Source organism: Rhinopithecus roxellana, chromosome 3 (genome assembly GCF_007565055.1).
Source record: "Rhinopithecus roxellana isolate Shanxi Qingling chromosome 3, ASM756505v1, whole genome shotgun sequence".
In the NCBI taxonomy this organism is placed as follows: Eukaryota; Metazoa; Chordata; class Mammalia; order Primates; family Cercopithecidae; genus Rhinopithecus; species Rhinopithecus roxellana.
In genome coordinates this window covers 13,928,292-13,999,515 of record NC_044551.1, presented here as the reverse complement: position 1 = coordinate 13,999,515, position 71,224 = coordinate 13,928,292, and the positions used below count along the sequence as shown (strand labels likewise).

The following is a 71,224-nucleotide window of genomic DNA, read 5'->3' as shown; positions in this document are numbered from 1 at the left end:
ACCTGTAGTCCCAGCTACTCAGCAGGCTGAGGCAGGAGAATCACTTGAACCCAAGAGGCAGAGGTTGCAGAGAGCCGAGATTGTGCCACTGCACTCCAGCCTGGGCGACAGAGTGAGACTCTGTCTCAAAAAGAAAAAAAAATAGTTTAGGGAAAAGTAATCAGAAAAATATAGAAATAGGATGTTTCCATAAAAGAGAGACAGAAGTGAGCTGGGAATTAGAATAAAAAATGAAATCAATCAAATAGAAATCGGAAAAGGAGGAGGGAGTAAACAGAATCAAGCCACGAACAGTGAAAGGCACAATGCCTCTGACACAGGTCCGAAAAATAACGGAGCAGCAACATTCAAAGGATTACTGGGGTAGCAATGTTCATAACAAGCGAAATATCATAAAAGGCAAAGTGCATCGTTGGGTCTAAAGAAGATCTTTCAATAATAACTAGTGACAAAAAGCCAGGAAGACATAATCTGTGAACCCCTAACAACATAGTCTGAAAATGTGTGAAACATAAATGGACAGAATTGCGAGGAGAAATCCAGAATTACCGTAGGAGATTTCACCTCTCTCCAAAGCAGACAGGGTAAGCAGACCACGCACTGCTTGGGATATACATTAAACACACTAACTCTCTTCCACTAAGCGGCATACGTAGAGCGCTGAGCCCGGCAACTTTAGGATCCATATCCTTCCCAAGTACATGTGGAACACTTTCCAAAGTTAACCAAAATCTGATAAAATTCTTGCCCATTTAAAAACTTTATCCCAAGGATATATGATTAGAGAATATTGGAGAGCCCACATTCTTCTTCTTCTCCTCCTCCTCCTCCATTTTTTTTGTTTTCTGTTTTTTGTTTGTTTGTTTTTTGAGACAGGGTCTCACTCTATCACCCAGGCTGGAGTGCAGTGGTACAATCATGGCTCACTGCAGCCTTGACCTCCTGGATTCAAGCGATCCTCCCGCCTCAGCTTCCAGACTAGCTGGGACTACAGGTATGCACCGCCACACCTGGCTAATTCTTTTATTTTAAAAATTTTTTGTAGAGACTGGATTTCACTATGTTTCCCAGGCTGGTCTCGAACTCCTGGGCTCAAGTGATCCTCCTGCCTCAGCCTCCCAAAGCACTGGGATTACAGGTGTGTGCCACCATGCCCAGCTACATTCCTTTTTTTTTTTTTTTTTGAGACGGAGTCTCACTCTGTCGCCCAGGCTGGAGTGCAGTGGCCGGATCTCAGCTCACTGCAAGCTCCGCCTCTCAGGTTTAGGCCATTCTCCTGCCTCAGCCTCCCGAGTAGCTGGGACTACAGGCGCCCACCACCTTGCCCGGCTAGTTTTTCGTATTTTTTAGTAGAGACGGGGTTTCACCGTGTTAGCCAGGATGGTCTTGATCTCCTGACCTCGTGATCCGCCCGTCTCGGCCTCCCAAAGTGCTGGGATTACAGGCTTGAGCCACCACGCCCGGCCTATTCTTCTTAAGTGTACATGTAGCTTACCAGGATCGACCATTGTCCGTAAAGTGTCAACAAATACCAAAGAATTTGTATCTAAAGGCCACAGTGCAGTAAAACTAGAAATCGACAACAACAAGAAACCCTTACATTTGGAAAATGTTTTAACCCATTTATGGCTAATGTTCCATTATTGGAACACTAAGCTTGTGGGAGTTATTTATATCCTACTGCTGAAGGTCATCGCCAAGGTCTGATTTTTCACACACACACAAATTTGCAACCTCCAGCATAAATGGGTTAATGTACTGCTAAATAAAGGATGACAAAACCACCAAGGAAATTGTCAAAATATTTAGAGCCAAAGAACAGATGTGTCCAGTTACAACGTGGAGGAACATGAAGACCTTTACCACCAAAACAATGAGAAACCCTAGAGAAGCCTACATGATTGCATCTTCCTTCAAAGCCGCCTAAGAGGCATGGATATGGAAAACGCCTAAAAGGACCACACTGTAGAGAGACAGTGCCTTCCTGAACGAGGAAATAACAGAAGCCACTTTCGTGCTGTGGCCAGTCACTGAGGCTGGAGGAGGATGGAGAGGGGAGCAAGCCTACCGGAGAAGGACCTTCTTTGCCGAGACAAGGAGAAATCAGTAAGATTTAGGAAACCTCTGAGCTGACAGATTAGAATCTGGAGGAGCCTTGAATGCAGGACGATCTTCTCTGCCAAGTAATTGTCTTAGAGGGAATTTTGCTGAGTAAGTGGAAATTGAAGGGTGGGACTAGAAAGCAAAAAGAAATCTCAGAGTCTTATAGTCACATGGGCCGGGTGCACTGGCATTATCATGCCAGTAATCCCAGCACTTCGCAAGGCTGAGGGGGAGGGTTGCTTGAGCCCAGGAGTTCAGTAGCATCCTGGGCAACATAGTGAGAGCACATCTCTACCAGAATTGTTTTTAAACTTAAGTATCATGGTGGGTACTGCATGTCTGTGGTCCCAGCTACTTGGGAGGCCCAGGTAAGAGGATTACTTGAGCCTGGGAGATCGAGGCTGCAATGAGCTCTGATTGTACCACTGCACTGGGCCTGGGCAACATAGCAAGACCCTGCCTCAAAAAATAAATTATAGCCATACAGTACCAAAGAGTTGTAATCTCCAACTCATACAGTCTCATGGTCTCAAAATCTTGTCGTCTAACCGTCTTAAAATTTCAGTCCCATGGTTTCAACATGTCTCAGTTCTTATTCCAGGCTCCCCCTGGAGAGAGAGATGGACTCACCATCACAGGATTTGAAACTAGAGATAGGCTGAAATTAATCAACCTTAAAACCAAACTCCACCCAAATAAAATCTGATAAGAAGGTCCTGGTGACCAGTGACATCTGAGGCTGGGCTGAAAAGTGGAGAGAGATCTCGTTGCACTCCTGTAGCTTTAATTCCAAGGCTTTCTTAGAGGAATTAAAGCCACAACCCTGCCCCAATTTGGCTCTGTTTCCAAATGCATTACACTGATAAGCCCCTCACCTAACTGCCTAACAGAAGAAAGAGCATTTCCTCTTGAAAAGAAACATGCCTGCATTAGACAAAATCTCTGAGATAAAATTTAAGAATTGTGTGATTTGCAGAGGTGCCAGATTTGATCAATTCATAAACAACAGCAAAATTCTCAATAGAAACAGACCACCCAGGGGTTGGAATTATCAGACAGAGACTTCTTAAAAATTATAATAAATATATTAAATAACTATAAGTAAATATGGCAGATGAAGTAGATGAAGAGGTGGAGAGTTTCAGATTTGGAAAGTATTTTGAAAGAAGAAAATGGGCTGGGCGTGATGGCTCACACCTGTAATCCCAGCACGTTGGGAGGCTGAGGCAGGCGGATCACAAGGTTAGGAGATCGAGACCACCATGACTAACACGGTGAAACCCCATCTCAACTAAATATACAAAAAAATTAGCCAGTCATGGTGGTGGGCGCCTGTAGTCCCAGCTACTTGGGAGGCTGAGGCCAGAGAATGGTATGGACCCGGGATGCAGAGCTTGCAGTGAGCCAAGATTACGCCACTATACTCCAGCCTGGGTGACAGTGAGACTCCATCTCAAAAAAAAAAAAAAAAAAAAGAAGAAGAAGAAAATGGAAATCTCCAAACTAAAAAATACAAGATCTGTAATTAAAATGCTTAATGAATGGGATTAATGCAGATTGGACACAACAAAGAAAGGATACATAAATTTGAAGACCTGTCAAAGAAAGTCATTCAAATGGAAGCACAGAGAGAAAAGAGAATGAGGAAAAAATGAGCAAAACCTTAGTCACTAGTGTGATTATCAGGCAGTCAAAATGTGTATAATTGCACTTACAGAAGGGGAGGAATGTGAGAAAAGGGCAGGACAAATGAAGAAGTATCATTGGAATTTTTTTCAAATTTGTTTAAAACCAGAAACACCTGGATCCAGGAAGCTCATCATCAGCCGACAGAGGAAAGAGGCAAAGTGCGTGCAGCAGGGAACAGTGAGAATGACCAGTGACTTCCTCAGAAGCACTGGGCTTCAGAAGACAATGGAAAATGTCTTTTTGTGTTGTCTTTTATATATGTCTTTTAAATGTTGAAAGAAAGAATTCTATATCCCGCAAAAATAAATTTCTACATCCAGCAAAAATATCTTTCAAACATGAAGGCAAAATAATGACACTTTTGGGTTAATAAAGGAATAGACCAGCAGAGGTGCAATACAAGAAATGCTAAAGGGTGGTCTTTAGGTTGAAGGGAAATGATACTAGGTAGGTGAAGGGTATGAGAAAGGCTGAATGCGTGAGTAAATATGAATGTCTTTAAAAGATTATTAACTACTTAAATCAGTGTATCCTGGGGTTTTTAATTAATGTAAAAGTAAAATATATGACAACAAAAGCACAAAGTGTTGGGGGAAGTAAATGAAATTATACCACTGAAAGATTATTACATTGTTTTGAATCTTAAAATATTAATTGAAGTTAAGCTGTAGTGAGTTAAGGATGCATATTGTAATCTTGAGGGCAAAAATAACACAAAGAGATACAACTGAATATTCAAGAGATAAAAAGGAATCCAAAAAATAGAAAGAGAGGATAAAAGGAAGAACAAAGAATAGACAAATAGAAATTATATAACAAGATGATAGATTTGATTCAACCATATCAATAATTATTTTAAATGTAAACCAAACACACTCCATGTAAAAGGCAGGAACGGACAGACTCAAAAAAAGACAAGAGCAGCTAAACGTTTGTTGTATAAAATGTCCTTTATTTTTTATTATTTATTTATTTATTTTTCGATGGAGTCTTGCACTGTCGCCTGGGCTGGAGTGTGGTGGTGCAATCTCAGCTCACTGCAACCTCCACCTCCTGGGTTCAAGCGATTCTCCTGCCTCAGCCTCCCGAGTAGCTGGGATTACAGGTGCGCACCACCACGCCCAGCTAATTTTTTGTATTTTTAGTAGAGATGGGGTTTCACCATGTTGGCCAGGCTGATCTCGAACTCCTGACCTCAGATGATCTGCCCGCCTCAGCCTCCCAAAGTGCTGGGATTACAGACATGAGCCACCGCGCCCGGCCAGAATGCCCTTTAAATATGAAGATACACAAAGATGGAATCTAAAAGAATGGGAAAAATACCACTAAGCATAAGAAAGTATGTGATGGCCGGGCGCGGTGGCTCAAGCTTGTAATCCCAGCACTTTGGGAGGCCGAGACGGGCGGATCATGAGGTCAGGAGATCGAGACCATCCTGGCTAACACGGTGAAACCCGTCTCTACTAAAAAACACAAAAAACTAGCCGGGCGAGATGGCGGGCGCCTGTAGTCCCAGCTACTCGGGAGGCTGAGGCAGGAGAATGGCGTGAACCCGGGAGGCGGAGCTTGCAGTGAGCTGAGATCCGGCCACTGCACTCCAGCCTGGGCGGCAGAGCAAGACTCCGTCTCAAAAAAAAAAAAAAAAAAAAAAGAAAGTATGTGATGGTATTAATATCAGATAAGTAAGATTTCAAGACCGTGAGTACTACCAAAGACAAATAGGGACAATTTGCAGCAGTGAAAGGCTCAATTTATCAACAGAGTGCCTACTAATAGAGCTTCAAAATACATAAAGCCAAACAATTGCCAGCAGTAATGTAGGTGTTTTTATACTGTCTTCTCAGCAATTGGTAGAACAATTGGAAAAAAAATTAAGAATATCAAAAATCTGAACGTTAATAATAAACCTGACGTATTCGACATTTAGAGAACATTGCACACAACAAATGCAGAATATGCATTCTTTTCAAGCTCACACAAAATAAACTACATACTGTAGATAATTTTTTTCAAAGTATCAGTAATTTTCTAAGGACAGAGCTCATACAGAGTTTTTTTTTCTGACCACAGTGTTATTAAACCAAAGCTCAATAACATCAAAGAGATAACTAGAAACTCACAAAATACTTGGAAATTATGTATTTCTAAATAATCCATGGGTAGAAAAGATTACAATATCCATAAGGGATATTGGCCTATATTTTTCTTTTGTCTGACATCTTGGTAATGCTTCTTAGAATGAGTTAGGAAGTATTCCCTCCTCTTTAATTTTTTGGAAAAATTAGAAAAGAGGTGGTGCTGTTCTTTAAATGTTTGGTAAAATTCACCAATGAAGCCATCAGTTCTAGGCTTTTCTTTAAGAGACTTTTAAATTACTGATTCAATCTACTTAGCAGTCATAGGTATATGCACATTTTAAATTTCTTCCTGATTTAGTCTTGATAGGCTTTGTGTCTCTTGGAATTAATCTAGATTATCCAATTTATTGATGTACAATTAATAATTTTTCATAATCCTTTTTATTTCTGTAGAATCAATAGTAAGTAATATCCCCTCTTTAATCTGATTTTAGTAACATGAATCTTCTTTTTTTAGTCCACCTAGCTAAAGGTTTGTCAACTTTTTTTATCTTTCTAAAGAACCAATTGTTGGTTTCATCCATTTTGTATCTCGTTTTTCTATTCTTTGTTTCACTTATCTCTGTTCTATATTGTTCCCTTTCATCTGCTAGCTTTGGGTTTAGTTTTTTTCTTCTTTTTCTAGTTCCTTAAGTTGTGAAGTTAGGTTGTTGATTTGAGATCTTTACTTTTTAAAAATATAAGCATTTATAGCTGTAAATTTCCCTCAACACTGCTTGTGCTGCCTCCCATAAATTGTAATATATTATGTTTTTGTTTTCATTTCATTCTAAACATCTTCTCATTTTTCTTGTGATTTCTTTTTTGATCCATTGTTGATTAATTTCCACAATTTTGTGAATTTTTCAATCTTATTTCTATTATTGACTTCTAACTTCATCTCTTTATGATTGGTGAAGATAATTTGTATGGTGTCTGTCTTTTTAAGTTTATCGAGACTGAATTTGTGGCCTAATGTATGTTCTACCCTGGAAGTTGTCTCTCGTGCACTTGAGAAGCATGTGTATGTCCAGCAAAAATACCTTTCAAACATGAAGGCAGAATAATGACACTGCTGGGTAGATGTTCTGCATGTCTGTTAGATTGAGTTGGTTTATGGTGTTGGTAAAGTCCTCCATTTTAAAAAATATCTCGTGTCTGGTTCTTCTGTCCATTGACAGTGAAACAGTGAGGTATTGAAGTCTCCAACAATTATTGTAGAGCTGCCTGTATCTCTCTTCAATTCTGTTAGTTTTTGCTGCATACATTTTGATGATCTGTCATTAGGTGTGTCAGTGTCTATAATTGTTATATCTTCTTGCTGTATTTAACCTTTTATTAATATATAAGGTTCTTCGTGGTATCTTGTAACATTTTATGATTTAATGTCTATTTTATGTGATATTAGTATAGTCATTCCTCCCGTCTCTTGGTTACTATTTGCATGGATATATTTTTCCATCTTTTCAGTCTGGATCTGTTTAATGTCTTTGAATCTCAAGTGAGTCTTTTGTGGACACCGTATAGTTGGATCATTTGGGATTTTTTCAAAAATCCATTTTGCAGGCTGGATGTGGTGGCTCACACCTGTAATCCCAGCACTTTGGGAGGCCAAGGTGGGTGGATCACCTGAGGTCAGGAGTTTGAGTCCAGCCTGGCCAACATGGTGAAACCCCGTCTCTACTAAAAATACAAAAATTTAGCTGGATATGGTGGTATGTGACTGTAATCCCAGCTACTCGGGAGGCTGAGGCACGAGAATCACTTGAACCCAGGAGGCAGAGGTTGCAGCGAGCTGAGATCACGCCACTCTACTCCAGCTTGGGTGACAGAGACTTAAAAAAAAAAAAATCAATTTTGCCAGTCTCTGTCTCTTGATTAGATAACAGATTTATATTTAAAGTAGTTGCTGATAAACAGGGGCTCCTGTCATTTGGCCATTTTTTTCTATGTGCTGTATAGCTTTTTTGTCCATTTCGTGCATTACTGTCTTCTTCAGTGTTTAGCTGATTTTTTGTAGTAAAAGGCTTAAATTCTTTCCTCATTTCCTTTTGTGTACATTCTATAGCTATTTTCCTTTTGATTACCATGGGGATTACATTTATTATCCTAAAGTTATAATACTAATTTGGATTTATACTAGCTTAACATTAATAACATAAAAAAATTCTGTTCCTTTACAGCTCTGTGTCACCCCTTTTGGTTGGTGATGTCAGAAAATTACATCTTTATACATTATTAGTATAAAGTATTACTAGTTATTACTAGTAGTATAAAGTATTAAACATAAAGTAATAATTCTTATAAATATATTAGTGTCTTAAGTCATGTAGAAAACAAAAGGGGCAGTTATAAGCCATTGTTACAGTAATACTAGCTTTCATAATTTGCATATAATTACCTGTATTGAGATCTTTATTTCTTCATAGTCCTTCAAGTTACTGTCTAGTGTTCTTTGAGTTCACCCTGCTGGACTCTCTTGTATGCTGTAGGGTGGGTCTAGTGGTAACAAACTCCCCAGCTTTTGTTTATCTGGGAATGTGTTAATTTCACCCTAACTTTTGAAGCATAGTTTTGCTAGATATGAGTCCTTGTCAACAGGATTTTTTTCTTTTATCATTTTGAACATTTTGACCCACTGCCTTCTGGACTGAAAGATTCTGATGCAAAATATGCCAACAATCTTATTAAGGATTCTTGTATGGGATGAGTCACTTCTCTCTTGCTGCTTTCAGGATTCTGTCTTTGTCCTTCAAAAGTTGGATTATAATGTGTTTTGGTGTGGGTCTCTTTGAGTTCCTTTACTTGGAGCTTATCAGGCTTCTTGGATGTTTGTATTCATGTCTTTCCTCAAATTTGGGAAGTTTTCACACATTATTTCTTTAAATATTCTATGCCTTTTTCCTCTCCTTCTGGAACTCCCACTTTACATATGCTGGCTGCTTGATGGTGTCGCACAGGTCTTTTAGGCTTTGTTCACTTTTCTTTTTTCTGCCTGCTCAAATCTGCCTTTGAATCCCTTTAGTGAATTTTTCATTTCAGTTATTATACTTTTCAGCTCCAGAATTTGTTTGGCTTCTTTTTAGGGTTTTTAATATCTTTGTTGATATTTTCATTTTTTCATACATCACTTTATTTTCTTCACATCTTTAGTTCTTTGAGCATCTTTAAGACTGTTCTTTTAAAGTCTTTTCCTGTTAGGTCTACTATCAGGGCTTTTCCAGGGACAGTTTCTGATTATTTTTTTCCATTGAATGGAACATACTTTCCTGTTTCTTTAAAGGCCTCGTGACATTTTGTTGAAAACTGGACGTTTGAACCTAATTATGTGACAACTTTGCTTGTCAGATTTTCCTCCTCCCTTGGGGTTTGCTTTTTATGTTGTTGAAGCAGCATTGCTGTCTGGGTAAATACCCGGGGTTCATCATCTCACAGCAAGATTAACGACATGGACACACATGAGGAGTGAGTCTAGGAGTGGAGGTTTAATGGGCAAAAGAAAGAGAAAGGAGAACAGCTCTTAGTGTCAAGACAGAGAGGAGTGCCCAAAAGGGAAATCTGGCCAGCTGCAGAGAGCCCCAGATTTTATAGGCAGGCTTGAGGAGGTGGTGTCCCATTTACATGGGACCCACAGATTGGTTGGACCAGGTGTGACATTTACATAGTGTGTGGGTTAGGGGGGCTGCCCACCCCACCCTAATCTTACTATGCAAATGGTCTTTCCACTTGGCCAGCGCCATCTTGCCTGCTCCTTACTGTACACGTGGCTGGCGAAAGAAGGGAAGATGGAGCTGCCATTTGGAACATGTCTAGTCCCAGGTAGCCTTTTCCTATTGGCACAGCTGCCAGCATTCACCTGTATGAGCTTCCAGCTTGCTTGTCTGTGTCTGCAGCTCGATTTTAAAGGCTGCTGTTTGTTAGAAAAGAAAATGATTTGGGGGCTGCTTTTCATTGAAAGGAAACATTACTAGACTTTCTTTCCCTCACTATCTGCCTAATTTCTTCTTAATTCCTAGATCATTGTTTCTGCTTATTGTTGGGCATTAGTATTATTATTATTATAGGCTGCATCTGTGCCAAGGCCCAGCCCGAGGTGTAACCTTAAGGTCATTTCAGTTCCTTCCTTCTGAGCCTGGTCCTTTCTTTGAGCTTACATGGTCATTTTCTAATTTTCCTTGTATATGCATTGTTTTAAATGTCCTAGTCTTTAATGTCTGGCTCACAAAAGAGGAAAAGAGAAAAAAATGGAAGGAGGGACAAAAGGGCACCACCTCTTTAAACCCCTGGAAGTCACTTCAGTGGCAGTGGTGGGTGGCGGCCGAACAGTGGGAAAGGTGCAGCAGCACTGGTCTTGCACCTCTTTGTCTGTACCTCTGTGGTCACCAGCCACGGTGATGAGAGCACTGTTAAGGAAAAGAGTCAAACTCTGTAAAATGTTTGAAGAGATTTATTCTGAGCCAAACATGAGAGACCATGGCCCCTGATACAACCCTCAGGAGGTCCTGAGAACATGGGCCCAAGGCGGTTGGTGCAGCTTGATTTTATACATTGTAGGGATATTGAGACATCAATCAAATACATTTAAGAAATACATTGGTTTGGTCCAGAAAGCCAGGACAGCTAGGGGGTTTGGTGAATTTAAACTTTTTCTGGCTGACAATGGGTTGAGTTCTTCTAAAGACCTGGGATTAATAGAACGGAGCTGTTCAGCTAAAGATAAAAGATTGTGGAGATAAAAGTTATTTTGAATCTTATAGTGGCTGCCCTTAGGGACAATAGATGACAAATGTTTCCATTCAGACCTTTCAAAGGTACTAGATTTTAGTTAATCTCTTCAGGATTGGGAGGCCTGGAAGAAAAGGATCTAGCTGTGGTAACAGAGAATCTTCACAGATACAATTATCCCCCCCACAAAGGACAGCTTTGCAGGCCCATTTCAAAATATGGCAAAAAAACATATTTTGTGGTAAAATATTTTGACTTTTTTCTTTGTCACGTGATGTTATGCCAGAGTCAGATGGGAAAGTAAGTCATGATCTGTAGGGTTAGATAAAAAGCTCATGATGAGAATTTATGGTTTGTAGGGCATGAGCTTCCCAGACCCCTCAGATAAGCATTTAGACAAGGTAAAAAAAAAAAAAAAAAAAAAAAAATCAGAGCTTAGTCCTCAGCACTGATCCACTGTATTTGGATGACAGGGGTTTGTCTTTTTTGTTTCTTGGGGTTTTGTGGCCACTTTGGTTCTTGCAGGCTGCTCCAGGAACAAATGTACAGCTGCCTGTGGGGCTAGAGGTGGGGCTGCCTGCAGGTCCAAGAGCTGAAAAGGACCACCATCAACCACTTTTAGTAGACGCCAGAGTTCCGAAAGTTATGGCAGACAGATTCTGCCAGTGCAGGTGTTGTCCAGATGGGGAGACAGACTTCAGGTGTCTCCTCCTCCACTGTCTTCCCAGAATCCTCCTCGCAACTGGGATATTTTGGGGAGAAAAAAAATCTAGACAGGTTCTACATTCATATTTCTTCCTTAAGGTTTTTAAATTCTTGCTGCATTTTCAAGATACTGTAAGACAAAACAGTATAGGTGTGGTTAACTCAAGAAAGATGGTAGAACTCTTCAATTCAGCAGATAATGCTTGGGGCCTCCTGTTCTTGTCAGGGTCCTATCAGAAGACAAAAACCACACAGAAATTTAATCAGGAGAGCTTCATGCAGAGAGCTGTTATCTAGTAACAGGATGAACCATAAAGGGTGTAAACCAGAAATGAAATTCTAAGTCCCCAAACCAACTGAACAGATCCCCCACTCCCTTGGCCAAGGAGATCCCAAAGAAACTGAAAGAATGAGTTCAGGCCATGACAGGAAGGGGGTCAGACAGGCCTTGTCATTCTGTCATGTGCGTCCGTGTGAAGAGACCGCCAAACAGGCTTTGCGTGAGCAATAAAGCTTTTTAATCACCTGGGTGCAGGTGGGCTGAGTCCAAAAAGAGAGTCAGCGAAGGGAGATAAGGGTGGGGCCGTTTTATAGGATTTGGGTAGGTAAAGGAAAATTACAGTCAAAGGGGGGTTGTTCTCTGGCGGGCAGGAGTGGGGGTCACAAGGTGCTCAGTGGGGGAGCTGTTTAAGCCGGGATGAGCCCAGAAAAGGACTTTCACTAGGTAATGTCATCACTTAAGGCAAGGACCGGCCATTTTCACTTCTTTTTTAGTGGAATGTCATCGGTTAAGGCAAGGCGGGGCATTTTCACTTCCTTTGGGATTCTTCAGTTACTTCAGGCCATGTGGGCATATGCGCGCAAGTCACAGGGGATGCGATGGCTTGGCTTGGGCTCAGAGGCCTGACACATACCCCCGCCCTTTGGAGTTTAGGTACAACTGACCAGCATTAGTATTAAAATAGAGATCAAAAGACTCACAAAACAGATTCCGCAGCAATAAGATACCAGCTCTGAACCTGTGACGTCACATGACAACAGGCCGTGAGGAAATGAAATTATTTTACTCCAAAACAGATTTATTTGCCATATTCTGAAATGGCCTTGCAAAATTGTCTCTTGTGGGGGACATTTGCATTCTGTAGAGAGTCTCCTTCCCTTTCTAGGTCTTCTCCTGACCCAGGAGAGGGGTTTAACCAAGAGTCTGGCACCTTTTAAAGTACAAAAGGAGATGTTTGCCATCTTTCTCACTGGAGCCTGCTGCTTAGAAGCTTTGTCGACAGAACAAGAGCCTTGGCTTGATCCCCCTTTGTCTTAACTCGAGCGTTTCCTTCTGCTAACTTCAGTTCTTTGGGCAGAGCTTACCTCTTCCAGCCAGCTGCCAATCAGAAAAATTCTGAGTCCACCACCCCCACCCTCCCCCTTTGAGATGTCCTGCCTTTCTGGGTGGATCCAATATGTACCTTACATGTACTGATGTATGTCTTTGCCTGTAACTTCAATCTCCCTAAAATGTATAAAACCAAGCTGTAACTAGACCAACTCAGGCACACGTTCTCAGGGTCTCTTGAGGGTGTACCCCAGGCTGTGGTCACTTACACTTGGCTCAGAGTAAGCCTCTTTAAATACTTCATAGAGCTTCGCTGTCTTCATCAACAAGGGTCAATGCGAGCTATGAAGTATTCCCTAGGACTGAGGGAGAGCTCCCAAAGAGGAAGTAAGCCTTCCTAGCCCCCATCAAGATAGTGGTGGGCGAATGTGCATTATGTATTTAAAGCTAAAATAAACTATTTAGGGTATGTACGACCATTCTTTTTCACTCATTGCCTGCCTTAACAAACTAATTGCCAGTCCTGACCACTCACAGCTGGAGGCATCAAAGGATGTACAACTTAGAACGTTGCAAAGTCGGCAGTAAAATCAGTGGGCAAGAGGACAGGCTTCACCTGGAATGTTTGGCCGGGCGCGGTGGCTCAAGCCTGTAATCCCAGCACTTTGGGAGGCCGAGACGGGCGGATCACGAGGTCAGGAGATAGAGACCATCCTGGCTAACACGGTGAAACCCCGTCTCTACTAAAAAATACAAAAAAACTAGCCGGGCGAGGTGGTGGGCACCTGTAGTCCCAGCTACTCGGGAGGCTGAGGCGGGAGAATGGCGGGAACCCGGGGGGCGGAGCTTGCAGTGAGCTCGCACCACTGCACTCCAGCCTGGGTGACAGAGCGAGACTCCGTCTCAAAAAAAAAAAAAAAAAAAAAAAAAAAAAAAAAAAAAAAAAAAAAAAGATTAAGAGTCATACATGCTCATAAGTCACTCAGGAAAATGTCTGTATAGGTTTTCCCACCCAAGACCACATTAAATCCAGATGTCAGAGTGAATATGAAGAGAGAGAGAGAGAGTGAGAGAGAGAGAGAGAAAGGAACATGCTTTCTCATCAGAAAAAGACAGACTTAACTTGGCTCAAGCAAAGAGTGACACCACAAAGAGAAGGAAATTGGTTGATGGCAGAAACAGCTGGAAAATTTACGATTCAAAAACATCAGAGAAAAAAAAACCAAATGAAAACTATTCTTTATATTGTCTTTGCTGAGCTTATAAACATAAGTGAAACACTGAGAGCCAATAGAAAACTTGGCAGACTTGAAGAGATAATTTACAGAAGAGATGTTACAATTTAACATCTAAAAAATACATAAGGAAATGGTAATGAAATAATTTTAAGCCAAAAAAGAAGTGTAAATTTGTTTTATACCACAGTAGAGGGAAGCTCGTCCCTTAGTGCCCCCTCATGCCCTGGGAGGTCACCTGTCCCATTGGCCAGAATGAAGCTGAACTTTTAGGAATACTGACATTCCTGGTGTGATATGCCTTTGTTGTGATCGAAGCCTGTTCATTGTCTCAGGAATTTCAGGCTCCTGGACAGCTTTGTGAAAGCTCGTTGTAAAGAGGGACCCTTTGCTTGTTTTTAGCAGCTGAGCTGCAGCACGTGAACAGCGAAGTCCAGTGGCCTCCTTTTAAATAAGAAAATCTAGTTCTGACACTCTTCTTGACGCTGTGTCGAAACAACTTGAGTGCACTACTTAGAGAAGGCATCAAAATGAGAGAAAGATTTACCCTGTGTGATCTGTAGTTTTCTCAGGACTGGAGCTATTCAGAACATGACCGCAAGATTTATCGTATCTGGTCTAATTTGGCAGCAATTCCAGGGTAGCCAAAAGATATACAATCTAAACCATGGCTAGTTTGGCTGAGGAGAATCACAGAATTCTGAATTGTATTGAGGCAAAGAAGAATAGTGTTCTTTCTCTATTTGTTTCCTTTTCAAAGCCTTGATGTACATTCCGCTTGGAATACTCTTGTCGTAGTTCAGTTGTTCATGTTAGGTACATTGTTATGAAATCACAGCTGATGCCCTACCCGTCTGCAGGTTCCCCCTGAAGAAGCTGCTGCTTTTTTTTTTTTTTTTTTTTTTTTTAATGCTTTAAGTTCTAGGGTACATGTGCACAACATGCAGATTTGTTACATAGGTATACATGTGCCATGTTGGTGTGCTGCACCCATCAACTCGTCATTTACATTAGGTATTTCTCCTAATGCTATCGCTTCCCCCCCAGCCCCCCAGCCCCGACAGGCCCCAGTGTGTGATGTTCCCCACCCTGTGTCCAAGTGTTCTCATTGTTCAGTTCTCGCCTATGACTGAGAACATGCAGTGTTTGGTTTTCTGTCTTTGTGATAGTTTGCTGAAAATGATGGTTTTCAGCTTCATCCATGTGCCTGCAAAGGACATGAACTCACCCTTTTTTATGGCTGCATAGTATTCCATGGTGTATATGTGCCACATTTTCTTAATCCAGTCTATTACTGATGGATATTTGGGTTCGTTCCAAGTCTTTGCTATTGTGAATAGTGCCACAATAAACATGTGTGTGCATGTGTCTTTACAGTAGAATGATTTATGATCCTTTGGGTATATACACGGTAATGGGATTGCTGGATCAAATGGTATTTCTGGTTCTAGATCTTTGAGGAATTGCCACACTGTCTTCCACAATGGTTGAACTAATTTACACTCCCACCAACAGTGTAAAAGCGTTCCTGTTTCTCCACATCCTCTCCAGCATCTGTCGGTCGTTTCCTGACTTTTTAATGTTCGCCATTCTAACTGGCATGAGATGGTATCTCAGTGTGGATTTGATTTGCATTTCTCTGATGACCAGTGATGATGAGCATTTTTTCATGTTCTGTTGGCTGCATAAATGGAAGAAGCTTCTTCTGATCATCTCAATTGATACAGAAAAAGCATTCGACAAAATTCAACACCCTTTCATGATAAAAACAAAATACTCTAGGAATAAAAGGAAACTATCTCAACATAATAAAAGCCATATGTGTAAAACCCACAACGAATATTGTCCTCAGTGGTGGGAGACTGAACGCTTTTCCTCTGATATCAGGAACAAGACAAGGATACGCACTTTCACCACATCTATTCAACATGGTATTTGAAGTTCTTCCCAGAGTAGTTAGGCAAGAAAAAAAAAAAAAAGTAAAAGACATCCAAACTGGAAATTAAGAAGTAAAATTATCTCTTTGTAGATGACATGATCTTATATGTGGAAAACCCTAAAGATTTTATAAAACTTTAGCTATTAGTTCTTTGTTGGATATATAGATTGCAAAGATTTTCTCCCACTCTGTGGGTCATCTGCTGATTATTCCTTTTGTTGTGCAGAAGCTTTGTACTTTAATAAAGTCCCATCTATTTGTCTTTGTTTTTGTTGCATTTGCTTTTGGGTTCTTGGTCATGAAGTTTTTACCTAAGCCAACATCTAGAAGGGTTTTTTCTGATATTACCTTTTAGAATGTTTGTGGTTTCTGGTCTTAGATTTAAGTCTTTCATCCATCTTCAGTTGATTTTTGTATAAGTTGAGAGATGAGGATCCAGTTTTACTCTTCTACATGTGGCTGCCAATTATCCTAGCACCATCTGTTGAATAGGGTGTCCTTTCCTCACTTTCTGTTTTTGTTTGTTTTGAGGAAGATCAGTTGGCTGTAAGTATTTGGGTTTATTTCTGGGTTCTCTATTCTGTTCCATTGGTCTGTACACCTATTTTTATACCAGTCCTATGCTGTTTTGGTGACTCTGGCCTCATAGTATGGTTTGAAGTCGGGCGATGCGATGCCTCCAGATTTGTTCTTTTTGCTTAGTCTTGCTTTGGCTGTGTGAGGTCTTTTTTGGTTCCATATGAATTTAGGATTGTTTTTTCTCGTTCTGTCAGTAATGATGGTGGTATTTTGATGGTAATTGCATTGAATTTGTAAATTGCTTTTGGCAGTTTGGTCATTTCACAGTATGGATTCTACCCATTCATGAACCTGGGATGTCTTTCCATTTGTTTGTGTCACCCATGATTTCTTTCAGCGGTGTTTTGTAGTTTTCCTTGTAGAGGTCTTTCACCTCCTTGGTTAGGTATATTCCTAGTATTTTAATTTTTTGCAGCTATTATAAAAGGGGTTGAGTTCTTAATTTGATTCTCAGCTTTGTCGTTGTTAGTGTATAGTAGAGCTACTGATTTGCGTACATTAATTTTGTGTCCTGAAACTTTGCTGAATTCATTTGCCAGTTCATGGAGCTTTTTGGATGAATCTTTAGAGTTTTCTAGGTATATGACCATATCATCAACCAAAACGACAGTTTGACTTCCTCTGTACTGATTTGGATGCGCTTTATTTTTTTCTCTTGTCTGACTAATATCCAGACACTACAAGAAACGCAAACAAATCAGCAAGAAAAAAATAAACAATCCCATCAAAAAGTGGGCTAAGGATATGAACAGACAGTTCTCAAAAGAAGATATACAGATGACCCACAAATATATGAAAAATGTTCAACATCAGTTATTATCAGGGAAATGCAAATCAAAACCACAATGTAATACCACCTTACCCATGCAAGAATGGCCATAATGAAAAAATAATAGATATTGGCATGGATGTGGTAAAGAGGGAACACTTTTACAGTTGTTGGGAATGTAAACTAATAAAACCACTATGGAAAACAGTGTGGAGATTCCTTAAAGAACTAAGTAGATCTACCATTTAATCCAGCAAATCCCACTCTTGGGTATCTACCCAGAGGAAAAGAAGTCATTATACAAAAAAGACACTTGCACACACATGTTTATAGCAGCACAATTTGCAACTACAGAAATATGAAACCAGCTCAAATGCCCACCAATGAGTGGATAAAGAAAATGTGAGAGATATATACCTATATGTATAGATATAGATATATATATGCTAGAATATATATGATAGAATATATATATTTATATATATGATAGAATATATATATATTTATATATATGATAGAATATATATATATTTATATATATGATGGAATACTACTAAGCCATAAAAAGGAACAAAATAATGGCATTTGCAGCAACCTGGATGGAAGTGGAGACCATTATTCTAAGTGAAATAACCAAGAATGGAAAACCAGACATTGTATGTTCTCACTCATAAGTGGCAGCTAAGCTATGAGAATGCGAAGGCATAAGAATAATACAATGGACTTTGGGGAGTCGTGGGAAAGGGTGGGAGGTGGGTGAGGGATGAAAGACTGCACATTGGGTACACTCTCCACTGTGATGGGTACACCAAAATCTCAGAAATCACCACTAAAGAACTTATTCATGTAACCAAACACCACCTGTTCTCCGGAACACCTATTGAAATAAAAAAAAAAAAAAAATCAAAGCCAGGCACGGTGGGTCATGCCTGTGATCCCAGCACTTTTGCTGAGGCAGGTGGATCACTTGAGGTCAGGAGTTCAAGACCATCCTAGCCAACATGGTGAAACCTCCTCTCTACTAAAAATACAAAAAGTAGCTGGGTATGGTGGCGTGTGCCTGTAGTCCCAGCTCCTCGGATGGCTGAGGGACGAGAATCACTTGAACTTGGGAGGCGGAGGTTGCAGTGAGCTGAGACCGTGCCACTGCACTCCAGCCTGGGGAACAGAGTGAGACTCTGTCTCAAAAAAAAAAAAAAAAGAAAAAAGAAAAGAAAAGAAAAACCTGTTAGAAATAATAATTCATCAAAATTTGAGGATACAAAATCAACACACAAAAATCAGTTGTGTTTCTATACACTTACAATGAGCAATCCAAAGATTAAGAAAACAATTTCAGGCCCGACGCGGTGGCTCATGCCTGTAATCCCAGCACTTTGGGAGGCTGAGGCAGGCAGATAACCAGGTTAGGAGATCGAGACCATCCTGGCTAACATGGTGAAACCCCATCTCTACTAAAAATACAAAAAATTAGCCGGGCATGGTGACGGGCACCTGTAGTCCCAGCTACTGGGGAGGCTGAGGCAGGAGAATGGTGTGAACCCGGAAGGCAGAGCTTGCAGTGAGCTGAGATGGCACCACTGCACTCCAGCCTGGGCAACAGAGCAAGGCTCTGCCTCAAAAAAAAATTTTTTTCATTTATAATAGTATTAAAAAGAATGAAATACCTAGGAATAAATTTTAAAAAGTAAAAGACTTGTTCACTGAAAATACAAAACATTGCTGAAAGAAATTAAAGAAGATGTAAATAATTTTAAACACATCCCATGTTCATGGATTGGAAGACTTAATATTGTAAAATAGACTGGGTGCGGTGGATCACGCCTGTAATCCCAGCATTTTGGGAGGCTGAGGCGGGTGAATCACCAAGTCAGGAGATCGAGACCATCCTGGCTAACACAGTGAAACCCTGTCTCTACTGAAAATACAAAAAAATTAGCCGGGCGTGGTGGCAGTCACCTGCAGTCCCAGCTACTGGGGAGGCTGAGGCAGGAGAATGACGTGAACCTGGGAGGCAGAGCTTGCAGTGAGCTGAGATTGCACCACTGCACTCCAGCCTGGGTGACAAAGCGAGACTCTGTCTCAAAAATAAAATAAAATAAAAAATATATATATATATAGTAAAATGTCAGTACTATCCAAAGTGATCTACAGATTCAGTGCAATCCTATTGAAGTCCCAATGGTGTTTTTTGCAGAAATAGAAAAGCCCATCTTAAAACCATGGAATCTCAGGAGACCCCCACCCAGATAGCCAGAACAATCTTGAACAGGAGCTAAACAGTTGGAGGACTCATGCTTCCTGATTTTAAAACTTAGTACAAAACTACAGTAATCAAAGCAGTGTGACACTGGTATAAAAACAGACACAGACCAGTGAATGGAATAGAGAGCCCAGTAATAATAAACCCTCACGTATATGGCTAAGTGATGTTCTACAGGGGTGCCAAGACTATTCACTGGGGAAGACAGTCTTTTCAATCAGTGGTGCTTGGAAAACTGGATATCCACATGCAGAAGAATGAAGTAGGGCCCTTACCTAAACCCTGTTTACAAAAACTCACTCAGAATGGATCAAAGACCTAAATGTCAGAACTAAAATCATAAAACCCTTAGAGTAAAACATAGAGGAAAAGCTTCATGACATCTGATTTGGCAAAGATGTTTTAGATATGACATCAAAAGCACAACCATCAAAAGTGAAAAATAAATTAGGCTTCACTGAATTTTTAAAAAGGGTACCATTGCATAAAAAGGGCCTTACTGACACAGTATCAAAGCAGCCCTCAGAATAGGGGAAATATTTGCACATTGTGTATCTGATAAGGGATTAATATCCAGAATGAATGAAGAACTCCCAAAGCTCAACAACAAAAGTAATGCAAATCAAAAACAGGTAGAGGACTGAACAGGTATTTCTCCAAAACAAATATACAAGTGGCCAATAAGCCCACGAAGAGATGCTCAACATTATTAATCAGGAGGGAAACACAAATCAAAGCCTCAGTTAGATACCACTTCCCATCCATTGTGAGAGCTACTGTTAAAGGAAAAACACCACTGGGAAACAAGTGCTTGCAACAGTGTGGAGAAATTGGGGTCCTTGTGCATGGTTGGTGCTGACGTAAAATGGTGCAGCTGCTGTGGAAACAGTTCTTCAAAAGAGTGAACACAGAATCACCGTGATCCAGCAGTTCCACTTCGGGGCACCTACCCAAAAGAACTGACATCAGGGATTTAAACAGGTATTTGTCCACCTGTGCTGATAGCAGCATTATTCACAATAGACAAAAGGTGGGAACAACCCCTGTGTTCGTGGATGGATGAACAAAATGTAGTAATGGAATATAATGGAATATTACACAACGCTGTGGATGGATGAATGAATAACAAAATGCAGTATGTATACACAGTGGAATATTATGCAACCCTCAGAAGGAGTGCAGTTCCAATACGTGCTACCTGCGGCATGGATAGACCTTGAGGATACTGTGCCAACGGATAGGAGCCAGTACTGGAAGGACAAATGGATGATTCCACTTGTGTGAAGTAGTTAGTCAAATTCATCGAGACAGGAAGTGGAATGTTGGGTACCAGGGGCTCAGGGGCAGGGGAATGGCGAGCTGGTGTTTGATGGGTTCACTGTTTCAGTTTGGGGAGATGGAAAGTTCTGGAGATGGATGGTGGTGATGGTTACATCACCATGTGAATGTACTTAATGCCACTGAACTGTACCCCGTAAACATGGTTATGCTGGTGAACTTCACATTATATCGGTTTTAACACTCACACGTGCACACACACACCCCCTTCTCCCCACAGTCTCTGACTTCCCTCCTGCTCTAGGCTGTGCCACTGCCTTAACCCGGACCAGTTCCCTTCCACAGTGAAGAAACCCTATGCATGTTGGAAATAGGGTTTGGAAATAGGGTTTGTCTCATCAAATATTTGATATGTAGAGACTTGTAGACCCCTATGGGAGGGCAAAAGACATGCAAGGCTCCAACACCCTCCCACTTCTGTTTTCTAACACTGAAAAAAATCTGGTAGTGCAATTACAAGGACAAGTCACAACGATTTTTTCAATAGTCACTTGTGCATTTTACATCAAATCACCTCTTCACGGGAACATGCCCTGGGCACCAGCACAGCTGTGCCGGGCAATAGGATGGGGGACGGGCTCTGGGGGCCAGACTCGGGGAGGCCCTTAGGGACCGGCAGGTACCTGTCTCTTCTGGGGTGAAACCTGTGGAGGGGCCGGAGGTGGCCCCACCAGGTGTCTAGCCCAGGACACAGCTCCTCAGACAGGCTGCCTCACAGCATCTGGGGAGGGTGTCAAGGCTGCTTGAATGGCTTGCTTACCAAGGTGAGGAACACGCACAGACGTTTCTGAAAACTGGGTGGGCCAATGTCTGCGTGGACTGTGGGTCTGGAGTGAAGTAGCTCCAGGGCCCGCCCTGACATCAGACGATTAAATGACCACTTGGATTTGCCACTGGCCCACGGAAGACCCTGGGACGCGCCCCCCCCATCCCCCCCAGCTAATTTCTTCCCTCTGAAGTAGATGAATATTTTCTAGTTTTCTGCATTACATTACTTTCATCTATTCAGGTTATTTTCTGAAATGAGGTGTAACTTTACATTCTTTAAGTCAGATTTGCCATACCAATGATGGTTCCGTTTTATGCCCCTGTTCAGTATACCCTCCCCTTGAGTGAAGTTTGAGCTTAAATTCTGATAAAAATTGAGGAACTTATTTTCACTTCCCTCAGCCACCTAGGATGCTCATACTCGATTTTACATTCCAAGAATTCAAGCCCAGTAAGATGAAAATGATTAGAAAAAGGCTTTTGAGAATAACCTTTCATCATCTGAATATGTGTCTCTTTCAGTGGCAAATGCACTTTCAAGTGTTTAGTGCATTTTTATTGCCATTCTGGAAAACTGGGATTGTGACTTCCATGGAGTCCCTGAGGCCAGCATAGTGAAGCTGAGCTGTGAATGAGGAAAGACACTAACATTTCAAGCCTGTTTGCTACCAGGGCAAAACATGATTGGTGGGTAGGTTCAACATGAACTTGGTATAAGATTCTGCAGAAGCAACTGAGACCCAGGCGGGGCTCTAGGCCCCAAGATGTTTACTGTATTTTAGTTTGTCAGAGCAAAATTTGGGGAAAATAAATACCCAACAATTACGCTATCTGTCTGCAGTTTCTAACAGCACAGGAAATGCTCATGAAATCACGCTGGGTGAAAATAGTTAAAGTACACAGTTGTAAATGGAGTGGGATCTCAGCTATTTAAAGGGAACGGAGAAAATACTGAAGTGAAATTCACCAGCATCCTGGCACCCGCACTCCTCGCTGAGGAGGCCGAGGTAGCACCCGCAGCAGCCGGGAGCCGCAGGGAACACCGGAAGTGCAGAGGAGGGAGCCCCCCTTAGGGTGGTCCTGACCAGGACTGGCAGGGGCAAGTGTGGACGCCCGGCCCCTTGCCCAGGCTGGGACCACTCTGAGGGACAACTCACCCTTCGGAGTGCCTGGTGGGCTCTGGCTGTGACCCTCGAGCGGCCTCCTATCCCCTGTCCTGCCCACCTACCCCCAGCCCCCAGGTAGAACTATACAATTGCTTTTTTAACTGACCCCTGAACCAAAGAGAAGCCCATGGGTTTTCTAGTCCTAATGACCTGTTTTATGTTCCAAGGGACAGTGCATCCCAGTCCCCGTGAGACCCCTTCCCTGTGGGAGCTCAGTCACTGACCTTCCCCTGAGGGGTGGAGACCCAGGGCATGGAGGAGCCCAGGCTATGGCCGTGCCCACCACTAACCTCCTTTCTCTCTTTTCTCAGGCCAGGTACAGGGGTCTGGTCTTCCTGCACCCAGGTTGGCCGCTGTGTTCCCATGAGAAGGTGGTGGTACAACTGGCGTCCCTGCATGGAGTCAGGCTCCAGCCTGGGGACTTCTACCTGCAGGTCACATCGGCGGGGAAGCAGTCAGCTAGACTGGTCTTGAAATGCCTGTCCCGGCTGGGAAGGGGCACAGAGGAAGTCGCCATCCCTGAGGCCATGTATGGCTGTGTCTTCACGGGGGCGTTCCTGGAGTGGGTGAACCAGGAACGGAGCCACATTCCCCTGCACACCTGCTTGCTGACCTCAGGCTTGGCTGTCCACCGAGCCCCGTGGAGCAACATCACTAACCCTGTCTTTGTCCCCAGCCCTGGAGCCATCCTGCAGAGCTGCTCTAGCTGCACAGGTCCTGAGCAACTGCCCAGCAGCCCCTCAGAGGCCCCAGCCCCCACCCAAGCCATGGCAGGCCCCCATTTCCAGGGAAGCACCCCTTCCCCCGACACCCTGACCCCACCCTGCTGCCAGGGGCATGTGGGCAGCGACCAGCTCAGGCACCTTCCTTACCCAGAAAGAGCCAAGCTGGGAAGTCCCCGGACCCTGTCTGGAAGCTCAGACAGGGACTTCGAAAAGGTCAGCCCCTCAGAGCAGGGCCCACGGATGCCCCCTGAGAACTGCGGGGGGTCGGAGCAGAGGCCAGACCCCATGAACCAGGAGGACGGCCCCAAGACCCTCACCTTCCACACAGACCTGGACATCCCGAGCAGCAGGAGGCGGCCGCCAGGGGACCCCAGTTGTGTGCAGCCTAGACGCTGGTTCAGGGAGTCGTACATGGAGGCCCTGCGGAACCCCATGCCCCTGGGCAGCTCTGAGGAGGCCCTCGGGGACCTGGCCTGCAGCTCCCTGGCTGGAGCCAGCAGAGACCTGGGGACTGGGGCAGCAGCCAGTGGGACTCAGGAGGAAATCTCCGGCCCCTGGGGAGACCCCCAACAGACCCCAAGTCTAGAGAAGAAGAGGCACACGCCCAGCCGGGCAGGTCCAGGAGCCACGGGGCGGACCCTTCCCAGGAGGTCTCGGTCCCGGGAAAGGGCGCCCAGAAGCTCCGGAGGGGCCCAGGTTGCAGCCTGCCACACCTCACACCACTCAGCTGGCGCCAGGCCTGGGGGCCACCTAGGAGGACAAGCTGTGGGGACCCCAAACTGTGTCCCAGTAGAGGGTCCCGGCTGCATCAAAGAGGAAGGTAAATGCTCCGCACCCCCTCCCCTGCACACCCCACAACCTCCCCTGCACACCTCACATCTCCCGTGCACACCCCTACCCCCTCCCCCACACACCCCACAACCTCCCCCGCACACCTCACCCCTCCCCCGCACACCCAACCTCCCCTGCACACCCCACCCCTCCCCCACAAACCCCACAACCTCCCCCACACACCTCACCCCTCCCCCGCACACCCCACAACCTCCCCTGCACAGCCCACAACCTCCCCCGCACACCCCCACCCCCTCCCATGCACACCCCACAACCTCCCCCGCACACCCCACAACCTCCCCCGCACACCCCACCCCTCCCCCACACACCCCACAATCTCTCCCGTACACCCCACCCCTCCCCCACACACCCCACCCCCTCCCCCGCACACCCCACAACCTCCCCCACACACCAACCCATCCCCCGCACACCCCACAACCTCCCCCGCACACCCCCACCCCCTTCCCTGCACACCCCACAACCTCCCCCGCACACCCCCACCCCCTTCCCTGCATACCCCCTCAACCTCCCCTGCACACCCCACCCCTCCTCTGCACACCCCACCCTCCCCTGCACACCCCACAACCTCCCCCACACACCCCACCCCTCCCCTGCACACCCCAACCTCCCCCACACACCCCACAACCTCCTCCGCACACCCCACAACCTCCCCTGCACACCCCCATCCCCTCCCCTGCACATCCCACAACCTCCCCTGCACACCCCCACCCCCTCCCCTGCACACCCCACAACCTCCCCTGCACACCCCCACCCCCACCCCTGCACACCCCACCACTCCCCTGCACACCCCCTCAACCTCCCCCACACGTCCCACAACCTCCCCCGCACATCCCACCCCTCCCCTGCACACCCCAACCTCCCCCACACACCCCACAACCTCCCCTGCACACCCCCACCCCCTCCCCTGCACACCCCACCTCTCCCCTGCACACCCCCACAGCCTCCCCCTGCACTGTCCCCCTCCTGTCACAGTTTTGTTTGGTCACTTGATCCACAAGAAGCCAGTCTCCATATTCATGTTGGCACTCACGTTCTGGAGACCAAAAGTCCAACATCAAGCTGTGGGCAGAGTGCCCGAGGTCCAGGGGCACCCATCCTGCCTCTTCCAGCTTCTGGGACTCCAGGTGTCCTGGGCTGTTGCTGCAGCACTCTGACTGTCCCCCCCTTTGCCTCTGACTCGAATCTCCCTCTCCTTGCTCTCGGGCATCCATCGCTGGATTCGGGGCCCCTGTAAACCCAGGACGACCTCACATCTAGATCCTCAGACTCAGTTTCCAACTGGAGGCCACATTCAGTTTCCAAGGGTTAGGAGAGAAAATGGGATGATATAAAGACTTTGCAGGGCATAAAGTAAGAAAAGAATGACAACATATTTCTTAAATCAAATATTTCAAATATTATCTGTTTGTTTGTTTGTTTGTTTTTTGAGTAAAGAAATAGCCTGTGAGTAACACAACCAGTGATGTTGGAAAGAAGGAAAACATGTGAACATACTGATGTGGGCTCCAGCGAGCAGGGCTACCCAACCTCCGAAAATGAACCGGCTGAGCCCTCCTCTCCATGGGCCGCCTGCTGCGGTGCCTGGAGACAGCCGCCTGGCCGCCCACCCTCCTACCCACCTGGCCTAACCAGGGGTTCGGAGGCACCACGGCCCTTGGAGACAGAAATGTGGCCCAGCCCGTTCCAGCCACCTCACGAGGGCCTTTCGCCTTTGAAGTTAGGCTGCTGTGCCTGGAACTTCTGACGGTTCCCAGAGTGCCGCACACACAGGACCTACTGCAGAAAGAGCTTTGTAACAGAAGTACTCACTTGGGGTAACGCTTCCTGAAAGTGTTCTGTCACCTCACTGCAGTTCAGCTAAAGTGAAAAGTCCTAGCCCCTCCCCATGGTTTCCAGCCCCTCACCTTTCCTTTGTATTGATTTTCTTCCATTTGTACTGGGCAGAGAAGACACACAATCGTGCAGCACCCCTCGCAGTCACACACACACCATAACAACCACACACAGTCACGTGCCTCACACGATCACACGCTCAAGTTCCACATGCACATGGAATCACACACCACACATGGTCACATGCCTCACATGATACACGCACACACGGTCACACCACAGTCACATGCCTCATGATACATGCACACAATCATACACACCACACACAGTCACATGCCTCACACAATACATGCACACACAGTCACACCACAGTCACATGCCTCGCATGATCACACACTCCAGATTGACACACAGTCACACACCGGAGTTCCACATACCACACACAAACAGTAACACACCTCACAGTCACATGCCTCACACAATCACACGTGCCAGAGTTACACATACCATGCACACACACGCAATCACACATCACGTGGTCACGTGCCTCACACGATACATGCACACACGGTCACATGCCTCTCATGATCACACTCTCCAGATTGACACAGTCACAAACAGAGTTCCACATACCACACACAGTAACACACCAGTCACATGCCTCACACAATCATACGTGCCAGAGTTACACATACTATGCACGCACACACAATCACACACCGCATGCAGTCACACACACTGCACTTTGAGCAGATGAGTAGGGATGAGATGACCCGTTCTTCATGGGGGGTCTGCAGGTAGGGAGCATGTCTGTGAGCTGGGGAATCTGTCTCCGTGATGACGCCGCGCGTCTGTGATGATGCCGCGTGCCCTGTGCAGTGGAACATGCTTTCACTTCCCACGTGAACTGGGACAAGTTCTCATGGAACCGCCTATTTTCATGCATGTTTCTGTCCCGTGGTGCATAGCAAGCTGAGCAGAGCAGCTGCTTTCAACAGGCAGGAAAACCTTCATCTTTGACATGGTCTCTTTCCTTTGTCCAGACGTTCTTGCGTCCTCAGCCTGTGTCAGCACAGACGGCGGCAGCCTCCATTGCCACAACCCCAGCGGGCTTTCCGATGCGCCTGCTCAGCAGCCACGCCCTGAGCGAGAAGGGTGGCCGCCAGGCACAGGGGACTTCCCCAGCCAGGTGCCCAAGCGGGTGCTGGATGTCAACCAGGAGCTGCTGCAGTCCGGGGTCATCACCCTCCCAGGTGAGCATGGGCTGCCGCTTGCCCAGGTGAGCACACAGCAGGCTCTTCTGTCAGGGCAGATCTCATATCTAAGCCAACAGCACAGACCCAGCTCACCACTTCATAGGAGTGAAACCCTTGGCAGCTGCCCTGTCTCTGTCTCCACAGGGACCCGAGACCGTCAGGGCAGAGCGGTGGTGCAGGTCCGCACCAGGAGCCCACTCTGGACCAGGGAACACTCGTCCTGTGCCAAGCTGACCCGACTGCTGCTGTACTTCCATAGCATCCCCAGGTGGGACGGGGGGCCAGGCCCCACCCTGCAGATCCATGGGACCCCAGCTGCATGTGTGTGGCAAAGTGGGGGGCACGGGGAGATGCCAGCTTCCACGACCAGACTCTGCCTCTCCTAACCTCATCTTTCAAAACAGCACCCACGTGCTTCCAGCCTTGATTTCTACACACCACTTCTTGTCTTCTGTACACATCCTTCCCAGTGACACCCAAAATTAAACACACCTGGCTACGGGGTGGGCGGGGCACACTCACTCTTGACCAGGACTCAGCCATCCGTGTGATGTGCAGCTTCTGCCGGCTTTGAGTCAGGGTTCTCTTGTGTCCTTGGCTACATGAGTGCTGTAAGATCAGTGTCCAGACACACAGCTTAATTAGAATGGGAGTTAATCCTGGAATCAGAGCTGGAGAAGTTTCTCAGAGAACACACACACACACAATTTTTTTTTTTTTTTTTTTTTTTTTTTTTTTTTTGAGACAGGGTCTTGCTGTCGCCCAGGCTAGAGCACAGTGGTGCAATCACAGCTCACTGTAGCCTCAACCTCCTGGGCTAAAGCGATCCTCCTCCCGCCTCAGCCTCCCAGGTAGCCACAGCGCCAGGCTATATATATAGTTTTTTTTTTTTTTTGAGACGGAGTCTTGCTCTGTTGCCCAGGCTGGAGTGCAGTGGTGCAATCTCGGCTCACCGCAAGCTCCACCTCCCGGGTTCACGCCATTCTTCTGCCTCACCCTCTCGAGTAGCTGGGACTACAGGCGCCCATCACCACGTCCAGCTAATTTTTTGTTTTTTTTTATTTTTATTTTTTTTTTTTTTTTGAGACGGAGTCTCGCTCTGTCACCCAGGCTGGAGTGCAGTGGCCGGATCTCAGCTCACTGCAAGCTCCGCCTCCCAGGTTTATGCCATTCTCCTGCCTCAGCCTCCCGAGTAGCTGGGACTACAAGCGCCCGCCACCTCGCCCGGCTAGTTTTTTATATATTTTTTTAGTAGAGACGGGGTTTCACCAGGTTAGCCAGGATGGTCTCGATCTCCTGACCTTGTGATCCGCCCATCTCGGCCTCCCAAAGTGCTGGGATTACAGGCTTGAGCCACCACGCCCAGCAATTTTTTGTATTTTTAGTAGATACGGGGTTTCACCGTGTTAGCCAGGATGGTCTCGATCTCCTGACCTGGTAATCCACTCGCCTCGGCCTCCCAAAGTGTTGGGATTACAGGCATGAGTCACTGTGCCCGGCCCAGGCTATGTATTTTTTAAGACTAGTCAAGTGTGGTAGTGAGAAGGCGGGAAGAGTAGAACAAGGTGTTTGATCTGTAACTGTGCATGAGCAATCAAATGAGATAACTCACTACCTTCAGCTGAACCCTAAAATTTTGTAAAATGAATATATCAACTCACCCAACCTACTATTTTCTCCTATTAAATTTTGAACTGAAGTTTCCAATCACAATCACGGAGACAAATCTTTTAAGTTGGAGTTTTCAAAACCACGTGATGGTATTTTTAGTTCAAAAGATGTTCTAACAGTCTTAGCTTGGCTCTGGATAGTAAAGACCCTCATGACTGATCTCAAGCTTCCGTCTTGGAAACAGGCCATCCACATCCCATCAGAATCATCAGAATCACCTTCTGTGCTTACGTTAAAGCCCATACAAATACACGAGGGCAAGAAGGCCCTGAAGTCCTTGCCCCCTTGATGGAGCAGGGCCCATTTCGTCCATCCAGGAGCATGGGTGGGTGTTTAGGGGAAAGTAGCCCCAGCCCCACGTGCCGAGACACTATCTGACGTCACTAGTGGGTTAGCAAGAGGAACAACGGTGGTGCCTCCAGCCAATGGGCCTGCACCTTCAGGAAGTGGAAGGCTGATGTGTATAGAGAACCCCTAACTTCTAGAGCTGAAAGGAAACCAGTAACTACTAGTCTCAGAGGTGGAGAAACTCATTTTTGTAAGAGATTTCACCTTCGGTGGTTAAGAGCAGCTGTCTTTCTCTCCCCAGGAAGGAGGTCCGGGACCTGGGGCTGGTCATCCTGGTGGACGCACGCAGGAGTCCAGCCGCCCCTGCTGTCTCCCAGGCCCTCGCGGGATTGCAGGTACGGCAGGGTTGTCGCGTCCCTTGAGTGTGCACAGCATCTCAGGGTCGTGTGCCGCTGGGGCCGCCCACATCGTGGTTCTGGAGTAGCCAGTCCACAGGCTTAGTGTGAAGATTCGAGATGGGGGCCCCTGTGCAGAGCCCCCTCCTTCTTGGGGTCTTCCCGATGAGTCCAGCTCTTGCTCTCCGGGGCCAGACACAGACAACACTGGGGAAGGTGGGCTTGGCCCATCCACTGGGGACTTGGGGAAGCTCCATGCTGGGGGCAACTGCAAACCTAAAAAGCAAAGCCAGCCAGGCCCAGGTGGTGGGCTCCTGTCCCAGGAGGACAGCACAGCCCCATCCCTGCCCAGTACGGCTGCCCCTGCTATGCCCCTCCGTCAGGATGCAGGGCACAGCATTGCCCTTCAGACAAAGGACAGAGGAGGCAGGGGCAGCCATGGCTCACTGCATGGACGAACCAGGGTGGGGACGAACCTGGCAGCCCCAGACAGGGTCAGTGCCATTGCTGCAGGACCCTATAGCCTCAAACTCCCAGGCTCAAGCCATGCTCCTGCCTCAGCCTCCAGAGTAGCTAGGACCACAGGCGTGTGCCACCATGCCCAGCTAATTTTTTATATGTTTACTAGAGATGGGTTTTGCCACGTTGCCCAGGCTGGTCTTGAATTCCTGGACTCAAGTGATCCACCCACCTCAGCCTCCCAGAGTGCTGGGATCGCAGGCATGAGCCACTGTGCATGGCCTAGGGGCCCTGCATTGAACCATAAGCAACATCCAGAGGAGATGGGAAGCACTGCGGATGGGAAGATGCCACTGCCTGAGCAGGGGCAGATGGGAGCCCAGAGATGGGGAGAGACCAGGGATGGGGGGTCCAGGGACAGGGACAGGGAGGGGATGGGGACAGAACCCAGGGTGCCCTCTCCCATGCCCCACCTGCACTCCACGAAGCTAAACCCATTACGCCCTTGCTGTCCCTGCTGAAGATGGAGGCAGTGGCTCCTGTATTCACTGAGGAAACTCAAGTTTAGGGACACCAGGTGGCAGGTTGTGCCAGGAAAGACATCAGTCAGAGACAGTGCTGCCAGAACTCACCCCACCGTGGAGTCCTCCTTCCTCTCCCCTTCCATGGGCCTCCCTCTTCTCTCCACTGGCACTCCTCCCTCCTCTCTCCCAACCTGTGGTCCTCCCTCCTCTCACCCATTCTGCAGCCCTCCCTCATCTTCCTTCCCATGGTACTCCTTTCTTCCCCCCTCCACAGTCCTCCCTCCTCTCCACCCCCACAGTCGTTCCTCCTCTTCTCCCACCCTGCAGCCCACCTTCCTCTCCCACACCCTGTGACCCTCCATCCTCCCCCCGTGGTCCTCCATCCTCTCCCCCTCCATGGTCCTCCCTCCTCTCTACCCCCATGGTGGTTCCTCCTCTCTCACACACTGTAGCCCTCCCTCCTCTCCCCACCATGGTCCTCCCTCCTCTTTCCTAACCCTACAGCCCTCCCTTCTATTCACCCCTGTGATCCTCTCTCCTCCCCCCCACACAGTCCTCCCTCCTGTCTCCACTGTAGACCTCCCTCCTCTTCCCTAACCTAAAGTCCTCCCTCCTCTTTCCCCTGCAGTCCTCCCTCCTGTCCTCCCCCATAGTCCTCCCTCCTCTTCCCCCACCCTACGGTCCTCCTTCCTCTTCCCTAACTCTTGAGTCCTCCCTCATCTCCCCCTCCTCTCCTCCCCCAGAGTCCTCCCTTCTCTCCCCTGACCCTGTGGCCCCCCATCCCCTCCCCCCACCCTGTGGTCCTTCCTCCTCTTCTCTAACCCTGCAGTCCTCCTTCCTACCCCCCGCCACAGTCTTCCCTCTTCTCTCTCCACCCTGCTGCCACCACTTCTCTCCCCTACACTTCCCCTCTTGCATGGAGCCTGCCTCCCCTCACCTTAGAGTGAACCTGCCTCTTATCTCCCTCTTTACTGTCAGTCCTGCCTGTGGTTTCTTCTTACTTTCACAGTACGTGGCTCTTGTTAGAAAATCTCAGTGTCCTACGTGAGACTTGGAGGAGACAGCCTCAGTCATGACCCTCTTTACAGAGTGGGATCCACTCAGGTTGGGCCCTGCAGTGGCATCCTCCAGAACTGCCTGGCAGTGTGGCTGGGCCAGCAGAAATTGGCTGGCCTGGGAGCAAGTGACAGGGACCTTGGGCTGGGCAAGGGGCTGAGGTGACTCCCCGAGGTCAGGAAGGGGTCACTGGGAGGAGAGAGCACAGGCCGAGGTCCAGACAGGAAGTGCCACAAGTTGGGTTGCACCAGCTAGGATAGACAGGAGTCCCCAGTGCACAAATACTGTCAGGAAAGCCTCAGGGACACCCAGGGCCAGGGGAGGCATTGATCAGAGAGGTTCTGAGAATTCTCGAGGCCTCCAAGAAAGGAACATGAGGCCCTCCTGCACCACAGCATGAGCATGAGCTGTCTCTGGTTGGGCACCTGGGCAGTGGTCTTTGCTTCACCTAGACAAAGAAATGGCAGTCAAGGAACAGATTCTAGGGGAGGAAACAAAGCTGACCCAGAGGTTACCTGGGCACGAGAGGAATCTGGAAGAACCCATACCTGCTGAGCAAACCTAAGGTAGTGACATCAGGGTGGAAAAAAGAATATATATGCTTATTATTAGCGTTCACCAAAAAAGGTTCACAGTGCATTGCTCTAAAGCTCAGTTAGCTTCTCTAACACAAGGTAGACACAGTGTGAAGTGCCAAAACTCAGTTTCCATAAAATATTTTACAAGCACGTAAGTTCCTTATTGACTTTTTCAAAAGAAATTCACATAGGAAATACGTCCTAATTCTATGATGCCAGCATAACCCTGATACTAAAGCCAACCAAAGACACTAAAAGTAAAGAAAACTGCAGAGCAATATCCCTTATGAAGGTTGATGCAAAAATCATCAACAAAATGATAGCAAATCAAATTCAGTAGATGGTTGAAAGGATTATACACCCTGACCAAGTACAATTTGTTCCTGGAATGCAAGGATGGTTCAACACATGAAAACTGATCAGTGTAATATACCACACAAACAGAATGAAGGGGGAAAAACACATGATCATCTCAATTGATGCCAGAAAAAAGTATTTGACATTCAACATCTTTCATGATGAAAGCACTCAATAAACTAGAAATAGAAGGAAATTACCTCAGCATAATAAAGGTCATATGAAAAATCTACAGGAAATATACTCAATGGCAAAAAACTGAAATCTTCTCATCTAAAATCAGGAACAAGGCAATAATGCCCACTTCTTTTCAACATGTTGCTGGAAGTTCTAGCTAGTGCAATTGGACAAGAAAAAGGGGTGGGGGGGAAGAGGCATTCAAACTGGAAAGGAAGAAGTAAAATTATATCTATTCCCAGATGATGTGATCTTGTATGCAGAAAATCCTAACAGTTACACACACACACACACACACACACACACAAATAAGTTAATTCAGCAAAGTAGCAGGATACAAGGTCAACACACAAAAATCAGTCACACTTCTATACACTTAACAGTGAGCAATCTGAAAAGGAAATTAAGAAAACAGTTCATTTACAATAGCATCAATAAGAATAAAGTAATCAAAAAGAATTAACCAAAGAAGTGAAAGACTTTTTCACTGAAAACTATAAGACAGCTGAAAGAAATTAAAAAAGATGTAAATAGAAAGATATCTCACGTTCAAAGATTGGAAGACAATATTGTATTGAAATATCAATACTACACAAAGTGATGTATAGATACAGTGCAATCCCTATCAAAATTCCACTGACATTTTTTGCCAAAATAGGAAACCCTATCCTGAAATTCATAGGGAATCTCAAAAGACTCCAACTAGCCAAAACAATTATAAAAAATAAAAACAAAGCTGGAGGACTCACAGTTCCTGATTTCAAAACTTACTAAAAAGCAACAGTAATCAAAAAAATATGGCACTGGCATAAAAACAGACATATAGAACAATCAAATAGAATAGAAAGCCATGAAACTAACAGTCATATACATAAATGATTTTTCAAAAGGGTACCAAGACCATTCAATTGAGAAAAGACCATCTTTTTTAACAAATGGTGCTTAAAAACTAGATATCCACATGCAAGAGAATTGGCCGGGTGCGGTGGCTCAAGCCTGTAATCCAAGCACTTTGGGAGGCCGAGACGGGCGGATCATGAGGTCAAGAGATCGAGACCACCCTGGCTAACACAGTGAAACCCTGTCTCTACTAAAAAATACAAAAAAAAAAAACTAGCTGGGCAAGGTGGCGGGCACCTGTAGTCCCAGCTACTCGGGAGGCTGAGGCAGGAGAATGGCATGAACCCGGGAGGCGGAGCTTGCAGTGAGCTGAGATCCGGCCACTGCGCTCCAGCCTGGGTGACAGAGCAAGACTCCGTCTCAAAAAATATATATATAGAGAGAGAGAGAGAACTCCTAAAATTCAACAACAACAAAAACCAAATTGCCCAATTCAAAAATGAACAAAAGACTTGGATAGACATTTCTCCAAAGAAGATATATACATGGCTAATGAGCACATTAAAAGATGCTCAATGTCATTAAAGATTAGAGAAATTCAAATCAAAACCTCAATTAAATACCACTTCCCCATGCGTTAGGGTGGCTATTGTAAAAAAACAAGTGTTGGCAAAGATACAATTGGAACACTTGCGCACTGTTGGTGGGAACAGTAAATAGTGACTCATTGTGGAAAACAATTTGGCAATTCCTCAAAAAGGTAAACATAGGATTACATATGATCCAGCAATACTGTGTCTGGGTATATACCCAAGAAATTGAAAGCAGAGTTTCCAAGAGATATTTATACAGCTATGTTCATAGCAGCATTATTCATAACAGCTAAAACACAGAAGCAACCTTAGTACCCATAAACGGATGAATATATAAGCAAAATGTGGCCTATCCTTACAACGGAATATTATCCAGCCTTAAAAAGGAAGGAAATTCTGACATATGCCACAGCATGTATGAATCTTGAGGACATGTTGAGTGAAATAAGCCAATCACAAAAAGACAAACATTCCACTTCTAAGAGTACTCAGAGTAGCCCAGATCCCAGAGACAGAAAGTAAAATGGTGGTTGCCTGGTGCCAGGGGCAGGGGATAATGAACAGTTTTTCTTTAACGGGTGCAGGGTTTTGGTTTTACAAGATGAAAAGAGTTATGGAGACAAATGGAGGTGGTGGTTGCACGACATTATGAATGTATCTAAGACTACTGAACTGTACACTGAAAAATGATGATAATAATGTTTCACCACAATGAAACAATTGAAAATATACACACATCTGATAAAGGATTTGTATATAGAATATATACAGTCTCAAAACTCAGTAATAAGAAAAAAATCCAATAAAATATGGGAAAGGATTTGAGTACTCTTCACTGAAGATGATACACAGATGGCAAATAAGCACATGAAAATTTGCCCAACATCATTAATCACTGGGGAAATGCAACTGAAAACCAAAGTGATACACACAAAAACAGCAACAAAGCTTGACAATAACAAATGCTTGGTACTGCTGATGGAAATGCAAAATGGTACAGCCACTCTGGAAAACACGTACTTATCACATGAGCCAGAAATCCCACTCCTAGATATTTATCGAAGATAAATGAAAACTTGTGTTCACACAATATTTATAGTGACTTTACCCATGATTGCCAAAAACTGGAAACAACCCAGTTATCCTTCAGCTGGTGAATGGATGAACAAATTGTGGTGAGGCATACCGTGGAATACTGCTTGGCAAAACAGAGGAACAAACCCTTAGTCTCCACACAGGGACGAGTTCCTAATGCACAGCGCTAAGTGAGAGAGGCCACTCCTGCTTTAGTCTGTTTATGTCTAGAAAAGGCAAGTTGGTGGAGTCGAAAGCAGATCAGTGGCTGCCAGGGGCTGGGCATAGGGGAGGGCTTGACTACAAAGAGGCACAAGAGAATTTTGGGGTTGCTTAACAGCTCTTTGTCTTGATGGTGGTGATGATTACACGACTATGCTTTCGTCAAAACTTACAGAACTATTCACTGAAAAGGGTGAATTTTATTGTATGTAAATTATACCTCAATAAACCTGATTACATTAAAATTCATAAGGGCAAATAATTTACAATTCAGGGCAAAGTCCACTATGTTTTATGCACTGTAGGTACTCTGGGAAACTATGACAGAAGTAGTACCAATCAAAATTGGGCAATTCTATTAATGAAGTTAAAAATTAGAAAGCTAATCAGTAATATTTATTTCTTATTTATTTCAGAACAACACATCTCCTATAATTCATAGTATCTTGCTGTTGATAGATAAAGAATCTGCATTTAGGCCTGACAAGGATGCAATAATTCAGGTAATGGTTTAGACTGTGGGATCCGGAGTGATAGACAAAATTAAGCATTAAGGCACCTAGATGAGATTAAACACATGAAAGAATTTAGATAAGTTCTAATTGCATCCATGTGGGAGCCTGGAAACCTACTTCCTACCCCGTAAGTTCTCGCAGGAGCCCTGCAGAGTATGCCACAAAAAACTTAAAAGTGTGACCCTTCTTTTCCACCTCATATGTTTTCTTTCCTCCTCTTTCTTTGTATCATTCTCTTTTATCTGAAAACATCTTCATTTGGCCTCATTCTGAAAGGATATTTTTGTTACATCTGGAATTCTGGTTTGAGAGGAGTTTTGCTTTTCCCCTCAGCACTTTAAAGATCCTGCTCTGTTGCCTTCTGGCCTCCATAATTTTAGAAGAAAAGTTCGTCATAACTCAGATCACTGTTCATCTCTATGAAGTGTGTTAATTTTCCTTCGGCTATTTCCAAGGTACCTCCTTTCTTTTCAGCAAATTGACTGCGATGCGAGTGGGCTTGGCTTTCTTCATTATCCTGTTTTGGCTTGAACTCTTAAATTTGTGAATTCATGTCTATCACCACATTTAGGACCTTTTTAGCCATTCTTTCTTTCTTTTTCTTTTTTTCTTCCCTTCCTGAGACAGCATCTAGCTCTGTCACCCAGGCTGGAGTGTGGTTGTGCAATCAGAGCTTACTGTAATCTCCAACTCCTGGGCTCAAGTGATTCTCCCACCTCAGCCTCCTGAGTAACTGGGACTGAAGGTGTGCACCCTCACATCAAGCTACTTTTTTTTTTAAGAGACAGGGTCTTGCTATGTTCCCCAGGCTGATCTCTAAGTCCTGGCCTTAAGCAGTCCTCCCACCTTGGCCTCCCAAAGCTCTGGGATTGTAGGCATGAGCCACAGTACCTGGCCTAGTTCTTAAAAAATTTTTTCCTGCTTTATTCTCTCTCTTCTCTCTTTCCAGTACTTCAATTGCATATACTAATATTGTCCCACAGATCTCTAAGAATCTGTCTTTTTTAACTTTTTTCCTCTCTAGTCTTCAGATAAGGTTGTTCTATCGATCCTGTCCTTAGGGTCACTGGTTCCTTACTCTGTCATCTCTTCAGCTGTTAAACTCACTAATGTGGCTTGGCTCTGTGTCCTCACCCAAACCTCCTGTCAAATTTTAATCCCCACGTGTGGAGGGAGGACTTGCTGGGAGGTGACTGGATCATGGAGGCAGATGCTGTTCTGATAGTGAGGGATTTCTCATGAGAGCTGATGGTTTTAAAGTGTGGTCCTTCCTTACTCTGTCTGTGTCACCTGTGCCATGGAAGACGTGTCTTGCTTCTCCTTTGCCTTCTGCCATGATTGTAAGTTTCCTAAGGCCTCCCCAGCCACGCAGAATTGTGAGTCAATTAAACCTCTTTCCTTTATAAATTACCCAGTCTCAGGTAGTATCTTTATAGCAGTGTGAAAACAGACTAATATATTCACCCAGTGAATGTTTTAGTTCAAATATTGTATTTTTCAGCTGTAAGATTTCCAGTGGATTTTAAAATATATTTTCTACATCTTTCCTGAGTTGTCCTCTTCTTTCATAAATTGCAGGCATTTTTCCTTTACCTCATTAAGCACGGTTTTAATGGCTGCTTTGAAATCCTTGTCTAATAATTCCAGCCTCTGGGTCATCTCTGGGTTGGCCTCTGCTGATTGTCTTTCCCTGGAGAATAGATCCTATGTTTCTGATTCTTGATGTGTCACATAATTCCGGACATTGTAAATATTCTGTTGGGGAGACTGGGTTCTGTAATAGATTCACAGTGTTATTCCGGCGTGCACGTAGAGTGCTTAGACTCAAACCAGAAGCTCTGTGTCTCCCACAGTGGGTTCAGTTTAATTCTCTGAGTCCTCCCCATGCATGCACAGTTCAGGGTCGGCCAGAGACTGGGGGAGAGTTTACACACACACCACGGGGCGTCTTCCACAGCTGCTCCCTTCTGGGAATCTACTTTCACTCTCCAGTGGTGTGGCCACCCCATCCTCTGTTTCTTCTTTCTTCAGGCCAGAAAGATGCCCATTTGCTTATTGTTTCTATATTTTATTTATGTTTTTAAATAAAATCGAGCTCCATTGCTGAGACTGAATTGCAGTGGTGTGATTACGGCTGCTTGCAGCCTTGACCTCCCCAGGCTCAGGTGATCCTTTCACCTCAGCCTCCTGAGTAGCTGGGTCTACAGGTGTGCACTAGCACGCTCTGCTAATTTTTGTAGTTTGTTTCGTAGAGATGGGAGTTTTGTCCTATTGCACAGGCCGGTCTTGAACTCTTGGGCTCAAGTGATCCGCCTGTCTTAGCCTCCCAAAGTGCTGGGATCACAGGTGTGAGCCTCCACACTGGTCAGATGCCCCTCTATTTTCCTTTTTTTTTTTTTTTTTTGCGATGAAGTCTTGTTCTGTGTTGCCAGGCTGGAGTGCAGTGGCATGATCTTGGCTCACCACAACCTCCACCTCCTGGATTCAAGTGATTCTCCTGCCTCAGCCTCCCGAGTAGCTGGGACCACAGGTGCACGCCACCATGCCCAGCTAATTTTTGCATTTTTAGTAGAGATGGGGTTTCACCAAGTTGGCCAGGATATTCTCAATCTCCTGACCTTGTTATCCACCCACTTCAGCCCCCCAAAGTGCTGGGATTACAGGCGTAAGCCACCGTGCCCAGCCCCTTTCCTTTCCTTTCTTTTTCTTTTTCTTTTTTTTTTTTGTTTTACAAAGCCACCTGCTGTCAAAAGGATGCCTGTTTTCTGTTGGAGCTCAGCCACTCCCTGCTGGCAGCGGCCCTGAGGATGGAGCACAGCGGGAACTCGCCCCTGCTGGCCCCACATGCAAGCGTTAGGTGCCCCCACAATAAGCCTGACTTGTCTCAGCTGCTGGGGCTTTCAGGAAACTCTCCTTATATTTTGTCCAGAGTTTGTGGGTTTTATCTGAGAAGGGCCACCTCTGCCACACCAGGAGAATGGCCTTGACTCATTCTTTCCCTTTTCCTTCCTCTTCTTTCTCCCCTTTTTTTTTTTTTTTTTTTTTTTTTTTTTTTTTTTTTTTTTGATTTTTCTTCACCAGGGCCTTTCCTTCATTTCTCTTTGCTTCCTGCTTTCCCGTCTTCTCACTTTCATTACTGCACCCAGACAGGTGCTGTTATCAGTGCCTCCAGCAAAGCAGGGGCGATGCTCCCTGAGCCAGCCTCTCCATCCTCCAAACCCAGGAATGAGCCATTTACAGGGTTTTCCCCCAAGAGATGCATCTGGAGCCATGACCAACGAGTGCCTCTTCTTGGCAGTGTGAGGTCGTGAGCTCCCTGAAGGCCCTGCACAAATTTGTCGACAGCTGCCAGCTGACCACAGACCTCGATGGCTCCTTTCCCTACAGCCATGGTGACTGGATCTGCTTCCGTCAGGTGGGTTCAGCCCCAGCTGCTGCACATGCCACAGTGTCTGGGGACTTTGTCTCATGTGGATGTTTTTACTCAAGTTTGAAAAGACATCACCATCCCTGATCTCATGCTTATTACAGTCACCATTCAGGTCTTGGTGTCTCCACAACCATGCCGTGGTGCACCTGAGATGCCAAGCCTGGGTGGGAAGGGCACTGCTGCCCCGGAAGTGTCTGTAGATCTCAGGGACCTTCACCCATGGAAGCTTCCCAACCCGAGATCGGTTTAAATGCAGGAACTGGAACTCACAGTTGCTTACTTTAGCATCTAACAGACCGTGTCCTTACAATCTCCTCCCTCTGAACTCACAACAGAGGCTGGAACACTTCGCTGGAAACTGCGAAGAAGCCATCATTTTCCTACAGAATTCATTCTGCTCCCTGAACATCCACAGAACCCCAGGTACAGCCCAGGTAAGTCCTCACACTGGCAGGTAAGTTCACTTCATGTGACAGGTAGGTGGGGGCATAAAGGTTTAGCCAAACATGAAAATAAATATTTGGTTCACCGTCATATGTAGCAGAGATTTTCAAATCCTTTTTCAATATCCTGTTTAGGCTTGAACTCTTAAATTCCCTCTCAATTCACAAAAGGCCATTTCCTCCCCTTTGTCACCAAAAATGTTCCACCGTACCCAGAAGGAAAACCGTGTCACTGCACTTGACGATGTGCAGCGGCGTGAGCGGCAGCGGCTGCCAGGAATGAGTCACTCCAACAAGACAGAGGCGGGCTGACCATAGGGCTCTTGACAGCCCAGCTGCCAGGCCGAGGGGCCCAGGGTCTGTGGGTGAGGCCTGCCTGTCTGTCCCTGGTCTAAATGGCAGGTTCACCTCCTACAGTTGAGCTTTGAGCCCCCTTCTTCTCCCTCCCAGGGGTCTTACCCTGGGGCCCACCCTCCCTGGGACAGTCTGGACCATCAGCTTCAGGAGTGGGCACGGTCATGCCACCAGGCCTGCAGCTTGATTTACGGAAACAGGAACGTGGGTCACACTCCACATTCCTGCCACTGTTACACTTGGGAGGACCTGCCCCTTGGAGGAGGGGGTTAAAGGCGTATTCCTCCCCACCCCATGCAGGAAGTTGCCGAGTTAATTGACCAGCATGAGACGATGATGAAGCTTGTCCTGGAAAACCCACTGCTCGTGTCCCTCAGGCTGGAGGGGGGCACCGTCCTGGCACGGCTGAGGAGAGAAGAACTCAGCACAGAAGATGGCCGGTGAGCACTCACAGGGGCCACGCTGGGCCCTGGCCCATCAAGGGGGCTGCTCAGGGGAGTTTGCAGCCAGGAGGCGTGGCGCTCTGCTCCCAGGAGAGCCCTCTCTGTGCTGGGTCCAGACCTCCGTTCTGACAGCCACGCTTTGCCTGGGTCTGAGCTTTTCCACATTTACAGGCTCCAAAGACCAAGGAGCCAGCTTCTGGGGACGCTCGGTGGGAGGTGGCCAGAGTGCGCCAGAATGAGCTCATTCTTGACCCGTGCTGCCTGGGGAGCTGTGCCCACCCCCAGCAGTCCCCGTGTATCTCAGCTGCACACAGCCAGTCCAGCCTAGGCTGCCCAGCATGGGTCCCCTCCAGGCGCCTGCATCCCAGGCTGGCCAGGATGTTGGCAGAATGCGTGCAGCACGTCTGTGTCCCGCCTGGGCTGTGGGCCTCCTCCTGGGGCTCCCGTTGCCTTCTGGCATGAGGGAATGGAAGGAGCAGGGTTTTTACATGGGGTTGTCACCAAGAGCAGATTCCTCCAGGGGCCGCCTGGGAGCCTGAGGACTGCCTTCTTTTCCGCAGGGACACCCTGGAGGCTGCCACCAGCCTGTACGACCGAGTGGATGAGGAGGTGCACAGGCTAGTCCTTGCCTCGAACAATCGTCTCCAGCAGCTGGAGCGCCTCCGGGAGCTGGCATCACTCCAGGACAGGAATGACCAGGTCAGAGCTGCAGGAAGAAGGCGGCCTGGTCAGCATCCCCTCCAGGCCAGGCTGGCCAAGGCGACCCTCTCACCTTCACACTGTGTCTTTAGGGCCTTGACCTGATTTCCATTTGGAATGAAATTATGTCAGGATAGGGCATGCCTTGCTGCTTGTGTAAAAAGAAATAAATTTTATTTTTTACATGAGAGACACTGGATCAGTGGAGAAAAATATTTGTTTAATCCAGAGGAGGCCAAGGAGAAAAATCATTTCACACTGTGTCTTCTGATGCGACCAGCGTGAATCGCTGGGTGTATCATCCTCCGGATGCTTTCTCCATGTGCGTGTGCACACGGTGGCCGAGAAGCCAAGGTGAAACCGGCACAGGTAGAGAGGGTCTGGGCCAAGGCTGAGGACGGCAGCCTGGAAACAACCTCCAGGTGACCTCGGGAAGTGGCTCTGGAGGCCAGGGAGAGGCTCCAGGTTTTAAAGAGAAGAGGACGAATCGGGAGGGGTGACGACAGAAGTGGCTTTTCATGATTCTCTGGGTCACAGAAATGGCATTGGTGGGTTGGCCACGTGCTGCTGGACGACAGGGTGTGAGTTGTGGTGTCCAGTGTGCAGTGTGGCTGGGGTTACTGATGACCCTTGGTGGACACACTGCGGAATCTGGGGTCCATATAGCAGTGGCTCTGAAATGATTGCTTAGCTCGGGGGGTGCCAGCAAAATGACTGCTTAGCTCGGGGGCACGGACAGTGCTGCTGCCTCACTCTGGTTCTCCTCTGGGCCTGACAGTTTAAGGGGCACACACTCAGACGAAACGTTTCTGTTTTGTTGCATATAAAATCTTCAAAACTTGCACATTTTTATATCAATCCTTATTATTTTATCAACAACTGTTACTGCAATGAATGTGCGGGTGAAAGCCGGAAGCATGGAGAGGCGTGCAGCGGGGCTGGAGGCATCCCCAGCCCTCCTGTCTGCTGACAAAGCTCCCCCGGCCTTCAGGTCCATGCGCTCACCCTCACGGGAGCCTCCAGACAAGGATGTGTGGCAGGGACGTGAGGTGGTGTGCTCGCTCCCAGCCTCCCCACTACTGACCCCAGCTCCCAGGCATTGGCCAGGGGCCCAGCTGGTCCAAGCCCTGGGGTGGGAGCAGGAACCCCACACCAGGCAAGTGGAGTCAGGCAGAGCTGCAGCCACCAGCCAGTCCGGGCTGTCTCTGTGCCCTCTGTCCTGGGGGTCTCCTCCATCTCCCCTCCTCCCTCTGCCCATACTGGGGGTTCTCCCCCATCTTCCCCTCCTCGTCCTACTCCTTCCTGGGGGGTCTCCCCCATCTCCCTCCCCACTCTTCCCCATCCTGTGGGGTCTCCTATTTCCTGTACCCACGTCTTCCTCTTTTTTCATTTACTTTGGTGTTTTATGCAGAATAACTTCCAGGACTTCCCAGAGAACGGGATCTTGGGATGAGCATTTTTGAGGCCCTGGTACCTAAAAGTGTCTCTACTCCACCTTCACGGCCAGCAGTCACTTCAGTTTCCCTTCGCCAGCTGACAGGCCCTGCCCCTGAGCTTAGCCTCCATCCCACTCCCAGCCTTCCGCCTGCGCCCTGCTTCTCGCTGGAAGCTGCAGACTTTCCTGTCGTCCTCGGGGCTCTGGAATCTGAGGGTCGCCCAGGTGCGCTCAGGGCAGGTGTACCCTTTGCCTCTGCACCGCACCCCTCTGTTCTGGGAATTCCATGCCTGAGGGTCGCCCAGGTGCGCGGAGGGCAGGTGTGCTCTCTGCGTCTGCACCACGCCTCTCTCTTCTGGGAATCCTGTAACATGTCCTTCGTCCTTCGTGGTGCTTGTGTTTCCCACAGCTCCACACTTCAATCTGGTCCTGGAGTTTTCTGTCCTGTTGCCTCAGTGTTCCCCACCGCTAGCTGTGTGCTGTCCTTGTAAGGTAGACTTTCTCGGCTTTATCCTCTATTATTGAGTTTTTGTTTCTGCTCTTGCTTTTTAACTCCATGGGCTTGTTTGTTTTGTGAATGATCCCCTCTCTGTACTAATCATGATGAGTGCACGGCCTGTGGCTTCTGCGGGTGTGTTCTGGCACCAGAGGCTTTCCTGGCCTCCCTGGTTAGGAAGCCTGTGGCCCACGCATCTGTAGCATTTTCTCCCTGGTGATCTGATTCTTTTCCTCTAATCCTGCCTGAAGGGGGTGCCTGGCCACAGCTCAGTGTTCGCCTGCTGCACTGCCTGGATCCCCCCAACCAGGGAACAGACCCCAGGCCCTGTGGAGCAGGGCGCCCCAGCTCCTTCCCTCCCACACTCCCTCACGCCATCCCGTGGAGTCTTGGGACTTCGCCTCTGCTCTCCTCAGGCCCTGCCACTCCCGCCTCCTTCCTGGCCTCCAGGTTTGTGCCCTGGCTGCTCTCTGCCCACTGTGCTGAGGGTTACACACCTTGGAAGATGCTGGCAGGGCTTTAGTGGTGTCTCAAGAGGACACATATCTCGCTCTGCAGTCTTCACATGGAAACTCTACACGTGACCGGATAGGTGGTCAAGCTATATATAGGTGCACGTCTGTCTGTATTTTTAACCTAAGAAGTGTGTGCACACTGTGGGAAAATTAGAAACATAGATTTGCACATACGGGATGATGCATGTGGCGGCCTCGGCACCCTGTGTGTGGGTGTGCGCTGCAAGCTGGGTCCCCGAGCCGTGTTCACACTGATGGTCCTGGGCTCCTCCCTCTCTGCTGTTAGAAGTGTCCCCATGTTGAACATCTCTGTGTCTCTGCTTCCTTCACAGCCCATGGGTGTTGACTCTGGATACATTGCTAGGCTCGGATGGCTGGGGTCAGGCCATTGGTCTGTGGAGGTTTCCATGCATGGGCCATGGCACTCCAGCTGCACCTGCCTCCTGCCGGCCACCCCGCGGGGAAATGGAGCCCCTCAACAGTGTGCCCTCAGATTTTCTGTGCTCCAGCTGGACATTCTCTTCACACATTTATTATTTTTATTTCTGTAGTGAATTACTTGTTCATGCTTTAGACAGTTTTTCTAGGGTTGATCATCACTTCTCTCTGTGTTATATGGATCCTTCATGTTCCACTTGTTTTCCCAGTTTTTCATTTGTCCTCTAGCTTTGCTTACCTTTTAAACAACCCTTTCTACTCTAAGGTTATAGAATTATTAGTATATTTCATCATAGAACCTTTACGACTTGAATTTTTGTATTTAAATCTTGAAACCAATGACAGCTGATTTTTCTGCAAGGTTGGAGGCTGGGCTCTGGCTCTGCGCCACCCCCACTCGGCTCTGCCGATGCCGCACCTGCCCCTCACCTGGCAGCTCCAAGGCTCCGCCCATGCTCCTAAGAATCAAGGTGCTGTGATTTTCTTCTTGACTCTGGCTCTGTTTAAAGACAGCGTATGCACTGGTCTGTCTCTTCTCTGCTGCATGTCTGGGGTCATTGGGTACCTTTCTGATGGTTATGGATCTAGCCAGCTGTTCTCTTCTCCACAACAGGCCTCTCATCTCTGGGCATCTGACCCCCAGTCGCCCCTGGTGTTGCTGTTTAATGACAACATGAAGGGCTTACCTCTGACATTTCCACTGAGTCCAGAGGTAAACGCCTCCAAAATAAGAACCTTGGTCTTGTCACCAGGGTGCGTAGCCACAGGTGCTCTGCCCAGCAGGGCTCAGCCAAGGGCTCCCCCGTCTTTCCCAGGCAGCCTCAAGGGGCCAAGCAGCCACGTGCCTGAAGCATATTTCTGGAATGTGTTTACCATATTAACCAGTTTCAAAGTGAAAAATTCCGGGGTCTATTGTTCAGTGATTTTAATGTCCATTTCCAAACAATGAAAAGAGCTTGGAGCTTGAGCCTCAGAGGCCTGTGACCACCTCTCATCAGTCATGTCCATTCACGGGGGTTACGCAGCCAGGCCGTCAGCCCTGTGCAGCGTGTACTCAGGACAGGACCAAGACGCATCCCTCCCTGGGTCCTGCTAAATCCTAGAGTGTGACTCCTTCATGTGTTTAAGTATAAATGTTCTTCCCCTGTGTAGATCAAATCACGGTTTGGAAAAGAACTAGAGAAATTCCTCGGTCCTTTGGTGCCTGCTCCTGAGAACGGGAGGCAGCGGCAGGCAGCACTGTGGGCCGTCCCAGCCTTGGTGTTGGTGGCTACACGCAGACCGAGCCCCCACCTGGAGACACGAACGTGGAAGCGCCAGGCTTATACTGATAATGTGTTCCTTGGGTGCAGCAATCCTGCCAGAAAGGACTGCAGCTGGTGAAGGAGAACCCGCATCATACAGAGGAAATGGTCCAGGATTTCAGAAGGGGCCTGAGTGCTGTGGTCAGCCAGGCTGAGTACAGGAAGGGAGAGCCGGCCAGGTGGACCCGCCCATCCGAGTTGTGCGAGACGGTAAGAGACCCAGTGGGTGTGCGTCCCAGGGATCCTGGCTCCTTAGGCTGTGGGCATTTACGCCTCCCCACACAAGTTGGAGAGAGTGGGCCAGGCTCTAGGACAGAGGCCGGGCACCTGCGATGGAGCCCCTGGCCACTGCACGCACAGCTCTCTGGAGAAGGCTCTGAGTTGACCTGTGAAGCATTCGATATTGTACCAAACAGACCAGCCAAACTCACACACACATTTCTCTGTGTGTTTAGTGGCTCAGTTACAAAATTCCACTGACTGCCCAAAACCCCAAACAAGTGCTGCAGCAGATTGCACGCCTGCAAGCTCCCCCGCGCCTGGGACTGCACGCCGGCGAACTCCCCCGTGCCCGGGACTGCACGCCATTAGGAGCTCACCTGTCAAGACAGCATTTGAAGGGGTCATGGGGTGGCCAGAGCAGGGTAGAGCCGTCTGCCCTGTCATGCCTCTCTCAGCTCACAGGATGTGGCATAACTGGTCTACACGGTGTCTTCAGTGGTCCTAGGACATCCCCCATGGTGCCCTCTGGCATGGAGAACAGACCCCGTGGGGTCAGACACAGCCCACCTGCCCTTCGGTTGAACCCGGCCACAGCCCCCACTGGGTGATGGGGCTGCCTCTCCCTCTGCTGTCTGGTCCCCTGGTCCCTGACTAGGCTGACCTGGGAACAGCAGTGCCTGAGCTGGCTCTGGGGCGGCCCCTCCTCCACTGCACTGAGCAGAGCCCTCCTTGTCCCACAGGCGAGCAGCTGGCTGGGGCCCCTGGACCCGGAGGCTTATCCCTCCTCACCCGTGGCTGAGTGTTTGAGGAGCTGTCACCAGGAGGTTACCTCGGTGGCTGCAGAGGCGTGGGCATCGCAGCAAGACCTGTGGCTGCAGTGCCCTCAGACCCGGCTCCATCTGGAAGAGGCCCTTTCTGAGGCCGCCCCAGGCCCCAGCTCACCGCCCCTTGCCCAGAGCCCCCCAAAGCGTGAGTGTGCTCAGGAGGCCATGAGGAGGCCTCGTAAGCCAGCCTCAGTTCCCAGCACGGACACTGAGGATGGTGCCTGGGAACCCAGCCTCCCTGGACGAGCGCTTCTGTGTGGACAGGACGGGGAGCCCCTGGGCCCAGGGCTGTGTGCTCCGTGGGACCCAGTGTCCCCCCTCAGGGGCCTTTCAGGAGCAGCGGCCACCACGGCCCACCCGCAGGACAGCTCTGCCTGCTCCTCTGAGCCCACCCAGACCCCGGCCAGCCACCCCAGGAAACATCCCCAGAAGAAAATGGTAAAGAAAATGCAAAGTTTCGAGATACCTCAGCCCGACAGTGGCCCCAGGGACTCCTGCCAGCCAGGCCATACCGGTGTCTTCAGCAAGGGCCTGGAGGTAACCAGCATTGTGGCCACAGAGAAGAAGTTCCTGCTGCAGCCGCAGGCCAGGAGCCCCCTGGTCACTCGGAGCCAGAGTCTGTCCTCTCCCTCGGGGCTCCACCCTGCTGAGGAAGACGGGAAGCGGCAGGTGGGCAGGTGAGGTGGACGTCTCCCTCCTCTGGTCCTAGCATCCCTTGGGGATCTAGAAACCCAAAGCCATTTCAGCATTAAACTCTCTTCTGCAAAGTAGAAAGTAAATCCACAGACATCCTTCTGGGTCCACCTGCCCGGTCCGAGAAGAAACACAATTTTAAACTAGGTATGAGTTACCTGCCCCCGTGTTCAGAAGGGACCACTGAACACTGCCTGGATGGCGTGTGTTAACCCACACACACTCACTCTGATGGTTAAGTAACCGTGTGACCAACTCTAGTTATTTTCAGCCCACTTACAGAAAATTACAGGCAGCACATCAACCCCCGACACCAAGAAGAGTTACCTTAAAAATACGTTTTAGAAAGTCTCTAGTGTTAGGGGTAAGAAGGTGCACCCGTGCGTCCATTGCCTCACTGAAGAGGCCCCTTCTCACTTGTCGAGCCTGCAAAGGATGTATCCACTCACTGGTAAGGGTGGGCGCGCTCGGCCCCTGCCTAGGCCGGATGCGGTCTGAACCTCCATCTTCTGCCCATGTGGTACTGGCCGTGAGGGCTGGAGGTGGAGAATTTCATGAGGTGCTTTGTCATTTGGTTGGTTTCTGCGTCTTGGGCCAACAATCTCCAACCTTTTTGGCGCCAGGGACAGGTTTCATGGAAGACAATTTTTCCACAGACCGCAGGGATTGGGGGGATGGTTTTGGGATGAAACTACTCCACTCCAGCTCATCAGGCATTAGATTCTCATATGGAGCACGAAACCTAGACCCCTCCCGTGCGCAGTAGCGTCCGTGCTCCTCCGAGACTAATGCCGCCACTGATCTGACAGGAGGCGGAGCTCAGCTGGTAACTCCCTGCCTGCCGCTCACCTCCTGCTGGGTGGCCTGGTTCCTGATAGGCCACAGACAGGCACCAGTCGGTGGCCCCAGGGGTTGGGGGCCTCTGCCTTAAGCTCCATAGAAGGGGTTTCCTCCTCACGCCCTGATCACAGGTTTAATCTGAACGGAGAAGGCCAGAGAACACTCTTCTGAAACACACCTTTAGGTTGCCAAACCTCAGTCTTTACCTTGTTAAGGGTAAAACTCCAGGTAGAACATGAGGTTCTGGTTTTTACCATGGGTGTGAGTGATCCAGGGATATCTGCCAGCTGGGCCTGAGTACAGGCTAGCCCTTCCAAATCCGTAAGAGGAATGCCGAGCGCTGTCCCTGAGTCTCAGCAGGTGGCTGCACTGACGATTCTGTCTTCACTGAGCCCGCGTTTCAGGTTTGGGAGGCAGCAGAACACAGGAGGGGGGACCCCCACCCACCCCTGTGTGATTTCCAGCTGTTGCTGCCTAGTGAGTACATTGTCCATTTGGTCAAGACCAAATCAAGACCATCCTTGTTCTGATTTTGTTTCTGGATATTTACTGAGGAGGCTTTTGTGTGGGTCACAACATCGGGCCTCGGCCTTCCCGCCTGTGCTGTGAGGGCCAGTTCCTGACCAGCCAGGAGGTGCTGTGTTCTCAGAAACAGTGAGAATCTGTCAAATCTGTGATGCAGGAGTGAAGGGGACAAGTTCTGCAGCTCTGCTGTGGATGGAATGTGCGTTCAGCAGCATGTCTGCCCACAGCTGTGCTTCCCATCATTAGCTGCTTTTAAGTTTTTCCAACTTAAAAAACAAATAAATACAAATAATGGTAGAAAAAAAATCTTCCAACTCCCATTGGTATCATTAGGATCGAGTTATTTAAGAAGGTTGGGGGTAAGATGCTATCAAGTAGAAGAGAAAAGCAGTGTACCTCACTATCTATTAGGGAAGGGCCCCCGGGTCACCAGTGGCCCTTTGAAAGTACAGTTGATGGGCGCTGTCAGAGCTGCAGAGCTGTGGGACACGCTCAGACCCCACCCCAGCAGAACCCAGAGAACCTTCTCCCGGGGAGTCCCACAGCCCAGGCCAGGCTTTGGCATTCACGCTGCCGGAGTGTGGGCCCTGCCCTCCAGGCTCAGTTGCTGAGAGCGACCAGGTGGCCACGCTCCAGCCAGCTCATGAAACCGAGCCACCAGCCTATGAAACCGAGCCACCAGCCTAAGCGTCCCGCATTCGTTTATGGTGAATGTAAAAGTGGTTTTGGGCCGGGCACGGTGGCTCAAGCCTGTAATCCCAGCACTTTGGGAGGCCAAGACGGGTGGATCACGAGGTCAGGAGATCGAGACCATCCTGGCTAACACAGTGAAACCCCATCTCTACTAAAAAATACAAAAAACTAGCCGGGCGAGGTGGCGGGCGCCTGTAGTCCCAGCTACTCGGGAGGCTGAGGCAGGAGAATGGCTTAAACCCGGGAGGCGGAGCTTGCAGTGAGCTGAGATCCGGCCACTGCACTCCAGCCTGGGTGACAGAGCGAGACTCCGTCTCAAAAAAAAAAAAAAAAAAAAAAAAGTGTTTTTGGATGCTTAGCATGTTTTTTAATGGTAAAAAAAAAAAAAAAAAAGAAAAGTACACAAAAGAATAGCACCTGATTTAGGAAGCCCAGTTTGGGCCTCTGTGATCCCAGCACCACAGTTTTGCATGTGAGGAACCACCCGGCCAAGCTGACCACACCGGCCAGCCCACCTCTCCACACTCTCAGGGCAACACGAGTGGGTCCTCTGGTCCTGCCCAGCCCTGGGGATACAGAGGTAGTGAGACTCCGGGCAGCCATGGGGGAGCCCACATCTCCTGCAGATGTGTGTTGTCAGGAAGGGCTCTTCAAGACCCAGCAGTGCAGCGGAGGCTCACCCCTCACAGGAACAGTCCCCCTACAAAGCCTGCTCGGCAGCCCCTCCTCAGGACCCTCGTTGAAGGCAGGGAGACCCCAGCCGAGGGCGGGGCAGAGGGTTCCATGGACGGCCGTCCCTGGGGCCTAGCCTGCTGTTGTCCACCTCTGGGCCGTCCTGCGCCCCCAGCCTTGCTCTCCGGCCGTTGCAGCCCCTGAGTCCCCCTGAAGCTGCTGCGTAAGGTGCTGAGCCCCTTGGGTCAGGAGTGACTACCGCGGAAGCTGACTCTCAAGAAAATCTCCCGGTCGGTCAGCAGTGGGCGTGGATCCGAAAGCTGTTTTCTCACAAAATTTCCACCACTGCCTTCCTTGCAGAAGCATTGCTGCTGGAAGTGTTTGAGTCATCTTACCGCTAGAATCAAACCAGCTGGAACGAGGAAGGTGACGTTCAGTTTCAGTTAGGGACCCTGGGAATCTCTTCCTTGGTTTCCAAGGGATCTTTCCTCTGAAAAGGCCACGATCAATAATATGGGAATGTTTCACGTGACAAGCTTCTTTGTGAAATATAGTCCTTAACTTTTCAAGTTACTGTGTATCAGGGGAGCAGCTCCAGGTAACGGAGAGAATGAGCGGGGTGCAGGTGAGTCACTCCCTGCTGAGGATGTGCAGTCAACTGGAAGGTTCTGGTTTTTTTTGAGACAGAGTCTCGCTCTGTTGCCAGGCTGGAGTGCAGTGGCTCAATCTCGCCTCACTGCAGTCTCCACCTCCCGGGTTCAAGTGATTCTCCTGCCTCAGCTTCCCAAGTAGCTGGGACTACAGGTGCGTGCCACCACCCCCAGCTAATTTTTGTATTTTTAGTAGAGACGAGGTTTCACCATGTTGGCCAGGCTGTCTCTATCTCTTGACCTCGTGATCCACCCACCTCAGTCTCCCAAAGTGCTGGAATTACAGGCGTGAGCCACCACGCCCAGCCAGAAGTTTCTTTATTGTGAATCCCACATGTGCCCATGTGCCTCCGGTCCACATGTGACCGTGCTCATGCCTCGGGGTCTTCATGTGTTTCTGTCTCAGGCATGAATTGCTTTTAATAACATGTCCATGGGGGGCCATGTGTCCCCGGGATCTCTGTGTCTTCCAGCAGCCGACTGAGGCACATCATGGCCGAGATGATCGCCACGGAGAGGGAGTACGTCCGGTGCTTAGGATACGTCATCAATAACTATTTTCCGGAAATGGAGAGAATGGACCTGCCCCAGGGCCTTCGAGGGAAGCACCACGTTATTTTTGGCAACTTGGAGAAGCTCCACGACTTCCACCAGCAGCACTTCCTCCGGGAGCTGGAGCGCTGTCGGCACTGCCCCTTGGCCGTGGGCCGCAGTTTCCTGAGACACGTGAGTGCAGGCCGTGGCGTGGACGACGGGTGACGTGGTGGGCGAAGCTGGTGTCAGGGAGGCGGGGCCTGCAGCGCCCATGTGTCAGGTGGTTGGAATAGCTTCAGCCCCGGTCTGGGAGCTGGTCCTGACAGGATGATTAGACCAGCCAACAAACAGACGCCCCACACGGATAACCTGTGGGTCTCCAGTGCTCGGTGCTTTGCAGGTGGTGTGACCAACTGCATCCCTGCTGCCCCTGGAGGCAGGGGGCTCCGCGGACACCATCACACCTGTTCCGCCAGCAGCCTGCTCCTTTACCACTTCCGCTGACACGCCAGAAGCAGTTCCCAGAATCACCTTCTGGGGAGGGGCCAGGCCTCAACCCTTCGCAGGTCCCCTGCCCCTGGGTGCCCCGTTACCTGCCAGAGGGACCAGCCTGTCCCGTTCTGAGAATTTCCTGTGAGGCTTTCAACTGGAAGCACGTTGAATGTGCAGACTCAGTGGTCTCTACTCGTCAGTTGCTTCTCAATGATGAACGTGGAATATCTCTGTATGAGAGTCTTTAATAAAGTTTTTAGGCCAGGCGCGGTGGCTCACGCCTGTAATCCCAGCACTTTGGGAGGCCAAGACAGGCAGATCATGAGGTCGGGAGATCGAGACCATCCTGGCTAACACGGTGAAACCCCGTCACTACTAAAAATACAAAAATTAGCTGGGCGCGGTGGCGGGCTCCTGTAGTCCCAGCTACATGGGAGGCTGAGGCAGGAGAATGGCGTGAACCCAGGAGGCGGAGCTTGCAGTGAGTGGGGATCGCGCCACTGCACTCCAGCCTGGGCGACAGAACGAGACTCCATCTCAAAAAAAAAAAAAAAAAAAGTTTTTAATTTACTCTGGAAAGAAACTGACAGGCTTTCAACAGGTGCTGAGTGCTGTGGGCAGATGGGACGTGTGTCCCAGACCACTGAGCACAAATTATCACAACGAAAACAGCCGTGGACAAAAGAAGCTCATGTTCCATCTTTTCAGTGTTCTTTCTTTTTCCTTCCCCCTTGGATATGGTGTCTTGCTCTGTCGCCCAGGCTGGAGTGCTGTGGCACAATCAGCGCACGGCAGCCTCCGCCTCCCACGTTCAAGTGATTCTCCTGCCTCAGCCTCTTTAGTAACTGGGACTACAGGTGCACGCCACCAGGCCTGGCTAATTTTTGTATTTTTAGTAGAGACGGGGTTTCACCGTGCTGGCCAGGCTGGTCTTGAACTCCAGACCTTGTGATCTGCCTGCCTCGGCCTCACAAAGTGCTGGGATTACAGGTGTGAGCCACCGCGCCTGGCTTCAGCATTTTCTTAAAAGGTGCTTTTAGACATAAGTACAGATTCATATTGACCGTAATTGTGGCAATTTTAAATGTCTTGACAGCTTTAGCTCTTGGCCATTGACCAAATCGTTCCACTGCCCCCCACGCCCTCCCAGGCCCACTGCCAGCTGTATCCTCTTCCCCTCTCAACCTCCTGGAGTCTGTGTTTTAAAGACAAATTATAGAATTCTCAGCACTGAGGTTGCAGCTGGTAAACTAGTCACCTCTGGAGCCCCCGTGCTGGGGATACCCCGATAGTCTGTAATGAAGGACTGAGTCTCCCTTTCACCTGATCATGGTACGAACTGCACCTGGAGGGTCTTGGGACGGGAGCAGTTCCAAGTCGGACCCGGGCTGTAAGAGCCTGCCGTCTCCGGGCCTGTCACTCCCACAGCCAAGCAGTCGCCTCTGCTTTTCCAGGAAGAGCAGTTTGGGATGTACGTGGTCTACAGCAAGAACAAGCCACAGTCGGACGCCCTGCTCAGCAGCCACGGCAACGCCTTCTTCAAGGTCATCCCCTCGGCAACCCCCCCCCGGCAGCTGCCCGGCCCTCAGTCAGGCTGGAGCTGACCCTCTCACCTGGCCCTTGCAGGACAAGCAGCGGGAGCTAGGTGACAAGATGGACCTGGCCTCCTACCTGCTGCGGCCCGTGCAGCGTGTGGCCAAGTACGCGCTGCTGCTCCAGGACCTGCTCAAGGAGGCCAGCCGCGGCCCGGTCCAGGGGCAGGAGCTGGGCGAGCTCCGAGCCGCCGAGGTCGTGGTCTGCTTCCAGCTGCGCCACGGCAATGACCTGCTGGCCATGGACGCCATCCGCGGCTGTGACGTAAGTGCCCCAGGCGCTGGCAGCTCAGGCTAGCTGGGGGAATTTGAGGCCGTTGGTGAGAAAGTCTTGGCCCAGCAGCATAATTTTCTTGGTGACGTGCTGGCAGATTTGCCCTGGAGAAGTCCTTCAAAGCACAGCCTTCTGAAGGCTGCAGTGGAGGCCACTGGGAGGAGGGTCTTACCTGTCTGGGCAATGTCATGGAGCAGCAAGGCTTGAGGCCCCTGGAGCCCCAGGGTTTGACAATGGCTGGCAGCTGTTGGCTGCAGTTGCACAGGACATGCAAAGCAGGCTGGCTCTGAATGACTGGGAGTCTGCTTACCCGGGCTGCATTTAAAACAGGTGGATGTGGGCGCTGCACCCCAGCCCTCTGTGAGAAGGCACTAGGGTCAAGCCCCGAGTCCATGGGTGTTGGGGCCCAAGATGGGCCTGCCTTCTCCAGCTGACGTGAGGTCCCACCCTCCACGGCCCTGCTCTGCCACTGGGGTGTTGCCCATCCCAGGCCCAGGGATACAGCCTGCCGGAGTGGAGCCAGCACCCCCACGCACCAGTCATTTCTCAGCTCACCCATGGCCTTTGGGGCATCTGGGGTTGGGGGGCAGCCGGGGCAGCCTTCACTACACTGAGCTGCACAACCCCCACAGAGGGGCCTGGTGAGACCCACACGGCCGGTCGCAGGCAGCAGTGTGTGCGTGAGCTGCCACGGGCCCGTATGAATGAGCCAAGGCCAGCCCCTTGGCTGTTCCTCTGCAGGTGAATTTGAAGGAACAGGGGCAGCTGAAATGCCGAGATGAGTTTATCGTTTGCTGCGGGAGGAAGAAGTATCTGAGGCACGTGTTCCTCTTTGAAGACCTCATCCTGTTCAGCAAGACCCAGAAGGTGGAGGGCGGCCACGATGTCTACCTGTACAAGCAGTCCTTCAAGGTAGCACCCGCCTGGTCCAATCGGGCGCAGGCTGAGCCAGGCCCTCCAAGGGGGTCTCGGAGCCTGTCTCACCTGAGGCGAGCAGAGGAACTGGGAGGGAGTGAAGCTGGGAGGAGCCACACCGCGATGTTTTGATTTCTGTGGTTCTTGGGTAAATTCTTGAAAACATTAGCCCTCCAAAATCGGCAAGGAGACGTTTGTCTTCTCCAGTCCCATGTCCAGTCCAAGGGCTGAGAAACAAGTGTCTCCTCAGTCAGAAACTGCATTGTGGATTCTGTATGGAGGTGAGCACAGGGACAGGCCTTCCCCTGGCTCTGGGAGGTGCACAGAGAGGGTGAACACGGGATAGGCCTTCCCCTGGCTCTGGGAGGTGCACAGAGAGGGTGAACACGGGACAGGCCTTCCCCTGGCTCTCAGAGGTGCACAGAGAGGGTGAGCACAGGGACAGGCCTTCCCCTGGCTCTCAGAGGTGCACAGAGAGGGCTTCGCTGATACATCAATGGTGGGCAGGTTCCCACTTGTGACTCGGCTGTGCTGAGGGAAGCCAGGTCCCTCCCTTCTTGACTGAGGCCATGAGGGTGCATGGGCTCACACACAAGTAGCCTCCCACACTTGTGCTAGCCTTGCATACTCATTGACAGCTGTCCTGCACACACACACTCTCCCTTGCACGCTCACAGGCAGCCTCTCACAGTAGTGAGCAGTGAGGTTCTGCCCACCCGGACCCATCCCACACATTTGTCATTTGGTGTCTGGGTGACGTGACCTCCAGCACTGAGGAATTTGGGTAGCCAGTCGTTCAGAGATCTGTGTTCCTGATGGTGCTGCCACGGGTGTTTGCTGACTGCAGATGGCCGAGATCGGGATGACAGAGAACGTCGGGGACAGTGGCTCGAGGTTTGAGATTTGGTTTCGCAGGCGGCGGAAATCTCAGGACACCTACATTCTCCAAGCAAGCTCGGCAGAGGTCAAGTGTGCGTGGACCGATGTCATAGGGAGGATCCTGTGGAGGCAGGCGCTGAAGAGCAGAGGTGGGAAGATGGGGGCCACAGGGCCTGCCCAGCTCAGGGGCACAGCTAGGGGCAGGGGTCAGGGCTGGCTGGGGTGAGAGCCGGGGGCTGAGTCCAGGGGCCAGGGGGCCACGGGTCCGGGGGCCAGGGCTGGGACTGGGGCTGGGGCTGGGGACTGAGTCCAGGGGCTGGGGGCTGTGACTGGGGTGGGGGCTGGAGACTGAGTCCAGGGGTGGGAGGCCAAGGCTGGGAGTGGGGAGGGAGTGGAGGCGTGGGTTGGGAGCTGGGCTATCAACCTTAATGCTGAGATTCAGGCGGTGTGATTAAATATTGAGTTCACTTGAGCACAAAGTCTGAGGATGGCCACCTGGGAGGACACAGACTTCAAAGGGATGGGGTCATTGCCCCAAACTGGGGAGGTTTAAGGGCCATTTGTATAGCCACAGTCTAGGGAAATGCAACAGGATCACGTCATTTTCTATACAGGGCTGGGGCACAGTTACAGCAATTTGATTGACTACAGGCAGCATTTCTTTTTTGGTAGGGGTGAGGGTATATTTTGCATTCCACATTAGGGATGGAATAGTCAAGGGTCTTCTGTCTCAGGACTGTCTGGTCTGAGCCAGGAACAGGGAGGCAAGGAGGCAAGGAAATCTCTAACAAAAGATCAGAAATTAAGGGGCTGAGCTCTGTGACTCGATCTCCAAAGTCAGCCTCCATAAGGGCCTAATCACTCTGAGGATCCTCCAGTAGCCGGACCGTCCATTTTCCTCCTCGTGGGCACCCAAGAGGCCCACCCTGTCTGGAGCACCTGGGGGCCCTCGGTCAGCACTTTATGAGAAACTTCTTGGATCGGACCTGATGGCACTCACACACGTGTCTCTCATGTCCACAAGCAAACGTAAACAAGACACTGCGGCCACCCCAGAGAGAGTCCCCCGCAGCTCTGGCTCCAGATTTAACCCTCTGGTTGACTTCCTGCCCTTGCCCTGCTGGTCTGGCCCCCATGGCCCCGGGAGGCTGAGCTCATGGTCATGAGAGGGCCCTCCCCAGAGAACTCATCCTCCACCCTGGGACCCCTCCCCCAGGCTTCCTCCCTCCTCCCTCAATGTCCACCCTCGTTTGCTCCCCCCTCCCCCGACTTTGTCACTGGGTGTGCCTCTCTGTGCTTATTCCTCTAGCCTGGCGGCTGCAAACACCACCTTCACAGTGACCACCCCCCACCCCAGACCTTCTCCCACACTGAGCTCCAACTCCGGGGCCTGCCCCAGCACCTCACAGATAGCCAAAGCCATTGTAAACCCAGCTGTCCACTTCTACCCTACAGGCCCACCTGGCAGCTCTGGCCTCTCAGACCTAAGAAACCGAGGCACCCAAGCTACAGACACAACCAGGGATCCTGCACGGCCACATCCTGCCTGAGCCTTAACCCCCTCCAAGTGCAGCCACCACCTCCCCACCAGCCCCCGAAACTCTTCGGAGCCAGCTCTGTTGGGCACAGGGGGCCCCATGGCCTCCCTGCCAGCTCCTTGTCCGGCCCCAGCCTCCTGGCTACTCTGTACCCCATGGGCAGCAGCTACTTGGTCAGGGGCCTCATCTCCAAGATGCCACCATCCTGAAGAGCCTTCCTGGCCTTTTTCCTTCCTTTGTAACCCACTGGTCCTGCTTGCTGTTTGGGGTCTGCCTGACTGTGGTGCACAAAGCCTCCCTGGGGTCGATCTGTCCATTTCAACCCCTCCTGTGTTCCAAGCACCTGGAGCCTGCAGGAAATAGGCCCTGCCAGCCTTGAATAATCAGATTCAGAAAATAAAACTAAGTTGATTCAAGCACAAAGCATGGGAATGGCCACCCCAGAATGCAGACTCCAAAGGGGCGGGATCTGTGCTCCCGAGTGGGGAAGCTGAGGCTTCACTTACAGAGGCAGAACCCGCTGCAGTCGACTTGACAGCAACTCCATTAGTCCAGGTTGCTACATTCCAAGGGCGATTGCTTAACATTCTGTGAGGAGGAGGCATGTTCTGAGAGATTCTTATCTCTGGTGCCTGCCGGTCATCCCTGACCATTTACTGGAAAAAGCAAAAGTTACACCTGATGCTCCACGACTCAGGGCATGGCCGGGCGCCTCTCAGGGTTCAGAATATCTTACAGTTCCCACAGCATTGAGTTCAAGTTATTTAGTTTCACAGCCCTCCTCAAACAGGGTCGGGGGACAGCTGAGCACAGGGTATGCACACAGGACTCTGCCTGGGCCTGGGGATGTGCGGTGTGGCCCACAGAGCTGTCCAGGCTCTGCAGGTACAGCTGGGTTGCCTGGAAAGTGGAACCTAATGCTTCTCAGGTGTGTCGAGGACCTGGCTCCCCCCTCCCCATCACCTCGTTGGTCACTTGAGCCCTCTCTTCTCCAGTTTTGCCAGGGATTTACCAAATTAGTCTTCCCAGAAAACAGAATTTTGGTTTAATTGATTATCTACACACTTATTTTCTATTTAATTGATTCCTACTCTTTGTTATTTTCTTGTGTCTACCTTTTTCAGTGTTTCATTTGCTTTTCCTTTCTACCTAATTTCTTGAGGTGGATGCTTAGATCATTGATTTTAGCCTTTGTTTTGTTCTCGTTTTTGTGCAGTATTTAAGACTACAGACTTGCCTCCAAGCTTTAGCTGCATCCCACAAGTTTGTATATGTCATATGTTTATTAACAGTCAGTTCAGTATATTTTCTAACTTCCATTTTAATTTCTTCTTGGACTCATCATGGGTTATTTAGAAATGCATTACCTAATTTCCAAGATTTTCTAGTTAACTTTGTGATACCAGTTTTGAGTAGAAGACCACTTTGGTCAAATAATACACACTAGAGTTTGTTATCTGTGGAAGGTATCCAAGTGACCGGTGGTGAACCTGTACAGGTCTGCAGCAACCTCAATTCTTGTCTCCTTGGAAGAAAGAATTTGACTGAGGGACAAGGCAGAAAAAGAGACTGAGGCAAGTTTCAGAGCAGGAATGGAAGTTCGTTTGAAAAGGCTTTAGAGCGGGAAAGGAAGAAAAGCACACTTGGAAGAGACCCAAGTGGGCACTGAGATCGAGGGCCCCGTTTATCCTATCCTAGGACTTCCTGGGCCAGCCCTTTTCCGGTGATTCTCCCCTTAGGCTGGGCTGCCTACGTGTGCAGTGTGGGCCTTTCCCTTGGGATGTGAAGATACCCTGATACCCCGTGTGCTTAGGAAGTTGTACACATCCCCGTCTGAGGCTTTCTTCCCTTTTCTTTTGGGGGACGTGAGGACGCCCCGTGTGCTTAGGAAGTTGTACACATCCCTGTCTGAGGCTTTCTTCCCTTGTCTGGTGGGGTGCCCCCAAAAGGTGACATTCTACCATTTTGTCTCTTAATGCACAAAGTTGCTTCTCCTGGCACCTGCCTTCAGTTAACACTTGAGTGCAGCAGGTGTGGACCATCAGGAAATGCCCTTTCCCTGGCACTGGCTGCCAAGGTACCCCTTTTAGAGAGGCAGTGTGGTATATGCCAGGCCACCACCCGACATTCCCAATGGGTGGGGAGCCCTCTCCTGCCCCGCTCATGCCTGTCTAGCCACCTGTAACAGCTTCGGTTATTTGAAAAGTTGTATGTCCCAGCATTTTGGTAAACTTCCCACGTGAAGAGAAAGTGTGCTTTGTCATTATTGCAGAGTTCTGATCACGTTTTGAAAATTGTGTTGTTCAGATTTGTTATATCCTTATTGGCTTTTTGGCTGCCTATCACTAGGAAAAGTGTGTTAAAAATCTCCCATGATGATGTAGATTTGAATTTGTCTAGTTTTCTTTTTGTTCTGTCAATTTTTGCTTTCTATGTTTTGAAGCTAAGTTATTAGGTGCATGGTAATATAGAATTGCTATATCTTCCTAGAAACAGAGCCTCTTTTATGATAATGAAATGCATCTCTTTATTTTTAGGAATGCCTTTTGCCTTAGATCTACAGCTATCCCTCTGTGTCCATGGGGGTGGGTTCCAGGACTCCCCCACGGATACCCAAATCTGCAGTTGTTCAAGTCCCTGATATAAAATGGCACAGTAGTTGCATATAACCTACACACATGCTCCTATATACTGCAAATCATCTGTACATTACTTATAATCCATAGTACAATGAAAATGCTTATAAATAGCTGTTATATTGATTTTTTGTTTGTATTTTTAACTTTTATTGTAATTGCTTTTTGTTCAAACAGTTTTGATCCTTGGTGGAATCTGTGGATATGGAGCCCACAGATACAGAAGGCCGACTGTGCTTCCTGTTAATGTAGCTATTCCAGTCTCCTTTTGCAAAGTTGTGTTTACACAACACATACTTGTCCATCTTCTTACTTTGAACTTTCGGTGTTCTTATATTTGAGATACATCTCTTGTAAAAGGCACATGTTTGATTTCACTTTTATCTTTTTATCTAGTTTGATTGTCCTTGTCTTTAGATTAGAGTAGTGTGTTTACATGTAATGCAATGTGGGCATAAATCTAGAGTATCTTACTCTTTGTTTTCTACCTGTTTGGTGAGAACAGGGAAGTGAGAGAGGAGGGGAAGGCCATGGAGGGTGATTGATGGGCAGGTCCTTGCACACACCCTCTGGAAGACAGGCACACCCAGGCACTGTCCCACATGCTGAGGGACCTGGGTGTTTCTCTGCCAACTCCTGTCCCTCATCGTTGAGGCTCCTCCTGGCGTGTGAACCACCTGCCACTTCTGTCCCGTCCACAGGAAGTGGGGGAACACCCCCCAGGCAGAGAGACCTGGGCAGCCACCACCATGAATGAGAGCAATCTGGCTGCCCCCAGGCCAGCTGTGCTCTGATGGCCAAGGATGGCGGTCCTTGCCTGTGTCCCAGCGTGGGGTTAGTTCTGGAACATTTGATCACTTCCCCTGCTCCACTCTCTGTGCTCCACCTGGAACTCCGACTACACGTATGACCTTTTTACATGTTGCTATGTTTCTTGCATGATTTCTGTGTTTCGATCGCATCTTCCCTGCTTTTATTTGATGGATTTCAGTTTCCTTTTGAGACTCTCTGTCCTGTGATCTACTTCCTGCCACATTAATCCTGGTTACCTCCACAGCCTGAGACGTCCAAACCTTTATCTCCCGGATGTTTAATGATCTGGGGTTTTCCTCGCCCTTTCCTCATTTTGTCCTTTCTCCTGGTGTGCCTGATAATTTTTTTATTAAGTAGTAGATATGATGTAGGAAATGTGCAAGGGTCATCTGAGGCCCAGGCTGGTGTCTTCACCTCCAGAGGATTTATTTTTGTGGGAAGAGCAGGGGTGGGTCATCTGGACACACTCAGGGGAGGGCTGCATGAAGTCCGCCTCAGACCTTTGGGCAGCTGATCCAGCTTCTGTTTGTCCCACTCCTGGCAAAGTCCATGCTCCCTTTCCAGGTCCCCACTGAATGTCTGGGAGTTTCCCAGGCCCTTCCTCCCTGGCAATCCTCAAATTCCAGGTTTTATCTCCCCACCCTGTGCGTTGTCCGAAGCTCTCAGGCTCCAAGCTCCGAGCTCATTGGCCACCAGCAATGCCCTGAGGGGTTAGAAAGGTGTCAGGCGTCCAGTGGTCTGTGAGTTCCACATCTGCCCGGGATGTCAGCCTTTTGAGGCTGGATTGCCTCGTCACCTCCAAAACACCTTCAAAACATGTGTCCAGCTTTTCTGGTTGTTGTTGGCTGCAGGCTTGGATGTAAGGTGTACAGGCAAACCCACTGCAGCCAGAGGAGGAAGCTGTCCCGCACCCACACTCACAGCTCTAACCCTAAAAACAGTGCTTCAGAGTCGGGGAAGAGCAACGTCCTGTTCACTGCCCAACTCCAAGCCCTGCGTCCCGGGCAGCCACACTCGGCCCCTTCCCTGCAAGAGGGGACACTCACTCTTGATTAACCAGCTTTGCACGTTACCTGTTGGTGAAGGTGATCAGTAACTCTGTGCCTGCAGCACACACACACTACACTTCTTCCCGTTCTCCCAAGACCTCTGGAAATAATTCTTACTATAATATTCTTCAGCATATGCAGTAGGACTACATAAATGTAATTGTGTTTTCTATCCTCATACATTTACTTACAATTAATATCATCTTTTTTCTTTGCTTAATTTGACCAAGAATAAATTCATTCCCAAACTCTCACCTTATGCTTAGCTCTCCTCTCAATATTCAAACTCCTAGAAACCTGTCACTTTTGTCTTTCCCATGGACACAGCTCCCAGGCCTTTGACCCCTGCTCTAATTGGGACCTGCTGTGTGGCCCTCTCCCGCTTACCAGCAGACAGGGACCCTTCCTGACCCCCAGGTTGGACATGTTGTTTCCAAGTCCTCATGGCTTCCTTATTCTTGGTTACTGCCTTGGGCTCCCTGGGAGAGAGTTCTATGATGCCGAAAACTGGAACGGGAAGCCTCAGCATCCTGGACCCCCGTGCCTCTTGGGAGGCAGGGTGGGTAGGCCCTGTCCACCCTCCTGGTTTGGGCTGAGGGCATTAGGGATACTGGACATCTTTGGGGTGGCGTTAGCCCCCGAGTTGCTTTGGAAACTGTCATACTTTCTTCTGTCTTAGAACTCAGAATCCAAGAAATGGCATCCATGGGGATAGGCAACCAGCCATTCATGGACGTCACGCCCAGCGATCAGGCCCCCAAATGTACAGTGATAAGCGACCGGGCCCGCAACAACATCATCAAGGGCACAGGTACGGTGGCCTCAGCCCCACCCTCACTCACCCTGCAGAGCGCACTGGGCCTGTGGCTGACACGGTGGGGTGGACGGGCATGACTGCAGGGGCAAAGCCTGGTCGGCCTTTCGGACGGCTCTGGATCCTGTTTCTGAACCTGGGCTGCATTTCTGGAGAGGAATCCAGCCAGACCTGCTTTCTGTCCCTTTCCAGAGTCACAAATGAGAGGGCCTACCGCGGTGTCCTCCTCTGACCATGCCACCCCCTTCAAGCGACCACACTCCACCATCTCGGACAGCAGCACCTCCTCTTCCAGCAGCCGGTCCTCCTCCATCCTGGGGTCGCTGGGCCTGCTTGTGTCCTCCAGCCCAGCCCACAGCCCCTGGTCGTCTGACATCAGAGCCTGCATCAAGGAAGACGAGCCGGAGACTGGGCACCCAGGCTGCAGTGCGTGAGGGCGCTCCTGCTGTGTTGTGAGCCACGCATGCCAGGCCTGACCACTGTGGGGGTGGCGATGCCCATCGCGTAGCTAGAACGATACATAGGGAGCAGCTTGCCAGGCCTGACGACCATGGGGGTGGCGATGCCCATCGCGTAGCTAGAACGATACGTAGGGAGCAGCATGCCAGGCCTGATGACCATGGGGGTGGCGATGCCCATCACATAGCTAGAACGATACGTAGGGAGCAGCATGCCAGGCCTGACCACTGTGGGGGTGGCGATGCCCATCGCGTAGCTAGAATGATACGTAGGGAGCAGCATGCCAGGCCTGACGACTGTGGGGGTAGGCGGTGCCCATCGTGTGGCTGGAACGATCCAGAGGGAGCAACACAGCAGGTGTCCAGGTATTTCCCAGGATTTTATACACTCCCTAACATTTTCAAACAAATTTAAAATTTTGTCTTATTTGAAAAACAAACCTTCCACTTCCACCCAAGACAACATCATAGGAAATAGACCTGAAACAAGACAAAAAACAGACTAAACATGAAACAAAAGATGTCAAGACACAAGACGTTTGGCAACAAAGGACCATGATCCCTGAGAGACAGGAAAACGGGAGGTGAGCCTGGTGATGGCCTCAGACCTCCCTCCGCCTTGAGAGTTTGCAGGCCTCAGTGCAGGGAGGGGCCCAGGAAGAGCCCAGCAGCCTCCATGAGTTGAAGAGACCAAGTCAGCAGGACTTTACAGGTCAGAGTGCCAGAGAGGGATGCCTGCATGGGGAAGGACTCACCAGATCAGCCCCTCCAGCACCCAGTGTGGTGCTGCCATTCTCGCACTCAGACAGGGAGGCTACCAAGGCTGGGAGAAACCTTTGAAAAGACCAAAGATCCATTTCTGGTACTCGTGGGCTGGGGACAGGACCCTCTCCCACCAGCCAGACTGGGAAAACTCGCAATCTGTGAGCATTAGGTGGAGTTCTCAGAAAATCTTGCCTCAGGAGTGGGGATAATTAGCCTTAGACTGAGCCCTGCTCCTCACCCACCTACAAAATCATAAAAGCAAGACCTGAGATGATCAGACCGTTCCCAGGTAATTCACTCCATCCCAGAACAAAGCTCCAGACGATCTATAGGTTACCAAAGTGTCCGCACCCTGCAAGGTAAACTCTCAGTGCCTGACCTCCGAGTGCCAGGCGTGCAGAGGAGCAGCCAAGCGCAAACACGTCAAGGAGAGTCGCCCGGCAAAGGCAACCACCCGGAGCTGGCATCGGTGCTAGAGTCACGGAACTCAAACTGTGGCTGAAACTACAGCCCAGACGTCCAGAAAGTTAAGAAATGACAAGGAAGAGATTAAGAAGACCCAGACCAACCTTACAGGGATGAGAAACTACAATATTGATGGTGAAAACTACCCTGGATGGGGTAACAGATTGGATTTCACAGAAGAGACCATGAGGCACCTTGAAGACGCATCAGTGGAAGCTATTTGCATTAGTCGGGCCTCCAGAAAGACGGAACCAGTAGGAGATAGATGATGATGATAGATAGATAGACAGACTGACAGATGAGAGGGGCCTTAGGGGCATTGGCTGACACAATTTTGGCAGGTCAAGAGCCCCAAATTAGGCCACTCACAAGCTGGAGACCCAAGGAAGCTACTAGTGTAGCCCAGTCCAAGTCCTGAAGCCTCAGAGCCAGGGAAGCCAATGGTGTAATTCTCAGTCAGAAGCCAAAGGCCTGAGAACCCGGGGGCCACTGGTGTACGTCTGGAGTCCCATAGACCCAGTAACTCCAAACACAAGAGATATGAGTGCACATCATAATCCAATTGCATAAAACCAGTGACAAACAGAAAATCCTAAAAGCAGTCAGAGGACAAGGGCATGTTCTGTTGGGAGGCACAAAGCGGATGAGCATGGCTGACTCCTCAGAAGCAGCACAGGTGAGAGACAGTGGAATGTACTAAGGAGAAAACTGCCAAATTCACATTCTGTACCTGACAAAATCTTTCCAAAACAGTGGTGACATAAAGACATTTTCATACACACAGAAGCTAACATAATTTTGTCACCAGCAGACCTGCACTACAAGAAACATTAAAGGATGTGCTTCAGGGAAAAGAAAAATGAAGAACATGTGCACCATTCAAAATTTTCCTCTTGTTATTTAAATCCCTTTAACCCATCTCCCATTTGCACCAAGAAATGAGCACTGGCAGTGAGCTGCAGTTGTTTTTTTTTTTTTTTCTGAACGGGAAATGGCTTAAAAGATGAGTGGCTTGGCCGGGTGCGGTGGCTCATGTCTCTAATCCCAGCACTTTGGGAGACTGAGGCCGGAGGATCACTTGAGCCCAGGAATTGGGGATCATCCTGGGAAACATGGCAAGACTGCACCTCTATTAAAAATAAATAAAGTTAACTGACTGTTTAAGCACAAATATTAACGTATCTGCAGTTTGTACTATACGTATAGGTAAACTGTGTGACCACAGTGGCCTGAAGACTGGGAGACGTTGGATGTGATATGTGAAGTGAGGTGGTATCACTTGAAGGTAGATTGTGGTAAGCTAAAGATGTACTTATAAACCCTTGAAACAGCCACTAACAAAGAATTACAGCTTAATAGACTAACAGAAGAGATAAAATGGAATTTTTAAAAGTCCAGTCCAAAAATATGTAGAGAAAGAGGGAAAGGGAAGAATGGACTTGGGGGTGACACAGAAAACGAGTGGCGAGACTAAAGCAGCAGCGGCCGTCACAGCAAATGGGGGCACAGGATGTGAGTCGCAGACAGGCCTGCTGTCTGGATTGGTGACCGCATGAGTAACTTCACAGGTCTGTTCTGTGTCCAGAGTTGTCAAACTGCATGATTTACAGATGTGCAGTGGATCGTATGTCACTTAAATCCCAACAAAGCAGTACTTTTTTAAAGTACAATCATGCACACAGCACTTCCCCGCGGAGGCAGGGGCTGTGCCCACAGAAGTCGGTTACCTCTGCGTCCTGTGTATGGACAGCCACCATCACACAGCCCCAGAGGCTGCCCAGGCTCTAGCCTCACTCTGGCACGGCCAGGGACAAGTGCCCTCAGGAACCCAAATGCCATTGCCCCTGTGAAAGCCACTTCAAGAGTGTTGCCTCAAATCAGAAGGCGTCTATGCCTGGTCAGAGGCTGTGGACGAGGAGGCTGCTGGGGGCCCCGGTGTGCAGGGGGCAGGGCCCAGGTGCAGGGGCACGGTTTATGCCTGTGGCCAACCCACTGGGGAGCAAGGCTGGGGATACGCCCAGTCCAGCAGGGCCAGCAGGAGTGACTGCACCATCCTGAACACGTCCTTGGGCCTCCCAGGACCTTGGTGCCTCCCATCTGGGCTGGCACAAACCTCCAGTCAAAAGATGGGTCTCTCTCTTTCCTGACAGCACGGAGCCTGGATGTGGGAATGGAGCCACACCAGCCCCACAGGAGCCCCACGGGAGCCCCACGAACCATCGGGCTGTGGGCTGCATCCCCATGGCCGGGGCCCCACAGCCTGCAGCTTAGTCTGGGCAGATGCAAAGGCCACCCTGCAGGCTGAGGTGCCTGTGGGGAAGGAGGTGCCCAGCCCTGGGAGGCCATCTTGCTCCTGCTTTTTATTTAACCCACAGGGCTCTTTGGCCTCATTTTCTGTTTTTTGAGTTTCATGTGCACACCCAAATCATCCTGGAGCCAGCCCCGGTGTGAAACGGAGGCTTCCTGCTGCCAGAAGAGGCCCGCCGAGTTATGTCCACACCAGCTGGACCTGGGCACCTCTCTCTCTGGCCTTCTGTCCACGCTGGGATTTGGCTCTGATTTCCAGAAGGCAGCGTTAGGAAACACCTGTTTCCAGGCAGCGTGATGCTTCTGTCTGAATCAGGTCTCATGGGCTTCACCAACAGACACGAAGATTTCATTTAGATGGAGAACACACGTTCTCATTTCTCTGGGGTTCCGGGCCCATGAGCTGAAGCAGGTGCTGAGAAGGAGAGGTGGCCACTGCGTCCCTCAGGGTCACTCGCCCCGCCACATGAGGCCATTTCCGCTCAGCACTGGGGGTGCTGGGAGCTGAGGGCCCCACAGGGGACGTGGGAGACAGCCCCAATGTGTCCCCATCCACAGTGACACCAGCCTGGAGTCATCGCCGAGCACATGGAGGGACAGCCCTGGAGCCCTGGCATGACCCAGCTTCTCCCAGAGTCGCTTCCTGATGCCTCCTTAGCCCTGCCCAGGAGGGCTTGCGGCCACAGCCCCACAGCGGCCCCCTCGCCTCGACTGCCATTGCCTCCTTCCAAGCTGCCTGAGCAGTCCTGGGCGGTGAGCTCCAGGGCTCCCACCCACGCCTCAGCACTGGGACCCCCAGGGACAGTGTGGATCCTCCCCACCCCCGGCCCACGCCTCAGCACTGGGACCCCCAGGGAGATGTGAGGATTCCCTCCCCCAGCCCATGCCTCAGCACTGGGAGCTGGGAAGGTGTGTGATTTCCTCCCCCACCTCAGTACTGGGAACCCCCTAGAAGGCCGTGGGGTCCCACTATCCTGAGTGCTCAGGGCTGGTGGTCAGCGAGGTGGTTTCTAAACCAAGTCCTGGGAGGAGCCATCCTGGGACTCTGCTGGGGGCGAGGCTGGGGCTCCTGCCGTGAGGTCTAGCCCTCCCCGGGACCCTCCCACGGCCCCAGGGTGCCAGCCTTCAGATTGGCCCCATTCATGGGTGGGTCTACACGGCTCCCCAGTGCCCAGCAAGAGTGTTTTTACATTCAGAGGCAAGGAAGGGGCGCCAGCATCTGCCCCAGACACAACCAGGCAGGTATAGATGTCATCACCTTGGGGACAGCAGGGAGGCAACTCAGGAGAGGCTGATAAGACAGGACCGCGTCCCTGTCACCTTCCAGAGAAGGTCTCTTTTGTCAGGTGTCGTGAGGCCTGTGGGTTCAGCTGGGTCTGCGTCCATCCCCGGTTCTGGGGAGACACCCAGGCCCCTCCTGGGCGGCAGCAGCAGTGGAGGTTTGGGTTTTGAGGGAGCCCTGAGAAGCTGGAGGAGCAGGCCTTAGAGCACGGCACGCCCTGGAGAGTCCACGTCCCCAGACCCCTCGTGCCAACACCATTCCAGCCAGCAGTTTCTTCCCTGTGGTCAGAACAAACCCCCCAAGCCTCCGGCCTCAGGCTGGTTTTCCCAACAGGCAAAATGCTCCTTACACAAGGAAAGACCTTTCCTGGCTGACCCTAAAGTAGCCAAGGGGACCTCACATCGCCTGGCCTGCCACCACCACCAGGCTGCCTAAGCAGCTCACCGCCTTGTTCCAGATGCTTCTGAAGCGACGCTTGCCTGGCCCCACCCCATCAAACGTCTGCTGTGTAGCCTTACTCCCCATCCCGCCTGTAGCTCCCAACGGTCTCAAGCCCCGGCGCCCCGGTAACCAAGTGCACCCAGAGGGCTGGCAGGGTCACACGGTGGCAGGGGGCCCATGGTCCCAGGGTGGTCGTCTTCCCAGGAGGCCCGCCTGGCAGGTCAGAGGGCAGCAGGAGGCCACCTCATCTCCCCGGGTTCCCTCGAGCATTCCTCTGTCAGGAGCGGCTCCCCCAGCACCCAGGCATCCCTGGCACCCCCTGCCCCCGCCCTGCTCTCAGGAGCCCCCTGCCAGGTGCTCTGACCACAGGAAACAGGAGTCCTCAGGGCCACTGCCAGAGGATGGATTCTGCTGCCAACCAGAGGTCCTGGGGCTGGTGGCGCTGGTGTGCCTGCCCTGGGCCTTCAGCAGCCCCCATAAGGAGAAAGCTCTGGCCTCCCGTTCAGACAAGGCTCCCTCCTAGGGACACCCTCTCCCAAGGTCACCCACATGAGGGCTTTGTTACTCATGTCTCCCAGACTGCTTGCTGTGTCAGAGTTTTCACACCTGCCCGATGTCCTGGCGGGGCTCACAGAGGACCGACCCTGCCGCGAGATGGTGACCCACCCTGAGACCCAGGAGAAGAAAACGGCCAGGGCCCAGGCTGCTCCCACCATCCCTGGGGGATCGGCACCTTGGCTGAGCCTGAACTGACCACCTGGGGCATAGGTCCCAGAAACGATGGGTGAATGTGGGTTCTGTGTGCCTGTGACATAAAGAGGCTGTTTTCCACACCGCCTGTGAAATGACGTGAGAGCTTTTGTGTCACACGTGTAGCTGCTATGAGACTGACGCTCTTGTTCCAGATTGGAGCAGCAGACAGAACTGGCACGTTTTAGGGTCCAAACTCTGTTGCCCACGGAAGGCGCCTGACACCGGCTGGGTGGCGCGGCCCCCGTGGCCACGCCCGGTCCGGCTGGGACCTGGAGCTCCCCTCAAGCTGCAGATCCGCCCTGCACCACAAGGTGACCTCGCAGAGGAGCCGCCCAGCTTTGGAACCGGAGGCAGGTGCTGCGAAGCTCTCCTCCTGCCTGGCCCCACCGCGTGGGTGAGGTGTCAGAGGCCTTGCTGGGTGCCAGGCCACGTCTGTGCTGTCACCGCTTTGAGGGGCAGAGGGTCCTGGGGAGAGGCCTGTGCGACGTGAGTAACAGCCGTTTTTCTTTTGACAGCTGGGATGGAGGTGGGTCCTCCAGGGAGAGCCCGGTCCTCGAGAGCCAGACTTGTGCACGGGCCTGGAAATGAAGCTCTCAGGCGGGGGCTGTTCACACCGATGGTCAGCACTGCTGCCCAGGGCCTGCAGTCACCCGTAATGGGCCCTGCCCCCTAGGCCTGGCCTCTGCTTCCCTCCTGGATGGTTCCTCTACCCCTGGTCCAGCAGGGACCCAGCACTGCCTGCCAGCTGTAGACCCCCATGCTCCTGCAGCCTGGAACTCTCCTGTCCTCCAAAGGTCATGGGGTGACCCAGGGTGGGAACACCAGACCCCCCTGCTCCGTGTCCACCACCCATGGCTGGGCTCAGAGTGTCTCAGAGCCGGGGTGAGCCATCCTAGGAACAGCGCACCCATGACCTTTCAGACCAGTGAAAGCCAGTGGGCGCAGTGGTCCAGGCGTGTCCCCCACGCAGGTCTGGCCATCTCTGCACAGAACTGAAATCTCGGTTCATTTCGGTTTTAGCAGGTCCCGTTAGCAGGACAGCACTTGAGTTAGGTCTGAGTTGTGGCATTTCCTGTAAGGAGCCCAGAGCCATGGCCCCAGGTTGGGACGGCGGCGCCAGAGCTGGGCCTGAGACTGATCCAACCTGTGCTGCTGGAATGGGAACCCCAAGAGGACCACCCCTCTCCAAAAGAAGGGAAAACAGTAAGAGAGAGGGAGGCTGCAGGGCCCCAGACCTTGGCCAACCTTCCCAGCCATGGCCTCCGCCCTCCAAGACCCAGAGGCCCCGCAGCAACACCAGGGTGTTGAGCCACACAGAGCCCGAGTAGGTAAAGGAAGATTCTGGAAACCACTTTTCAGAACCCAAAAGGTGTCTGGGAAATGGTGTTACCTGCTGCTGTTGTAAACTGTTTACTTTGTATCAATAATGAATTGTTAAAAATTTTAATTAGAAAAATCAATGGAACATGTTTTTCTACTGTGTCCTCCGAGATTCTCTTATCTTGTCTTAGAAAGGGGCCATGTGTCTGGGGAAACCTCTTGCACACCTCCTGAGGGGAGCCCCGGGGCCCACACTGGCCGGCTGACGGTGGCCACCCCTGAAGGGTGGGGTTGGGGCCTACCCACCTCTTCACACACTCGTCCGCCTGCCGGACAGTGCCTGGGCCCCACCACCGAGCACGGTCTCTTCCGCATGGGTCACCTCCCAGGGAGAGGCACTGCTCAGGCTCAGGGAACAAACCGGGGAGGGTCAGACAGGGAGGCTGGTGGGGCACCCATGACCAGCACCCTCCAGGCTTGCTCAGCAGTAGCCTTCCCCTCCCACTGCCATTTCTGTCTCTTTCTGTCTCCCCCTTTCTGTCTCTCTCTCTCAGTCTCTGTCTCTGCCTACCAGTCTCTCTCTCTCTTAGTCTCTTGTCTCTCCCTCTCTGTCTCTCAGGCTGTCTCTGTTTCCCTTTTTCTCTCCATCTCCCTCTCTGTCCCTCTCCCTCTCAGTTTCTGTCCCTTTGTCTCTGTCTCCACTCACTTCTGTCAGTCTTCCTCAGCCTCTGTCTCTCATGGCCGTGACCCTCCAAAGCCCGCGGACATGTGGTGCCCTGCAGCGATGTGTGCAGCGATGTGTGCAGCGATGTGTGCAGTGAGGTGTGCAGCAATGATGTGTGCAGCGATGTGTGCTGACCCTGCCCCACGTGGCAGTGTCAGAGGGAGAGGTGAGTGCAGGCACCCAACAGCCATCCAACACAGTCAGTGCTGGGAGTGAACCATCAGGCACTGCCCCCCAGCATGCAGCGCTCACAGGTGTATCCCATTCCCTGCAGCATTCCCTGCCACGCAGGTCACAGGGTTGCAGACAGGACACTGCAGCTCAGAGAGAGCTGGGGGCTCATCCAAGCCCATCAG

General features: G+C 49.7%; 1 protein-coding gene across 1 annotated transcript; it reads left to right on the top strand.

Moving 5' to 3' along the window:
- Window positions 1–23,862: 23,862 nt before the first annotated feature.
- Window positions 23,863–62,848, top strand: PLEKHG4B (pleckstrin homology and RhoGEF domain containing G4B). Its single transcript, XM_030927083.1, has 18 exons — window positions 23,863–24,271; window positions 27,180–27,389; window positions 27,537–27,660; window positions 29,653–29,746; window positions 36,043–36,129; window positions 39,440–39,556; window positions 39,907–40,005; window positions 40,669–40,808; window positions 41,372–41,510; window positions 45,747–45,908; window positions 46,661–47,421; window positions 51,291–51,543; window positions 53,298–53,387; window positions 53,470–53,700; window positions 54,451–54,621; window positions 55,472–55,652; window positions 62,219–62,350; window positions 62,546–62,848. The coding sequence occupies exons 1-18, from the start codon at window positions 23,863–23,865 to the stop codon at window positions 62,785–62,787; spliced, it is 3,642 nt and encodes a 1,213-aa protein (XP_030782943.1). The 3' UTR covers window positions 62,788–62,848.
- The last annotated feature ends 8,376 nt before the right edge of the window (window positions 62,849–71,224 follow it).

Excerpts from the sequence above, each read along its gene's own strand:
- PLEKHG4B (XM_030927083.1), top strand. The coding sequence starts at position 23,863 with ATGGAGGCCCTGCGGAACCCCATGCCCCTGGGCAGCTCTGAGGAGGCC. Across the intron at positions 27,390-27,536 it reads CGGGGTCATCACCCTCCCAG|GGACCCGAGACCGTCAGGGC; the intron begins GTGAGCATGGGC and ends CTGTCTCCACAG. Across the intron at positions 53,701-54,450 it reads ACGCCATCCGCGGCTGTGAC|GTGAATTTGAAGGAACAGGG; the intron begins GTAAGTGCCCCA and ends GTTCCTCTGCAG.